We start from the raw sequence: 58,082 nt of genomic DNA, 5'->3' as shown, positions 1-58,082 counted from the left end.
TCCCACGAGAAGATGCAGTACCTTTTTGTTGTTATTATTCATAAAATGTTTCTTGTGTTTTAGGCCGAAACTCTCTATCATGTTCTTCATAGATCATCGCTGGAGATATGTAAAAGACTGGAGAACTACTTACATCACCTTTCTATATTCTAAAATATTTTGGGTATGGATGAGCACCTTGATGCTGCTGAGAGCAGGATGTGTCAGATTACAGGATACATCTAGCTTGTCTTCCCTGTATTTCAGCTGCCATCATCTAGGAACATTTTTTATGCTGGTCCAAACGTGAAAAAATGAAGCGTCAGGACAGAGTGAGTTACATTTGCTGTGATACCTTTGTGTGTGTGTTTTTTTTTTTTCAGCAATTAAAAATCATCTGACCATTTTGGGATGAAGACTCCGTGAGTACCCCAAATAGTCATTAGGTGACTTGGTTGGCACACAGGGTCAGAGTCTGCTGGTATGTCAGCCGTTTCAAACATTCAGCATACAGAGGTGAGGAACTCTTCATCTTGTAGCAGCGCCGCACGTGTGTGGTACAAATTTTGTCTCTAATTAGTGATTCTGTGTAACAACATTCTCTGAGACAAAAAAAAAACTGACTGCCACACAAACTCTGCTTTCTCTGATAACTACAGGTTAAAAAAAAAAAAAAACTTTCCTCTTTTTCTTATACTCATTTTCCAAATTTGCTATGTGTAAATTAATCTAAAGAACCCATTTTCAAGTATAAGTCCCACTCATAAAACAAGTCACAAAACTTAAATAAACTACATTCACCAATCAAAACACAATTTCCAAATATTCTGCACTGAATGGAGGTGACTCAGTCAGTCTGAAATATACCAGGCAGATTACTGTATATCAATATCACAATCTGTGGTCAGATGGAGGCACATAGAAGGTGGACTATAACACTAATCCATGTGCATACATTTCCAGGTGTACTGTAAAAGGTCCATTACCTAATTGGCTCTGCAGTGTAAGTCTTTGTGGGTACACACTTAATGTGGATGCACCTAGCCCCAGCTGCACATTCTCACTGCTGGATACAGTAAGGACGTCAGTCAGCAGAAATAAAAATATCTTCAAGTTCTGTAACATGCTGCCAGGGAAAAATAGACATTTGATTCCCTTAGTGTTTTTTCAAAGTGGTTTGGCTGACCTTCGAAGTCAGTAACAGCTAAATAGCAGGGTACGTTTGTGTTGATTTTTGCGCCTGTTTGCAGAGGAGCTGACCAAGCTGCACTGCTGTTAAACCTGAGCTTTTTATTAGCTTTCCACTGAAACCGAAACATTTGCCCCCAAAATTCTCAGCAAGTGGTCCGTTTGAAGTTGGTGAGATAAGAGAGAAGGAGAAAAAGAGAAAAGATGACTCAAAAGATAAATGAAATCCATCTAATGTCTGTAACTGATTTTTCTTGCGGGCTCCTGGGTGGAAGGTGTGGGGGCTAATGCGTTTTCCTGAAAACGGTCAATAAATAAGTTTGAATATTATGAAAAAAAATATTTTTCATTAATTTCATTAACTCACTGGAAACATATTATATAGAATAACTTCACAGAGACTGGAGTTTTCAAGCCTTTTTCTGTTACCATTAATTATTTTCTGCATGCAGTTAATGACAACACACCAATTAGAATATCATTTAAGAACAAAAAAAAACATTTTAATACTTACTTAATGATTGTTTTTAAAGGGTTTTAATCTGGCAAACAAGATTCATCAGATCACTCCTATCATTATTCTAACTTAAAATGACTATTGACACATCAGAGGCATGGGGTTAGAATATCATTGCTTATCATTTAAAGGTCTTTCCTATTTACTTTTCTGACATTAAGGTTAGATTATTCCTGTCTGTTGAAGCAACGGTAGACACCATGTCTAAAGGTTTAAAGAGCTGCATGAGGCCTAGAAAAAGAAGATCATGGTAGTTTAAAAGTCTCAATGTCTAAATGTCTCAGAAATATTTGAAATACGCTATCTCCCTGTATGGAGAATAGTCTCCAAGTGGAGGATAAACAAATGCCAACATGTCTAGGTCTGGTCACGCAAAAGCATGTTCACTCTGAAAACAAACTGCAAGATGCTAAAAGAACGTACCAAAACTCTAAAATGTCATCAAGGGATCTACGGTGAGTTCTTAAAATGGTTGACTTGAAAACAAATTTCTGTACGATGAGGAATTAGTTAAACTTTCACTGGTGGTGTCCAACACAGACCCACCACCAAACTCATCATGCCTGTACAACCTCTGTAGGGTCCAGGGGCCCAGGCCTCATTCTACCGGTAGTGACAATGACAATGTCCCACCGTTAGACTAGTTGGTGCAACACCAGCGCCCTTTGAGTAGAAGAAGAGCATGAAGCAACATTCACCTTTTACCTGTTGTTCCAATGGGGAGCAGCACTGCCTCCTAACAGTGCGCGCAGTACTGTTGGCCCCACTCAGTGAATTTTAATCGCCCTGATTACAAAGGCTCAGTATGTCACACAAATTTGTTATATATTTTAGAAAGACTGTGGAATGTCTTTGTGTGTAGTAAAAGTGTAATCTAACATGTATACTGGCAATTTAAAGAGAGACAACAATGGGCATGTCGCAACTGCCAGCATAAGTCAGGCAATTGACACAAGCATATATATATATATATATATATATATATATATATATATATATATATATATATATATATATATATATATATGCTTTCTACACTCTGTCTTTTAGTGAGAAAAACAACCTTTTTTCTCTGGGGTGACACACCCTGAATAAAACCTGTTTTCCTATTGGCCTGCTAAGGTCACTCAGGTTTGTTTAGAGACCCTCCGGTGTTTCCAGCTTAAGGTCAGGGCAGTTAGAAGTGTGAATAGAATAACAGTTCGTGGTAATACCATTCTGTCAGACTGATGTGACCACAGAGGACACCCAGTTGTAGTCAACTATCCTCTTCTTTTGGCGTTTTCTTTTCAGGGTCTGCCACAACAACTCATCTGTCTCCATCTACCCCTATCTTCTGCATCTTCTTCTCACACCAACTACCTTCTAATACTTTTTAACTCCATCCATAAATATCCTATTTGGTTTTCCTCGAGGCCTCCTGCCTGACAGTTCCAGCCTCAGCTTCTTTCTACCAATACACTCATAAAATGTACTCATTCCTGGTCCTATCTATCCTCATCACTCCCAAAGAGAACCACAACATCTATATCTCTGCTTCCTCCAGCTCTGCTTCCTGTCTCTTCCTTAGTGGCACCGTCTTTAATCCATTCAACATTTCTGGTCTCGCTGCTGTCCTGCACACGTTTCTTTTCCTTCTTGCTGATATACTTTTATCACACAACACACCCAACACTTTTGTCCAGCTGCTCCTTTCTTCCCTGCTTTCACCGCAGACCACAGTCCATGGAGAAGGTTTTGTGCTATTTCATAATAGCCAGTGTAGTACTCTACTGTAAAGCAATGATGCAAAAAGTGGGTTTGCTAGCACGAGGTCAGCCAGAATGTGGCTATGGATATTTTCTCAACTTTTATTTGAAAACTTGTTTTCACAATCTCTCGTTATATAAGTAATCCCTCTGGGATTATTAAAGTATATCTGATTCTGATCTGATATACTGGTATCTAATTACAATCATCATCTTTATTGTCATTGCAACATACATTCAAATGAAATGTGTTCTCTGCAATCAACCCATCCCTTTGAGGAGCAATGGGCTACCACTGTACAGCGCCCAGGGAGCTCATGTACCCAGAGTGGCAGTATGTGGGAGTTGGAGCCAGAACTGCTGGGACACAAGCGCAATGCTCTAACCACCAGGCCATCTCTCACACAAAGGCTCACATTGTAATATGTAATTTAATAAAAAGTAATGTATTTTTGTATGCTGTAAATGGATGAATGTTTGTATGGCTGTGGGCTGCTTTTGGGAGTGATTGAATTACATGGTCATTATAACTGACATTAAGAGGATAAATATGTAGATAGCATCAATATTTGCATATTTATATTAAACTCTGCAAAGTATAAATCTAATGGCTGGTTGCTTATCTACGCCTCTCTGTGCTTTTGGCTTCTTTTTCTAAGATAGTAATCTGAGATGTGGCAGTGGTTGTAGAGTAGTGTTGGGGAATACATTCATGTTGATGTTATTTGATTACATTTTTTCACTATACAACAAAATTATAGTGGTGTCGCAGAGATAATTGCATGTTTGCATGCATGCTAATATAACAAAACATTAATGTGTCAAGAATGACTCAAAGTATTAGTCTATCCATACATTTTTTTGGTCTTATCGCAGGTCACTGTTTCCTAATTATAATACCAATAATGCCAACATAAATTCACAGGAAGAAATGAAATGAACACATATCTAAATTTAATAAGACTTTGATCAAAGATTTCTATGTAGAAAAGTACATTTTTAGCACATTCTGTGTGGAACGGAACTGCCTAAAATTATGTGCTATGATTTAAAACAAAAACTTTTCTAGAACAGTGTGATGTTTGGAAGTATTGTGACTTTTATTCCATTATCATCTACTAAAATGTATTATTTGTTTACCTGCTCGTGTTTTTGTTTTTTATGTGAACGTACTACAGAATCTTGCGGAAACCACGCTGAAGCATTTTGTGAGTATACACAATCCGAGCAGTATCTGTCACATCAACTGATGCAAAAGCTGCAACCCTCTGCTTTTGTTTCCAGTTTCCCCACCAATCCATGTTAGATACACATACTGTTAGCATACTTTCAGATGTAAACAATCCTCCCTGTTGTTCTTAGAATGAACATTAAGTAGGGAGAGATGAAGCGGTTAATTGCACTGGAGCCACGTTTGCAGGAAAAGCAGTGTTGTAAATGCACTGTACTAATGCTAGCAATGTTATCCAGTGGATTTGATTGCAATCATTTTAGGCAATGAACAATATACACTCACATTATATTCTTAATAGATTTGTTTTAATAAAGGACAGAATTTAGGAGCATCGCTGTGATAGCTCCATGTGATATTTTGTACACAAACCTGCATTACTAAATGTAAATGATTAAAACAAAGTCAATCAAAATATAAAGCCACAACAGAAAATTATTTTTTCTCTAGGAAAAAATTACTTCAACCAAACCCTTGACAATAACTACGACTAGAAAAGGCTTGCATGCGATACATATTTTTGCAGTGTTATTTTTTTCCATCTTGCCATTGATAAATACCATTTTTTGGATTTTAAATAATTATTCAGATTTCAGAGACTAGCTTGACACATTTCTGAAAGTTTTCCGAAGTACCTAAATATCTCAGTTTTTAGAAATTAAATTTGACATTAACTTAAGCTGAACTTTTCCACAGAAGTTCAGAAATAAAGTTAGCTGTTGGCACTCTAATCTAACAACAATGTCCACAAAATATTTGCAAACAACAATTGTGTTACTATTGATACCTTTGGTCATTTTTGTAATTTGGCTGATGAAATTAGAGCACAAACCACAGTTGGAAAGCTTTCCATCAACACAGCCAAAACATTACCATTCACCCTCTGCAATATTTTCTGTTCCTCTGAAATTTTATGATGTAATGCAGCAAACAACAATTTTACAGTGAGACCTTATTTACATGGAAACAAGCTGTGTTAAGACACACCTTAGACTAGCCTCTTGTGTTTGGATCTGGTTACAAACCACACACACAGGTTGCAGACACCTCCATGGGAACTTTGCCAGCTCTGTGAAAATACAATAGATATTTGTCAGAGTTGGGTGTCGCTCTGAAGCGTAACACTCATCCACAGGGAACGATAAAGAATGCATTGTGGCCTCAATGAAAAATCCGTCCTTCAAACACAAAGCATTCCATCAGTTTAAAAATGGGAACAAATAGTTAATTCGAGGCATTTTCACTTTGATCTCAGGCATAAAGATTAGCAGATAAAAAGATACTGGAGAAATCAGATGTTAACATGATGGTCAAAGCCTTTTTTGTTTGCACATTTCTGCTCTGCTGAATCCTTGTAAGCTCCAAGGGCACTGCTCTGTTACTAACCTTTTGGCCTTTTGAGAAGAAAGACTAGTGCTTTATCAAATCTCAAAAGCATGATTTTAACTGCTGTTTGTGCGGACTTTCAGGTGCACTTGATAATTTTTTTGATATATAGCTGAAACTAGATATTTAACACAATATATGAAGACACATAACCTGTTTTTCTAACCGTCTGATATTTTATCAATTAGAAATTTACCTGCAATAAATAAAACAGAAGCTTACAAACATTACATTTACTACGTCTTGTGAGAAAGTCCAGATGGATGAAAATATGGCTTTAAACTGCTCGTTAAATCACAGTATTTAATAATAATAATGGATTTATTTTAAAAAGCACCTTGCAGAACACTCAAGGACACTGTACAGAACAATCAAGATAAAATGACAAACAATAGACGTTACATTGAACAGGCAATCACAGAGAGTATACACTTTTGAACAGACTGATTTTGAGTTTAGACTTGAACTGGTAGAGGGTGTTGGTACTGTGGATGTTTGGAAGAAGCGATTTCAAAACAAATGGCATTGATTGGTAGCTGAGCAGGAGAAAGCTCTGCTCCCCATTGTGCTGAGGCAGGAAAGAGGAACAGTGAAGTGAATGGAAGGGGAGACAATCTAAGGGTGCAGGAAGGAGTAGCGATGTAAGGAAAATCAGAAATGTAGGTGGAGCGAGGTTGCGGCTGGCCTTGAATGTGTGCAAAGGAATTTTTTATTTTATTCTAAATAACTGGAAGCCAGTGGAGCTGCTGTAGAACTGGGGTGATGCGATGGAATGACTTGAACCACTTGAAGCTTATGTAGGAATTTCTGAGGAAGGCCAAAAAGAAGAGAGTCATAGTAATCAATGCAGGAGGTGACAAAGCCATGCACAAGAATTGATGCATAGTGAGGGAAAAGGAAGGGATGAAGGCGATTAATGTTGAATAGATGAAAAAACACAGTACAAGTGATGTTATTGATGTGAGTGGTAAAGGATAGAGTGCTTTCGAGGATGACACCCAGAGTCTTAACCTGAGGTGAGGAGGAGACTACACAACCATCAAGTGAAAGGGAGAAATTGTCAGCTTTGGATAATACAGATTTAGTTCTTTCCAGATTTGGATAATACAGATTTGGTTCCTGTCATGGTTTTTAAGTGTTTGGCCCACATGCAGACACAGATGGAAACAGGAACAGTTTTAAGATGTTTATTTTAAGGCTCAACAAAGGGGAAGCACACGCTGTGTGCAACAGGCGAGGTCTGAACGTCAGAGCTGGAACCACTGTGGGAAGAAAGAGGATATGTTTACTAAGGATCAAACCAGGGGGAAATGTTCCTGAAGCTGCGCCGCTTACCGTTTGGTTGGGGAGACCTGTCCGGGGGGGATGAGTGAAAAAGGGACTCTGTGACTGTAACTCGTTGATGGTAACTGGTGGCTGAGTGACAGGAGGGCTGGCAGATGTAATGCAGGCGAGGGACCCGGACAGCACCACTGTGACGGCAGGCAGGAGGAGCAGCTGGAAGAACCGGAGTGTAGCTGATGAACCAGGTGAATCCAGGAAGGAGGTTCTCACGCCCAGCTTGGTACCACCAAGGGGGTATGAGTGGAGATGCCAGAGCAAAATCTGAGTGGCGGGGATTCGGATGACTGATTCACTGAGCACAACACCAACACAGGTAAGTAAATCCAAACACAACAAACTGGAGAATAACAGGAGAGAGGATTAGTCCAAAAACAGGGTTTCCAAAAACTCACAGGTACGAAGCACGGGAGACAGATCAGTGGCCTAGGCATACCACGACGGGGTAACACTCTGGCGTCTTCCAGCTTTCTGTGTACTCCTTTTAAAGCCTGAGATGAAGGTTCTTTGATGAGTTGCAGGTGTGGGCCACGCCCACACTTGCAGCCACCAGTGAAGCAGAGTTAGAGCACGGAAAACAGAGAACCATGACACAAGGAGGATCTCAGTTTTATCATTGCTTAGTTTAAGAAAGTTGAAAGTGGAAATTAGAGCTGAGTGTCATCAGCATAACAGTGAAAATTGTTGTTGGATTTCTGGAAGATATTGCCGATAGGAAGAACATATATAATGAAATGTTGGGGTCCAAGGACTTAGCCCTGGGACACAGGGGTTGTTACAGGGGAGGGCATTGATGGAACTGAAGAAGTGTGGCCAGTAAGATAAGAATGAAACCAGTCAAGGGGAGTGAGTGGTGCCAATTGAAGATAATGTGTGGAGAAGGATAGAATGGAAAATTATATCAAAAGCTGCACTCAGATCCAGAAGAATGAGAATAGAAAGTAGACATGAGTCAGAAGATCATTGTCTCCAGAATGGAGTTATTCATCAAGGTTATTGTGAGTTAATTGAGAATAAAGTAACTTGGGAGGTAACAGTTTTTTCAAGTATTTTGAAGATAAGAGGTAAATTAAAAATGGGAGTGAAGATTATTGGGATCTGAGCCAGATTTCTTCAGTATAGGTGTGCAAATGGCAGTTTTAAAGAGGGTATAAACAATTCCAGTTGTAAGTGAGGAGTTTGAGGTAAATGGAGGAACACTTGTGGATTTATGTTATTCCTGGCAAGACATCACAGGTGCCAAGTTTATCTGTCCAATAAGCAATGCAGAAACACTGCACCCATCTCATACTATGTCCACGAGAGAGAAAATGACCCCTAAGGACAACAAAGTGAATTTGTGGGAGTTTCAATCACAAAGCCCTCTATAAAATAAAAACTCAATGGATAGAAATTAGCTTTGAAGATATCTCTAACATTTTAGTCTGATTTCATATCAGACAGTGAAAAAAGGTGAATTGTCTTTTTATACAAACTGTCAATATTTCTTTTCAATTTCAAGGGGAGTGGTGGCTTAGTGGTTAGAGCAAGGTGCCTACATCCTGGAGGGCACAGAAGTTCCTCTGTCCGAATTCCTGACCAAAACCCACAATACTCCCTGGTTGCCGCAAAGACGCATCCCACTGACCACAAGAGATGGGTTAAATGCAGGGGACAAATTTCTTTCAAATGTACAAAGTTGCAATGACAAATGTCGATAATTATTAATTGCATAGGATGTATAAAAAAAAACTTCCCTAGATGCAAGGGTAGGATGTTTTGGTGTCCAAAACAGCATACCCTAAATAAATATTAAAGGAGACTTATCATGCTTTTCAGTTCTTCCTTTTCGCATTTAAATGATTCAGTTGTGGTCTATATAAAGTTGAACTGCAATGCATTAGTCTGAATTCCTTGTTAAATTACCCACATGCACCCCTTTTCACTCCTGTTCTGAGGTGCATCTGAGAGAAACTTGTTTTGGTGTCGTTTCTTTAAGTCTAAAAGAGGCACTTCACACCCCCCTTCCCTCTAGATTACAAAGCCTTCCACATTACCCTGATTTTTGTAGTATGATGTAAGACGGTGTAATAAACAACCGATGACTAATCCATTTGTTTCTTCGGCATCCTTCAGCTTGGGCTAAAAAATCGTTCTGAGGAATAAATATGGTATATTCGTGAGACTGGCAAGCCGGAAGTCCATGACGTTTTTTAGCAATTCCAGAACAAATAATGTGACGTAATAGTATTTTTTTTTTATTTATTTAAACATAATAGAAAGCAGAGAAAACTGAATGGCTTGAAAAATTAGGATCCAAACAGAATATAAAGATATCTATTCAGCATCTATGTTCAAATTCTCTGCATTTCCAGAGACTCCAAGTACACAACAAAATGTATTTCAAGACTAAAAAAGTGGATTTTGCTTGATACGTCCCCTTTAAAGATATGTTTATCAGGTCTTGGATCTGCTTCTCTTGCTGTAGCTGGTTGAAAATGTTCACTTCCCTGTTCCCCATGTTTTTGCCCTCCAGATATTCTGCCTTCTCCTCAGTGACAATGGTTGTCCTGAGGCACAAAGAGACAAACTGGGTGAGAGCGTCTCAGTGTTTCCAGGTGACAATAGGAATCAGACTTCCTGTCTTCTCAAAGTATCACTGACAGATTACATTTTGAGATTTCTCCCAAGTTCATTACATTATTTAGAGTCTTAAAGTTTTGTCTGTAAATTATGGACTAATTCCCTTCCCCTGCTGTGGAATAAATGATGCAATCAATAAATGATTCTGACCAGTAAATCAGCAGGTTTTCTGAAGGCCTATAATTCGCCCTTGACCTTTTTAACTTCCTTTAAAATGATTTTATTTTTCTTCTCCTTAACTTTTTTTCTGGACTATAATCAATCCAGTCTTGAACGGCACCAAAACTATTGCCTCAACAACAATGATGGAATGTGGAAATACAGGATGTGAAATATGATTCCCCCTGCAAACACTGAAACTCATAAAGACTTGAGGTGATTCAGTGTGTATAGACACAGTTCCACCACTTCAGGCTTTGGACTGGGAACTCATAGGACTGTTTAAAGACATGAGGACATTTTAACTGGCCTTTAGATTGAATGGAGCTTGCTTGAAGTTTCAGTGCTAAAAGTGCTAGTTTTAGGATGAAAATAAACAGCTAATAATACTGTGAATAAATGCTTGTGGTAATGCTTGTGTGTGTTTTACTTACTGTCATACAGATGTGTGTCAAATATTGTATTTGTACTTTAAAATTCATTTTGGGAAAATATACTTTTAAATTAAAGCAAACGTTCCATCTTTTTGTTTTGGTTTACTGTTTCAATGAATAATACATTTTCACTGTCTGAACAATAATCAAATATTTATAAAACGTCCAATAATCTTTATTATTTATAATTCAAATGTAATTCAACATTCCACAACATATGTGAGGTAGCATTTAAATGTTGCTTTGGATGCGTGGGCACAAGGCGTTGAGCTCCCACTGAACCAACCTCCCACTGCTCCTCTCCTTTTATACCCGGCTAAAAAAAACCTCGAGCCAACTAATTATTAACTCTAAACGCTATTCTGCTGTGCTGTAACCCTACACTACACACACCCATTACTGATGTTGATCTAATGGGCGCAGAGGACTGGTGCTTCTCAATGACCTGTCAGAGGACACACCTGAAAGAGCAGCTCATGTAAATGTTGGAACAAATCAGCAACTGATACCAGCAGAACCTTTACGTCAATTCAAAAAAATGTAACAAGTAAATATAGTTACTTTATACTGAAAAATGCTTCGCTGACTTCTATAGACACATACTGGACTACATAATTACACCATAGTAGATAAGAACAATTGTTAGTCATAATCAAAGTTAGCAGAAGGCAGGAAAAAATGTGTTTTATATGCTAACGCTGAGACGCTTCAAGCTGTAGAATAAATGATGTTTTATCAGGGTAAGGATGTCTATTTTCAACAAATCATACTGAAAGCCAATCAACAAGCTAATACTTTGATGAAGCTCAGCTAATTTACAAAACTATTTGGGTCTGTTCAGACTAATCGTTGATTATTGAACAAATTTACAAAGGAATACTATTGCAAACATGAACTGTTTTGTGGTTGTTGGGGGGGCGGGGGGGTAGTCACAACAGAAATATAGAATGTTATCAAGCTTGTAGTTTACAATTTTAAAACTGCCATTTTTTAGCAAAATAAAGTACATTCTAAAGTAGCCTGGAACACTGCCGTTTAGGAGAACAAAAAATTTAAATATTGATGTTTTTCATAATTTTTTTTTTCCAAAAACATTTTTAAAGCATATATCAGGTTAGTAGATTTATCTTTCTAACTTTGGACTGCAAGCACTCCAGATGGAGCGGCAAGATTTAAGCATAATGCTCCACGCCTTTTGATGCGTTTCTGTAATTACCTCACCACGTACAAACTTGACAGTTACCATGACATTTTGATTCTTTTTTGTCTTTTTTTTTTTTTGATTGCTTGAAGACATCTCTAGGGCTGTTACTTTGTTTACAACGTAGGTCTTAGAATCGAGAACCACAAATAGTGTTTTGGAAAAACTTTATTTTCATGTGGACAATGCCCAAAATCCTGTAAGTTGATTTGTACATAGCCATCAAGCTATATGGGTAGAATACATTTTCCTATATCCAGCCCTGGCAATCACTGGCAGTTTCAGTCATGGAGGTGATGTTATTGTTACCGTGTCGCACAAAGGAGGTCAAATGTCAACTCCTGGACATCAAAAGCAAGATGTGAATGGGAGGGGTCAAAAAAGACTGCAGGAGCTCCTGATTGGCTGGTGGTTTGCTGGTAGTTCTTCAGGGCCTCCAAGGTGGAGTAGATGACTCTGGCCCGCTGTTCTTCTGAGGGCGGGTCAGCCCAGCGATAGGAGGGCAGGGAAGGTGAGTGGAGCAGGAAATACACGGATGACATGTAGATTTTACTAAACTCCTGCTTCAGATGGGATACGTCTCTCTGAAAATACAGAGAATCATGCTTTATTTATGATTACATTTTACTTAATTATGCACACACTAAAATACATCTGCATTACTATATAGATTATTATTCTTCATTATTCTACTGTTTCATCACTCATGTCTACAGTTCCCCCTACAGGCGGGTGCTGCTATTACGCACATAGAATTTAAAAACATGACTTTATCACCTAACCAAGCTTTTCATCGACATCAGTTCATCATTCTGACAGCACAAGTAACAAGAATACGTGCGTGCAAACCTTCTGTGCTCTGCTCATGTTGGTCTCAGCTTCCAGCCAGGCACTCTGAAAGAAAATGCTTGTTTAGAAAGAAAAATCTGACATTTAAAGAAAAGGTTCACGGTTCTACTTTGGCTAATTCTTTTCATATATTTTGGTGACACTAAATAAGCACAACCCAAGTCCCCTCTCTTCTCACCCTCAGGGCATCTAGCAGGTCTGTCTGGTCCAACAGCACAGGGAAAGTTGAGAGTATTGGACTGCATATAAGATCTAAATCAGAGACAAAAGTTAAAATACAGTATTACTAAGAATTGAGGTCTAATTAAAATATGTTTTGTTTTTGTTGTTTTTTTATGGACTAAAGTTGCTACAGCGTTACCTGCATTCTGCATGGTGGGTCTGTCCATTAGCAGTGTGTCGGCCAACAGCTGCCGGTGCAAAACCAGCAGGTGCACGCAGCTCAGACAGTGCAGCAGGGTGTCTGGAAGGAGACTAGAAAGGGACAATAGGGTGTCACTAATCTACACACACAACAGGACATTTCAAGGGCCTTTTTTATGGAGCTAAAACAGTGACAGCTTGCAGCGACATTGAAAAGAGATATGGCACTGAAAAATCAGACATTGAAAAGTCAAATATTGTTAGAAAGTAAAAATTCATGATGATATCTTCATTTTATGCTGCAGCTTTATTTCAATGAGAGACATTTTCAGTGTCACTGCAGAGTTCCTTCAGCTACGATGTCACTACAAACTGGCACAAACTGTTTTGCTGTCGGGGGCGGGGCTAAATTGAAGGCGCCTTCGTGGGCCTTCCGTTTTTCCGGTACTCCTCATCTTTTACTTCCTGTCACTGGTTTAGCTCCATGTCACTACAATCATTAGCTGTGTAAGCTAATGAAGATAATAACAATGAAAATAATACCCTTTCTTGTGGTCGAGCAGCGCTACTTGACCGGAGCTTTCCACAAGATCACTACAGGTAGATGATGAGTACTGGAAAAATGGAAGGGGCCTTCAATTTAGCCCCGCCCCTGACGGCAAAACAGTGCTGTCAGGGCACTGATGAATATATATATATAATGAACATAATGCCAAAATTATTAGATTTTTATTTATAGAAAAGTCTAAAACCTTGAATCCATCTTTTCACTTCACAAATTTGTTCTAGTTTGTGTTGGTCTAGGAAATAAAGTCCCTGTGAAATGATCAGATGTGACTGTTGTGCTATTACACCCTGTTTAAAGTTATTTAATGTTTAATAAATAACTGTCTGTTAGGTATTGTCCGGTGAATATCAGCCTAGTAGCTGATATTAGGACAATAGTTGATAGGAATGATTTGAGCACTGGCAATCTTTTACCAGCAAACTCTGCACACACATAAAATAAATGAGTGACAACTTCTCTTCAAGCTCCAGGAGTAACGGGACTGAGGACGTTTGTCTGTGGGAGCTTGGTTTATAGCAACGATGGCACCCTGCTGAGGGGGCTGATCCCCGTGCCTGTAAAAGTCCAGTTTCATTTGTTTCCAATTCAATCTGATTTGTTGCCCATGGCTGTAGAAAAACGTTCTACAGCAAAGTCTGCCAAGCTTTTAGGAACATTGTAAAGTACTGATGCCAAATGAGCTTCAAATAAATTGTAAATGAAGTATCTTCTTGTGTAGATTTTATATTACAGGTCATGTTTAAGGAAAAAAAGCAATCGAATCCATTTCAAAAAGTTCATTTGGAACAGTATAACTAAACATTCTGCCATGTAAAATGATTCTGCTGTCACGCTAAGCCTAACCTTAATCATCCACATGTGTAAATCCAAGCAGAGCCAGGAATGTGTCTGACTGAAACTTGCCGTGATTTATTGATCAAATACGCCGCTGCATGTGCTCAAGCTGAGTGCCTGGCTCTTCTCGCCGATCCTCCTACCTGAGCTGCGTTCTGATCCTGCTGTTTGCCGATTTCATCTTAACAATCAGTTTGGGCTGCCGACGGGCTTGGAGCATCTGCTGGAAAACGCCGCCTGGAGCTGGGAAGTTGAGAAAACACACAGAATACACTCGTGATTCCAGTTATTCCCGACTTGTTTTTTTTTTCACATTAGTTGTGTTACTATCTAAAAGTTTTTTTCTCTTTGTCTTACATCTTCTCGAAATGGGTGCTTCCAATGTAACATCCTTTTCATAAGGTGTCCCCCCATTTACTGGTAGTTCATAGGTCCTACAAAAGATTAGATTTAGAAATATCAGTTTGGACTAAAATACTCACACTTAAGATCAGATTGAAATTCTGCAGCTCTAAAAAAATTAAGTATTTTAAGGCTTTAAATTTGCATTGGATACCCAACAGGTTTATCATCATCTGTCTTTTGTCCACTGACATCGCTTCCTCTGAGTGGTTCTGCACATGTACCTGTTTGGGAGTGGGTTTCCGCCGTCATCAGTTAGTTTGAGGAAGGCCCAGCCGCAGCTCAGGTCTCCTCTCTCGCCCGTCGACTTAAACAGACACACATCACATCATAAACAAATGTGGCATATTCGTAAAAGTCCACTTCAACAACACTGCATTAAAATATGTGTCATTTACTTACGTTTCGTATAAAAGTAACTCCAAGTTCAAAAAGTATTCCAATGTTCGGAGACGACGAGTTGCAGCGAAGGAAACAGTCTCCATCCAGGACAGTTGGCAGGATGCTGGTCATCTGAAAAAAAAAAAAAGTAAAAGGCAAAAATAAGTCACCTGTTGTACCACCAGCATCCTTGGAGTTACACATCTATCTATTTAGGATCTATGAGGCGGCAGCTTGACTCCCTTCATACCCTTGGAGAGAAGCTCCATGTCTTTGGGCTCTTTGAGGTGTTTGATGTTCTCACTGTGTGGATGTTGCTCAACACCTAAAAAAACAAGATGGGGTGTATTTTAAATAAATACACAGCGAGAGGAAGGACATTTCGTTACAGAGAAAAGTCCCGATACCTGTGTTCCATCAAAGGCACACAGACGGACGTGTCTGCTGAGAACCTGAACCCCGACTCCTGGAGTGGGAATCATCTTGCAGCTCCACAAACTAAAACAGACGCAAATCCCGACCTGGCGAGCACGGACCTGCACAACAAGTTGAAGTTATTGTCAGCATGGGTTATCTGTGAGTGGAACCAATGGATAGTAGGGGCAAAAAAAACATTGAAATTCTACACTAAGAAGGTTGTACAGTAATAAACACACATATACATCCAGAGGAACACTCACCCTGCCGGTGTCTGGGTCTAAGAAGAGATCTTTGAAGGACAGCTGTGATTGGCTGAGCTCAGGTTGAACATAACGACTTCCTCTGTATCTCTCACCTTTAATAGGACATAAATGTTAACAGTTTCACCTTTTAATCACATAATATATCAAAAAAAGTAGAGGCACCAGTGAGGGCCATATTTGCTAACAGTCATGGCCCCACCCTAACTAACAACTAAAGTTAACAAAAAAGGAAACTTGCTCAGCTATTACTTGATTGTTAACATAGCTTCTCAGTGATAAATCTTAAGTCACTAGAAGTCCTGTTTATTTCTTGTTAAACGTGTCACGTTTGTAAGGGACATACATTTGTGGGTTGAGCAGCAGAATCGAGCGGGAAGAACTTGCCAGATCATCTCTGTCAATGCCAAACAGCTTATTCTGCTACTAACTCGTGTTTGGTATAGTTGCCAAGCCATGGTGTCAATTAAGAGATAAGATAAGATAGTCTTTATTGATCTCACAATGGAGAAATTCACTCGTCACATCGGCTCATACAAGAAGGTGCAGAGTAGGGAAGGTGCATTCAATTATATACAGTGAATCTTCATATATACAATGGATCAGAAAGAATACCAAAAAATACAAAAAAGGAAATAGGAATGGGCATATGATGTCTCATTTACATTCTTAGTGGTCTATATATATATATATATATATAAACATATCTATATACTCAAATATATACATATATCTATGCGCCTACTTACATACGCACCTACGCGTATGTATGTGCATATACATTGTATACATTTGTACATACATACATACATACATACATACATACATACATACATGTGTACTGACTTATGTTCAGGTGATGATAGCAGCAGAAGTCACTACATCAGGATTATTGCACGGTTGTAGGACAGTGTATTAAATAGATTATTGCACCTTGGTTATTGCACATTACTTATTACAGTTATGATCACAGTTGCAGTTACAGTGCAGCATTGTAAAATCTGATAGCAGCAGGAATAAATGACCTGCGGTAGCGCTCCTTTTTACAGACAGAATGTCTAAGTCTTGCACTAAAGGAGCTGCTCAGCTCCTCTACAGTCTGGTGCAGCGGGTGGAAGGTGTTGTCCATGATGGATGTGAACTTGGACAGCACCCTCCTCTCAGCCACTTCCTCCACTGAGTCCAGAGAGCAGCCCAGGACAGAAGTGGCCTTCCTCACCAGCTTGTTCAGTCTCTTTCTGTCCCGCTCTGCACTGCCAGGAGCCCAGCAGACGACAGCGTAGAGGAGGGCTGAGGCCACCACAGAGTCGTAAAAAGTTTTTAGCAGAGGCCGGCTCACTCCAAAGGACCTCAGCCTCCTGAGGAGGTGGAGCCGGCTCTGGCCCTTCTTATACAGAGCGTCTGTGTTATGAGTCCAGTCCAGCTTATTGTTGATGTGAACACCCAGGTATTTGAAACTCTCCACAGTTTCTATGTCCTGCCCCTGGATGTTCACAGGTGAGTGAGGTGGGGGTCTTCTCCTGAAGTCAATCACCATCTCCTTGGTCTTACTGGTGTTTAAGCACAGATGGTTCTTCTCACACCAGTCCACAAAGTCCATGATGACCGACCGGTACTCCAAGCAGTTTACTCCTTTAACAAAAAGCGGCCTCAGCTGGGCACCGAAGAACCGGACACAGCTCCAACAACCTGGCAGCTCCTTCTGATCCCATTATTTAACCAGCATTTGTCACAAGTCAGCCAACGTTGTTGTGGGGGTCACTCTAAAACAAACAGCAACGCCCACGCTGATCCCACCAGTGTTCAGTGAGGTTCAGGTCAGGACTACAGACAGACCATTCTGCCCTCTCCACTCAAAGTTCTTGGAGGTAGCGCCTGAGAAACCCCCCCAATTTTTGGGTTGTCGGTCAGATCCCCTGCTCTGATTGTCTCCGTCGTTGTGTCCTTGGGCAAGGCACTTCACACGAACTGCCTGCTGGCGGTGGTCAGAGGGTCCGCTGGCTCCAATGTATGACAGCCTCGGTTCTGTCAGTCTGCCCCAGAGCCGCTGTGGCTACTAACGTAGCTCACCACTGTCAGGGTATAAATGGGTCAATGACTGTAGTGTGAAGCGCTTTGGGGTCGTCAGACTAGTTAAAGCGCTATACAAGTATAAGCCATATACCATTTTTGTATTTTAGGTGATGACTTGTCAAAACTACTAAACTGACAATTGTCAAACATAGTGTTGTGACTTTTCTTTAGTTAACAGAAGAACCAAACTATCTGTGCAGAAGATCATTTTGCTTTTTCGCCATTCTGTACCTTTTTGTAGATCATTTTGTAACCTGCTACTGGTTGTTGGAACAAAACTGAGCTGTCTTCCCTGGGATGTTTAGTGTTTACCAATTTCCAAAAAACTGTTTTGTGAAGTGAGAATTTAAAGAAATTCAATATAATCTGCTCACTGTTCAGTGTAAGGAAATATGGTTATATGACTTCAATAAAAGATATTTGCCAGCAGGATAACACTTTGTTTTGATCTGGAGTCTTAATTTGTTGTATTATATAGGACTGAACTGGGCCAAACAAGGATCCAAACCAAAATCAGTGCAAACGGAGTGTAATAAGTCTTCAGAAAATAATATACATTTAAAAAATAAATTGGAGATTTTAGCATTTTTATAATCATCTCCATTATACTACTACTACTAATAATAATAAAACACTAATATAATAAATTAGATAATAAGTATTTGTTTACAGGTACGAAAAGAAGCAGGAAGGGATAAGATGATTACAGGTGGATACAAAATGAGAGGATGTGTTGACATGGGGTGTGATGTAAAATTACCTTCTTCTGCCAGCAGTTTACTCAGACTTGACGGCCTGAATCCTGAAGGTATGGCTCCCATCGCTGACAGCACGTCGGTTGTATCAATCTGTCGCACGAACACATAAAAAGTCATGTCATTTATAAACACTTTATCAAGCTCTCATTTGGAAATCATAATGTTATTTTTAGCTTTAGTTAGAGCAATTATATTTATGTTGTTTGCAGAGTTTTACCTCAGTCAGAGCCTTTCGGACGGTTGACCAGTTAGAAGCGTTACTGTCAAAAAGAAATAAATGTTATTTAAATAAAATGATTCTTGTTCATTTGTCATTTTTAATAATACATGAAGTCTTTTTTTAACAAAATCTCCTTGCAATCTGAAGAATATTCAGATGCATGATATAAAACTGAAGAGTTAACAGGAATGAACATGATGTCAAACCTTTTGTTTCCATTATCATTCTGGTCTTCATCTTCCTCGTCTTCCTCCTCCTCCTCCTGTCCTGACTGCTGGATTTCATCATCATCATCATCGTCGTCATCATCGTCGTCGTCATCATCGTCGTCGTCATCATCGTCTTCATCATCGTCTTCATCATCATCTTTAACACCAGAGCCTATCTAACAAAATCAAAGTACAAAAAAAACTTAAATTAACTTTTTGTTTAAAAATAGAAAGAATTTGCAAAACATTAAAATGTACAAAACCAGCCAGTCATATTTTACTTTCAACCTTTGAATTAAGATGTCCTGTAAAGTGCTGGTAATAATGAAGAGCTGTGGTTTTCTGGTTTTCTACAGTACCTTCAGAAAGGTTCTTGGAACAACCCCTCTGTTCCCTTTGGGGTCTTGGGCCAGCCACCATCCATCTGCTGATTTTTTTATTATCTTTAACACTTCTCCTCTCTGTAACGGCATGGACATTAATGACATGAGCCATAGCTATAGTGATGAAATCATAACAGATAGATTTCAAGTATCCAACAACTTCTAAGCAAGAGAAGAAAATGAAACATCGGGGGGGAAAAAAGAGTCACAAAACAGAAAGAATTCACATCTAGTTTTATTCCTGTTATGGAACATTTATCCCAGAATCCCTAAAGACAACGCTGCAAATCAGATTAAAAGAATTTATTATTTTAAAGGTATTCACACATGTTAATCTATATATAGTATTTTATCTGTATTTATCTTTACTCTAGATTTTATCACATTACAACCAACAACTTTTTTGAGATTTTATGTGACTGACCAGCACAAATCAGCCCATAATTGTGAAGTATACAGGTAAGGATAAATGGTTTCTGAGGGTGCATTCACACCAGCCCTGTTTAGTCCACTTTAATCGGACTCTGGTTCATTTGGGGAGGTGTGAATACGCAATCAAACTCTGATCCGGACCCAAAAAAGTGGACTCGGGTCCGCCTTAGACCTCTGGAGCGTTTCAAATCCAAATGGGAATGCCAAGTGGATCGGAGACTGTTCCTAAAGCAGGAAGCAGAGTACAGCACAGGGCAATGTGTGTAAATACAATAGTAATTAAGTAGTAATACTAATGAAGTTGCTCGTATATTTTAAATACCTTGCTCAACATCTGTGTAGGTGTGACAACAGGTCAATGAAGCTGTACGCGCCCCTGCTCGCATGCTGCCGCCTCATGCGAAGCCGTCCGCCTTGTGTAAATATAACAATCTCCATGGTCCTCTGCCTGGTCCTCCGCTCATGCTGAGCCCATCGTTGAATTGTTCTTGTCTGGCACACTTTCCAAAAGACAGCATTGCAATAAAACGGCTAAAATATGTTGCTATTCTTTACATTTTTGTGGAAAAGGAAGTCGTGCTGAGTAGCTGACCAACCTCTTTCTTTCTGTATTTCTTGGTGTCGCTCCACCGCGGGCGAGTGGTTGAACAGGCTGATCATAAGATTTGGTTGCTTTTACAGTGCAGAATCAAAGCAAACCACACCAGCCGAAAATTTGCAATTTGGTCCCCAATCAAACCGAGTCTAATGGATTATCGGGTGGGTAAACGGCCTCAGTTTGAATTTGGATTTACCGGCATTTACTGTGTTACCCCTGAATAAAATCCAGTGCTGTGTGGATTCTTTCTTCAGGGATAAGGAACTGTGTAGATGTGTAGATGGATGGAGACAAAATACAGCAGGAAAAACCTCTTGAAAGCTTTACAAGACTTGAGACTAGTGACTGAGCCCCTAGAAAATTGATCCCCAAAAGATTTAAAGCTATTCATACAAAGCGCTGACTCAGAAGGGATGAATTTGTGGATGCAAAGTGAACTTTTCAGATTTTTTTTCAGTAAAAAACATAAATTAGCATGAATCATTTTCCTTTCATCTCTATGTGGTGGTGTATGGCGCCAATGCATTTGGGGCCAGGCCCCACCAGATGTCACTGTGGAGCTCTGTATCCTCAATAATCAGTGGGACAGGATTGTTTTTTATAGAGTAACATTGTAAGATTCCCTTACCAATAAAAATGTGTTAGAAACATGTGTGTCTATACAGTATATCTAAGTGTGCCAGAATACTGACAAGCTCAAATCCTCTTGAGGCGCTTTGATATTAGGGCCAGCCCACCAACATTTGTTTAAATAATGAACATCAGAAATCGCAGTGTACATGCCCAACACGCTCTCAGTTGACAGCCGTGGGGCACAAATCCTGTGGCCCCAAGCTCGGATCGTCCAATCACCTAGTGTTGGTTGTCCTTGCTAGCTCATTAAAGGATTGATGTGAATCTTTTCTGTTGAATAAATTAACATTACTAGTGAGGCTTTATTTGTAATTTTATATATAAAAATTAAATTACATTTAGCTTATAATATGCCATTTCTAGTGTGTTGGTTTATGCTAACTTACATTAACGCACAGTCTACCGTATATATAGCTCTAGATTATATATATATATATATATATATATATATATATATATATATATATATATATATATATATATATATATTGTCTGCATCATCAACATCAAGTCAAATTCCTTGTAAGTGCAAACCTACTTGGTAATAAACTTGATTCTGATTCTGATCTGTTTCATTTAAAATTGATCGAAGTCAGGTTGTATTAATTATAGAAAAATTAGTTGTTGCTAATAGATGTTGAGTTTTTGTGCCCCACTTAACATATCATGCCAGAGACGCCACTGGTGGTAGTCTATGATATAAATCATATAGATTGAGGTTTTTGGTTGTAACGTGACAAAATGTGGAAATGACCAGTGGGTTAAAGTCTTGAAAATCAAAGCTGTCAGATTTCTAGAATATTTTTACCTTCTTCCCTCTCCTGCCCTGTGATGTAAGAAAAAATGAAGATTTTGAACAGGGAGCCAAGATGGCTATAGTGGTACCTTCTGTTTTATCTTTATACTGCATGTTGTAATTAAATTCTCAAGTTTTAACGTTGGAAGAATTTGGCAATTTCAAAAGAGATATTTAAACCCTAAAACCTTTTGACCAAATCCCTACAGAGACAGCTGTAGGTTTTTTTTGCAGAGGTGATCATTTACCTGAACAGACAGGTCTCCTTGCTGCTCTGCTTTAAAATCACTGAGGACCGTGTAGATCTGAGGCGCTGACTGAGAGGGTGGCTTTTCGGATGTATTCGCTTCTCCGTCATCTTTACCATCACTGTCGATGTCTTCCTCAAGATCATCATCGATGTCGCCTTCGCTATTGTTGTCTGTGTCTTCTTTTAAAGCACTGCTATGAATTAAACACACAAATGTAAAAACAGTACAGAAATGAAGGCTGTTTATATGGCACATTTTATGGATAAAAAATAATTTAAGAAATTCCAGCAAAACATGAACATCTTTAGAAAAAAAATGTAAATTATTAAAATTTGTGAAAAAAGGAACATACCGTATCATCTATGCAAAACAAACATTCAAACTATAGATCCAACTAAATGTCTGTCTGTATAAAATGTCATCATCTAATTTTTAAAGTGGCTTTCAATGATTCGTCTCTACTGACAGGAAAGACTGATTCCCGTAAGTTGTACAGCGAGAATGACTTTGAGAAGGGAGAAGAGGGTTTCAGTAGGTCCCTACTTTTTCTGAAGCTTTTCTCTAAAAATTTATATAAGACTTTAAAACCCACCCAACAGTCCACCCATCCATTTTCTTTACCCACTTCCTCAAATAGTATGTGGATGAGGGGCAGGTGAATCATTTCAGACACTGATTCTTCTCTGCCAAGTTTGGGTCCGACAAGGCTCAATATTAGGGCCTCTGTTTTGTTTTTCACTGTATTTATTGCCTTTAGGTTCCATAAGATATGGGATCGCCTTCCGTTTCTATGCCGATTGTCAGATCTATTTGCCCTTGAAGCAGGGGGATATATTTTCAGTCAAGGCCATATTGTATTGCTTGGAGGACATTTAAGCTTGGCTTGCCCTGAATTTCTTTAATTTCAATGACAAGAAAACAGAGGTGATAGTGTTTGGACCAAGGGGCCCCTGTGACTCCACCACTGTTGATTTGGGACCCCATACAGCACATTTTAAATTAACTGTCAAAAGTGTGGGTTTAAAGTTAGACAGTAATTTTACATCAGAAAGTCAAACTGGAGCAGCTGTAAAACCCTGCTATTATCACTTGAGGCGGTCGGCAAAAGTGAAATCTCTTCCGTTTTATTTAATCTTCTTTTATTTTTCATTTCATCCTGCTTATTACTGTAATGGACTCTTTGCAGTGAGTTAGTCATTACTCTCTCGTCTGCAGCAGGTTCAAAACACTGCTGCATGTCTTTTAACTTTCCAAATTTGGAATAACCTTCCCCTGCACATTAGAGAGGCTCCTTCACTGTCTACTTTTAAAACTGGTCTAAAAAACCTTTTTGTATTCTTTTACTTTTAACACCAGCAAGAACTAAGGGTCCCCCATACTTGGCCGAACTGTGCGCATACTCTGAGCCACGCACACCCCACATGAACCTTGCTTGTTTTAGTGGTTTAATAATGTTTCATCTTTTATTACTCTTATGTCTTTTTTCTATATTCCTATTCTTTTGAAGAATGTTTATACTCTGCTTTAATGTTCAGCACTTTGTTTCGGCCGTGGTTGTTTTTAAAGTGCTTTATAAATACAGTTGGTATGATGTGATAATGCCTATGATATCTTATTATTTATTTCAAGTGTACATATAGGAACTTACCCAGTTTGAGTGCTGGGGCCTGGGGGTGAAAGCTCCAGAGACAAAGTGACCAGACGCTCCACGACATTTTGTAAGCGTCTCTCCTCTTCTAGTTTCCTCTGATCGTAGTTCCCAACTGGAGCCAGCTCATCAGCCTGAAAAACAGAATCAACAACATTGCAATGTCAATTTAGTGGTAATTTGAACAATCAAGTTAGTTTGGCAGATGCACTACGACATTACCAGGATATTTTCTGATAAAATGGCCATATAAGATTTTATGAAAATGTAATTTCCCATTTAGTCAAATTTGGTGCATAACAGGGTGTCATTTGGTCAACCACAAATTCCGCTCCTTTCAAATGTATCACTGAGAATGTCTTTCAGAGAGTTTTCAATGTTTTTAAATTAATATACCCACTTTTGACTTAGACTTAGCCAACTTTATTGTCATTTTGTATGTACAGAGTGCATACAGAACGAAATTTTGTTCGTAGAAAAATACACAGGTCACTGCGTATTTTTGGAGAAGTTTGGAGAAGTATATCAACACCTTTTATAAAGAAGGTAAAGCAAACATCTGCTATGCTGATAAAGTTGACAATGATCTAATATTTATTTACAGCAGAGCACATACCTTTGTCAATTTCTGTAGAGTGTTTAGTATCTTTTGTGCAGAGGTTTGCAGCTCTTGGCATCTGTTGACATGATATTCAGATTTAAACATAGCATTAAAGTGTGCTAAACCCTAACTGAGAATGGAATAAAAGAATAAAAGAGTATTTCAGCTCTGATTCAGATGAAGGTCACAGTAGAAATATGTCTACCAGCAGAACATCATAACTGTTCACCTATGAAATGCCTCTTCTTGAGATCCATGCTGGCCCTTCACATTCTTCTCCAGAATGTCAACCTGAAAGAAAGAAAGAAAGAAAGAAAGAAAGAAAGAAAGAAAGAAAGAAAGAAAGAAAGAAAGAAAGAAAGAAAGAACTTGACTAGGCTGAGTTGTACAAAGGATTTTTTACTTTTTAACATCATTTAAAATGTATGTTGTGTTACTGTTGCACAATAGGCCCAACTATTTCCGTCTGCGATGACACCGTATTTGGGTTCAACAACAAAAACTACGCTATTTTGATTCGCTTAATTAATTCCACGTTTACAGAATAAATATTAGCACACTTAAGGTGTTTTTCTTTAACAAACCTGTCTTTTGACTTCATCCACATCTCTTTGGACGAGTTGCAACGGTCCTCTTCTTTTCAGAGGCATTTGAGGTTCTGTTTCTGGGACATGAACACCGTGTTAGCCCAACGCTTAGCTTGCTAGCTGCCAATACGCGTCCACTGGTCGCTAGGCAACCGACTTCTTCTTTGGATGTTGTTGCTGGGTGCCCCCTTCTGGATCAATTCTGGCCCTTTCTTTTTTGATTGCTAGGTTTTTGTCACGTATATATTTCAAATAAGTCATAGATCTCTGTTTGTGTATCGCATGAACACAGAATCTGCTTGAGCAGCTTTTAGGCCCAAATGACCACTGGCTGTTACCGCCATCTACTGGGCTAAACTTGTCATTGCTACGTCCTCTGTTTTAGATTATGTGAACTTGTGCAAATGTGCAAAAAGAAGTCAGCACTAGGACAGTTTTAAGCCAAATATTATAGACAAGGTTACACAAAAAAATTCTAAATTTACACAGTAATATAAATATAGCATATTTGAGGCCCCGTCTATATAGTTTATTATTTGCATAAAATATGTTGATTTGGGGTTTAGCTACTCTTATGTCACAATTGTTTGCAGCACCAGCTATCACCACTTGTTCCTGATTCTGCCTCAGCTCTGTTGGTAAGTCATTCTAAATGGTAAATATTTTCACATTTATTTTACATATACTTGTCAGAGATTATTCTGAGCACCACCAAAGACAGCCCAATTCGTTGGTTCAGATGACTTTAAGCGTGAAATAAAACAAATTTGGGACAAGTTCCTTTCTTACATGGGTTTCATTTTTGTACAGTTTTGTCAAATTATTGTCTGTATTGTTTTTGTTTCATTTTTACATTTTGTCCTTTGATCTATCTTTCTCTGTCTTTTGTTTCTACCACTATTTAGATAATGTCTATCCTAAACGTGTCGCTATTTCTCTCTATTATGCCTAAAGAAGTTTTTTGTTTGTTCCTGTCTTCTAATTGACAGGAACACCCCCCCCCCCTTCTCTCTCTCTCTCTCTCTCTCTCTCTCTCTCTCTCTCTCTCTCTCTCTCTCTCTCTCTCTCTCTCTCTCTCTCTCTCTCTCTCTCTCTCTCTCTCTCTCTCTCTCTCTCTCTCTCTCTCTCTCTCTCTCTCTCTCCTGTAAATAAATAAATTATGATTGCTTGACAAGCGAACAGAGTTAAAGTATATAGGCTAATTTATTCCTTTATTTGAATAACTTTTATTTTGCAATCTTACTTATCTACTTACCTTTTGTTTTTATTTCCTTGTTTCACCAAGGTTTATTTCAGACCTTCTTCATGTCTTGATATAATACTTCTTAACGGCACGTGTAATAAATTGTGTAAGTGTTTTTAAAATGACCTGCAGAGGGCGTATTTTTCTTGTTGTGAAACACATTGCCTTCACGTACACTTTGTTATTTTTATTACTTCTTTTAGAATTAGTTTTCCATAAAGGTAAAATAGTTGCAACGATTTCACTTCAACAATTTGTATGTATTTCAAAACCTGTAAACTAAAATTTACAGATAAATAATGTCCGTTGTATCGTTTAGACTCTTGGAAGTCAAAATTACGAGGCATCGATGGATTTTGAAGGTACCGATACTTGTTTCGTCACGTGTCCTGGTGTTTTGTGTACCATGGCTGCTCCCGTAGCTCTCATTCAAGGTGCCAGCAGAGGACTGGGGTTTGAATTCTGCAAACACATATTAAAAAATAAAAGCCTCGCTGCTGTTGTAGCGACATGCCGAAACCCGGACGGGGCGGCGGAGCTGCGGGACCTGGCTGTGCAGCACCGGGGCAGACTCACGCTCCTCAAGCTGGACGTGAACCAGGAGGAAGACATCCGCGGGGCGGCTGAGCGGGTGAAGGAGAACTTCGGTCGGGTGGATCTCCTGGTAAACTCTTCGGCGATGCTTCACCCCACCGGGAAAGGAGAAACCAGCCTGAGGGACGTTTCTGCTAAGGTAGAGCGGAGACTTACACACTGTTTGCAAAGGTTGAAGTAAAGTTCTTCTCCTGAAATGTCAGAAATGTGCCAACCTTATTACCTGGTTCCTGAATACACTGCACATGTCAAAAGTTAGTGCGTTTACTCATGAGAGCAGCTATATTTATTTCAGATGACTGATAGGGGGATTCTTACGTCCATATATATCCCCATCTTGTTGTTGGGAGTCTTTTTGGGGGTAGATCTCTACAAACGTTGAACATATAGAGACGATTTGTTTTAAAACACATATCAAAATAGCCCTAATCCTTGTCAAATTAGATGGAGAGCTTGCATCATAATCGTGCAAAACGTTCTTATTAAATGTCGCTGGACATATCACGCTCTAACACGCGATATGATTTGATCTGAACCAGTCCATTGGAGTTCTGGCTCTGTTTGTAGATTGCTGTCCTGCAGGAGGAGCTCCAGTCTCTACTCAGCCCATCAGCTGGGTTAGGGTTTCCTGGTTTCACTCTAGAGAAACATTACCACATCATGATGCCGACATCACTATTGTTGAGTGTCAATTTTCTGCCACACATAGCTTTTTGCATGTTGTAATGTGTAATATCTTTGTTGGGACATTAAAGTTTATCACACGGCGTAAAGAACACGTGCCGATCAAGGAAGAAAAGGATGATATGTAAAGGCCTATAGTCTTCTGTTTATAGATGATGTCATGAATGGCCCATTATAAAATGTTCAAAGTGTGAGGCGTTTAAACATTGACACTAGTTTGCTTCAAATCAATTTAATTCAGAAATACTGTCTTACATTTTATTAAACCCAATTAAATTATTCCTGACCTATTTATCCTCCCTGGAATTTAACCCACCCTGGGAATAATTGGATAAAATAACGAGATAAAATTACACACAGATGGACTCTGTTTACGTGTTTTCTAAAGGCAAACGGTTGCACATGTTTTATTTAGGGGTATTTGAGGGGCCTTTGTCAAAAGATTCTGAAAACCTTCTTATCTTGGTTGTTTTACTTGCTGGTCTAATGCATAAAATTCTCCTACGCTGAGGTTTCTGACTGTAATGTGGCAAAATGGGGAAGAAAATTAAGATACTTTTGTAAGACACTGTAACATTCGTCTAGCTTTTAAAGATTTCACTTTTAGCTGCGTAACTTTTTTTCTTTTTGTATTCATGACAAATACATTACAGATGAGCTTTTACCTTCTCAGGGCATCATATCCACCTTGACGACTAACACCGTGGGCCCCCTGGTAATGGCCAAATATTTCAGCCCCCTCCTTCTGAAGGGTGGCGGTGCCTTCGGTCAGCAGCCAGCAGAGAAAGCCAAGCAGCACAGCGGCATCATTGTCAACATCACCGCTAAAGTCGGGTCCATCGGAGACAACGGTAACCCTTGTGTAACTTGTGGTTCACAACCATCTTTTTGTTTTGTGCTCATAGCATGTAGACTGTGGACAATTTAAGAACAGAACCTAGCAGATTCAAGACATGTAATAAAGAGTGAATCTTAACGTAGTGTGCTTCTTCTACTCCCAATCCCTAATGTCACCCCCTAGGACTTGGCGGCTGGTACAGCTACAGAATGTCTAAGGCAGCTCTCAACATGGCTACCAGGAATTTATCCATAGAGCTGGGGCGCAGTCGGCCCAAGGTGAATGTTCTTAGTCATGTTTAGCTTTTTGTTTCACTTTGATATTGAAGATGTGCTCCATTGATAATGGCTTTAGCTAATCATGCAAATAGGATAGATCCTCTTTATTTCAGTTTAATCAGATTCACTGGAACTGATTTCAGATGTGAATTCAAGAAAACCCATAAACATGACATTTTGAGAACAGCTTTTTACAAGATTTGGGATCCATGACCACATTACAGCATCTGAGTTGTCTTCCTCCGATGGATAAACGTATTCTGACCCACCTCTGTTCCCTTTTCCCTTGTCTCCAGGTGGTGTGTGTGTCCTTACACCCGGGAACAGTTAACACGGATCTCTCCCGGCCCTATCACAGGAACGTGCCAAATGACAAGCTGTTTAGCGCTGAACACTCTGTGAACTGTCTGATGGGCATCATTAATTCCCTAAGTATGGAAAAGACCGGAAAGGCATACAACTGGGATGGGACTGAGCTTCCCTGGTAGGATCAGAAAGTAGAAACGGAGAGCCTTTGTGCAGCCTCTCCGAGCAGATGATGCTGAGACAAGCAGGGATTTTACTATTGACACATCGAAAACGAGTGTTTTACTGGAGGTTTTTGACAGAGTAATTATCAGGTCCCAGAGAAACCTTCTCTACCTCAACACCAAAGTACATACATTATCCCCGGTTATTAACATTGAAGTCATGTGTGGCCCTAAGATAAGACGGTTTTAAAAACACCTTGGATCATTTTTTAAGTTGATGTCATCGACCATAAACTGATGTTGAAATGTGCAGTGTGAGTTGATAACACCATGAAGTCAATCAATAGAGCTTAATGTTAAGGTATATATGGACCCCTCCGAAAAGAAAGCAGACTTAAATGTCAAGAAATCACAAAGAGGCTGTACAAGTGCATGAAAGCGTCTTCAGTGCCAGCAAACTGTAAACTTGCGGCATGATTAGCAAATCACCAGAACCCGCAGAGTACACGAAGATCTCGCACATAAGCTGTTCAGATAAGCAGAGATTTAAAGAATCAAACAAAATCTGTAAATTCTAGACCCGTTGTTCTCTAAATGTTATACCAATGGTACTTTTGAAGCCTTTACTTAAAAAGCCAAACATACAGATTTTTTAGTTTAGGACTGACACTGTTGAAAATGAAAAGTCCAGTGTAGCAACCCCCCATGCCCCATGCAAAAATGGAAGAAGACTACATGAAATAAGTTCTGAAACTGAACTCGGGTTTTGGGAATACCAATTAAAAATTAAAATATCCATGTAAGTAGTTGTGGGCTGGAAAATGTGTGGTATTTGGTGATAGTTGTACTCAAAGATTTGACACTTAGACTAACTGCTCTTAACTGTCCACTGTAATGGCCGAGTGTGTCTGCAGTCTATGGATTCAAGCAAAAAACAGGTTCAAAAATAAAATTTGTACAATATTTTGTGTTTGACGGTTTTACCTTGACATAAACTGAAAGAAGTGCAAATAACCAGTGTATTACAGCAGCTATCAACTTCAAGCATGCTTCTGCCTGATTGGATTTTGAGGTTGGGATGGTTAATACACCTCAGGCTTTCCTGTTTAGATGTCTAACTTCAGGGTGTCTTTCTTTTCATCAACTTGTACCAGATGAAGAAAAGCATCACCACCATTTGTCAGTGCAGGGATGACCTGTTAAGGGTGATGCACAGCATAAGCTTTCAGCCATGCATTTTTACATACACCTTCGTCCACATTTTTGCTGTGTCCCACTTGGCTTATGGTGAACGTTAAACATGACGACCACTGGCTTTTTTTTAAGTTCACTTAGGTTATTTGCTGTTGGGGCTGTAGGATGTTCTAACTTATTACTTCTAAAAAATACAAATTTTGCTGATATCTGATCTGTATCTATCTGATCTTTCTTTGCTTAACCCTGTGGTTCGCAAACGTTTTCTGTTGTGCGCCCCTTTGGAGGAGGAAACATTTTCAGGCTTCCCCGTCCTAACAAAATGGGTCAAAAATGTAATCATGTATAATTTTTTGCTTTAATGCATTAAAGCTGTTGTTCTAAAGATTATCCAGGATCCCTTTTAAAATGTACAACATATATATGGGTTAATTTATAAATATATATAAAATGGTTTCTAACAACTAACAGTGTCACACTTAACTATATAATATTAACAATATAAATGGCTTTTATTCCAACTGTTACCTAAATCGCTGCTGCATCTTTATCCTGAAAATAATTGCAATCTACTGTGATTTTTCAAGCTGTATGCAAACGAAATTTCGTTCTGTACGCACTTTGTGCATACAAAATGACAAATAAAGCTATCTCTCTATCTATCTATCTAGTCAGCTTTTAACTATGAATCTCATAGCAAAAATATCAAGGTATAATTTTTTTTATTTAATATATAAAAAGCCATTATTTTAAAGATAAACTTCAGTTAAATTAAGTTTTGTACTTTTTAGGAGTTTATTAATAGTATTCATCATAGTACTGACTGCAGGTACAGACCAAACAGCAGGGGGTGCTGTCCTCCAATTTAGTGATGATTGTTGTAGAGTGCGTGACTAATAGTCCCATCAAGTTTCCCACCTGAGCTTTAGATGTATGAAGCTCCTCCAGAGTCACCATGGGCCTCTCAGATGATTGCCTGATAAATGATCTCCTTGCCCTGCTTGCAAGTTTAAGTGGGAGGGTTTGTTTTATAACCATTAACTTCTTCAGAACTTTAACCCTGACCTGTCTGATATATTTTTTCTCCCTGAGGTTGTTTGTCAGCAACAAACATTTGTAGCCTTCACAGAGCAGTTGTTGGTGTTGCATTATACACAGACTGACTATAGGTGCATAACAGGGAAGTTTATAAGGTAATGGTATCTCCAGCGGTCAATGGCTGAGAGGCGAGGAAGTGAGGTACATCCTGGACTGGTCGCCAGTCTATCACAGGGCTAAAATTTTCTTTGTGAGAGCAGACAGCAAAGGAAATGTGGAGGAGTGGCAACATTGTTTAATGATTCACTAAAGTGTAAAAAGGTGTTTTTGGGAAAATTCGACTCTTTTGAACATTTGGCTCTCCAGGTAAAGAGCCTGGTACGAACTGTTTGTCTGTCTGTGATATGCGTTGATTATGACTGTTTAATTATTGTGGGAGACTTCAACTTTCACGTTGACAACTCTGAAGAGAGAAGTGCAAAATAACTGTGTGACACACTTAGAAACTTTGGTTTAACTCAACATGTTAAACAGCCAATGCACAAACAGGGACATATTTTAGACCTAATCATCACTAAAGGTCTAAAGATTTCTAAAGTCAATGTAACTTATGTTGCCCTATCTGATCACTTTTCTGTTACCTTTTAATGCATAATTTCCAGTGACTCATTTAGCCAAAGGGACATCTTAAGAAAACGCACCTTTAAGGACATTGCCACAGAAACTTTTATTAAAGTTTACTCTGATACTTCAACCTTGGCTGCAACTCAGTAGATGAGCTAGTAGATAACTTTCAGTCTAAAGTCTCAGACATAATAGACTGCACTGTTCCAGTTAAAGTGAAGTTTTTTTCCGGCAAGAAAGAGAAGTGCTCCAGCAGTTAGAGGCGAAAAAAGGGAGTGTCGGAAAGCAGAACGTAGGTGGAGAAAGACCAGACTGCAGGTTCACTATGACATCTATAAAGAGAGACTATATAGATCTAAAACTTACAATTGAGAAATGCAAGAGAATATTTCTTCTCTGAGATCATCAACAAAAACATTAATAATGCTCGTGCCTTAATTGCCACAGTCGACAGGTTAACAAATCCTCCTGTGTCCGTGACTTCCGAACTCCACTCCACCAGGGCCTGCAACTAATTTGCTAACTTCTTTACTGAGAAAATCCTAAAAATTAGAGGATCAGTTTGTACTACCATATCAACACCAGAACCAATGCTGTATCCAACTGGAACTTATCCTGACAAAATGTCCCAATTTAGCCAAATAAACAATAAAAGCTTAGAGGAGATCATTCAGCAGCTAAGTTCCTCCTCCTACTGCCTTGATGTTCTCCCCACAGCTTTCTTTAAAAAAATTTTGTCTGATTTGACTCAGATAATAAACGCGTCCCTTCTGTCAGGTGTTTTCCCCCAGTCCTTAAAAACAGCAATTATCAAACCACTGCTAAAAAAGAACAATTTAGACAAACTTCTACTCCAGAACTAAAGGCCCATCTCAGACCTCCCCTTTATCAGTAAGATTATTGAAAAAGCTGTGTTTCAACAATTAAACACCTTCTTAACAACGACCAGCCGCTTTGATGTTTTCCAGTCTGGCTTCCGTGCTCATCACAGTACAGAGATCGCCCTTATCAAGGTGTTTAATGACATCCATATAAATACAGACTGTGGAAGAACCACCGTGCTGGTACTATTAGATCTCAGTGCAGAATTTGATACTGTCGATCACTCCATTCTGTTAGAACTTTCTGGTACAGGGGTACAACTCTCAACTGGTTTAAATCCTACTTAAAGGACAGGGACTTTTTTATACCAGTAGGTAACTTTACATCAAGAATGACAAAAATCACAAGTGGGGTTCCCCAAGGGTCCATCCTGAGTCCTCTTCTCTTCAATATCTACATGCTCCCTCTAGCTCAATCATAAAAAAAAAAACATCAGCTAGTAAATGCCTAGAAGAAATCAATGCATGGATGTGCCAAAATTTTCTTCAATTGAACAAAAACAAAACTGAAGTAATAATATTTGGACCAATAGAGGAGAGATCAAAAGTTAGCACACAACTTCAGCTGCTTCAATTAGAAACCACTGATCAGGTCAGGAATCTGGGTGTAGTGATGGACTCAGACCTGAACCTCCAAAAGCATCTAAAGACAATTACAAGGTCGGCTTTCTATAACCTGAAGAACATTTCCAGGATTAAAGGACTGATGTCTCGGCAGGATCTGGAAAAACTAATCCATGCGTTTATTTTTAGTCAAATTGATTACTGCAACGGTGTTTTCACAGGTCTGCCTAAAAAGTGGATCAGACAGCTGCAGCTGATCCAGAACGCTGCTGCCCGCATCCTCACTAAGACTAAGAAAGTAGAGCACATCACCCCAGTTCTAAAGTCCTTACACTGGCTCCTTGTATCTCAGAGAATAGACTTTAAAATACTTCTGTCAGTTTATAAATCCCTGAATGGCTTAGCACCTAAATACATCACAGACTTGTTATCAGCGTATAAACCCTCCAGACCACTCAGGTCGTCTGGCTCCAGCCTACTCTGCATACCTAGAACCAGAACTAAACAAGGAGAAGCAGCATTTAGTTCCTATGCTCCACTTATCTGGAACAAACTTGCAGAAAATTGTAAAGGTGCGGAAAGCCTGAGTTCCTTTAAATCAAGATTAAAAACACATTTGTTTAGGATGGCCTTCAACTGTTCTAGTTAAACTGTTTTACTGAAACATCATTAGTTCACTTTGTAGTCCAACTGTTTTTACTTATTTGCTTTTAAGTTCTAATCTCCCATGTTCTATTTTGTTTCTGCATTTTATTCCTGCTTGCTTTTATTCTGCTAATTTCTTATATCTTAATCATGTAAAGCACTTTGCATTGTCTCTGTACTGAAATGTGCAATACAAATAAATTTGCCTCGTCTAAAGTTTAACACTAAACTTTACAGGGGTTGGACAAAAAAAACTGAAACACCTGGTTTTAGACCACAATAATTTATTAGTATGGTATAGGGCCTCCTTTTGCGGCCAATACAGCGTCAATTCGTCTTGGGAATGACATATACAAGTCCTGCACAGTGGTCAGAGGGATTTTAAGCCATTCTTCTTGCAGGATAGTGGCCAGATCAAGACGTGATGCTGGTGGAGGAAAATGTTTCCTGACTCGCTCCTCCAAAACACCCCAAAGTGGCTCAATAATATTTAGATCTGGTGACTGTGCAGGCCATGGAAGATGTTCAACTTCACTCTCATGTTCATCAAACCAATCTTTCACCAGTCTTGCTGTGTGTATTGGTGCATTGTCATCCTGATACACGGCGCCTCCTTCAGGATACAATGTTTGAACCATTGGATGCACATGGTCCTCCAGAATGGTTCGGTAGTCCTTGGTGCCCATCTAGCACAAGTATGGGGCCAAGGAAATGCCATGATATGGCAGCCCAAACCCTCACTGATCCACCCCCATGCTTCACTCTGGGCATGCAACAGTCTGGGTGGTACGTTTCTTTGGGGCTTCTCCACACCGTAACTCTCCCGGATGTGGGGAAAACAGAGTAAAGGTGGACTCATCAGAGAACAATACATGTTTCAGATTGTCCACAGCCTAAGATTTGCGCTCCTTGCACCATTGAAACCGACGTTTGGCATTGGCAGGAGTGACCAAAGGTTTGGCTATAGCAGCCCGGCCGTGGATATTGACCCTGTGGAGCTCCAGACGGACAGTTTTGGTGGAAACAGGAGAGTTGAGGTGCACATTTAATTCTGCCGTGATTTGGGGAGCCGTGGTTTGATGTTTTTTGGATACAATCCTGGTTAGCACCCGAACATCCCTTTCAGACAGCTTCCTCCTGCGTCCACAGTTAATCCTGTTGGATGTGGTTCGTCCTTCTTGGTGGTATGCTGACATTACCCTGGATACCGTGGCTCTTGATACATCACAAAGACTTGCTGTCTTGGTCACAGATGCTCCAGCAAGACGTGCACCAATAATCTGTCCTCTTTTGAACTCTGGTATGTCACCCATAATGTTGTGTGCATTGCAATATTTTGAGCAAAACTGTGCTCTTACCCTGCTAATTGGACCTTCACACTCTGCTCTTATTGGTTCAATGTGCAATTAATGAAGATTGGCCACCAGGCTGGTCCAATTTAGCCATGAAACCTCCCACACTAAAATGAGAGGTGTTTCAGTTTCATTGTCCAACCCATGTATGGTGCTCTCCTTTGAATTTCACGTTAAAGAGGTCACAAGGACTACATTTTACCATCTCAGGAACATTTCCAAAATCTGACAGTGATTATTATTAGACAGTGCAGAGGCTCTTATCCATGCATTGGCATCTTCACGCATTGAATATTGTAATGCGTTACCGGGGAAAAGTTTTAGAGGCCTGCAGATGGTTCAAAACACGGCTGCTTGCATCTTGACCAAAACTGGGAGATACGAGCATATCACCCCAGGACTGACATCCCTTCACTGGTTGCCTTGTCGGGTTCAAGGTGACTTTAAGATCTTGCTGCTCACCTAAAAGGCACTAAATTGTCTGGCACCTTCTTTTCTATCCGACCTTTTGCAGCTGCACGTTCTACTCCGTGCTCTTCGATCACAGGGCACAGGTCTTTTAAAAGTCCCTCAGGCTAAAAGAAAAACTGTATGGGAGCCTGATTTTTCCTTTAGTGCCCCATCTCTGTGGAACAATCTCACTTTAGATATTAATTGTTCTGTGGAGGTTTTTAAAACCAAGCTAAAGACCCACATGTTCACCTTATCTTATGCAGCCTAATACGATGCCTAAGCTATATTGTTGTAATATTGGTGTTTCCCTTTGTCTTTGTTTTTAAATTATATTGTTTTATTTCATTTTTTATCACCTACTGCAGCACTTTCAACGAATGCACTTTATAAATTGTTATTTTTACTATTAAATAAAAAAATGCAAAATTACGGATAAGGTTGCAAAGGATGCATCTAAAGAAAGGATGTAAAACTATCATTAAACAAGACTGAAGGTGGCAAAAACAATGGAAAGAAGAGAAGAAATATGGTTTTATAAAATTCTATGGAAAGTTGGAGATATGAGAAAAGCAAAAAGCAACAGGAAAAAGGACACATATGTCAAGGCTTAGATTTTAACATAATGGATTAAATGATACGATTCATATTGGATGTCCTTCAGGTAAATGTTGCTATCATTGACCAATAGAATCAGTAAGTGAGCGTTACCACCTCAAGGTCCTGTTTCAGAACACTGGGTTAGTGGATATCTAGAGTATATTCTGGGGTAAGCTGGGCTTTTCCATTTCAGAATGCCCAGAAGCTGTTACCCTGAGTCAAATTATGACAACAATTTACTCTGTGAAACAACTCTGCTCAGAAGCAAGGTCGATTGGTCTAACCCTAAGTTTTTTTTCTTCTTTTCAACTGAGATCTGAGGAAGGGTCAGAAAAGGTGTGTTCTTTCTGGGAGAACCTATAGACCAGGGGTCACAACATGGTGCCCACGGGCACCAGGTAGACTCCGAGGACCATATGTGGTGCCCATGAGCCTGCTCTAAATAAAAGGCACAATCCACCAGTGAGCTGCATCTAATGCTTAATTTTATTCCATTACTTTTCCTGTTTATTCACACTTGCATTTACATAGGTTTAAAAATGACAATATCTGTAACAAAGCATTAAAAATGTGTTTATTTTACATAAAGTTAAGGTAAACTCTTGACTCCTTTTAGTTCAAAGATCAATACTGGTAGCCCTTCGTATGACTCTGTACCAATGAAGTAGCTCTGTTTCAAAAAGGTTGGTGACCCCCGCTGTAGACACTGTAGCGCAAATACTGTTGGGAGAAGCTGATCAGACAGGCTTCTCACCTGTATGAGTTCTCATGTGATAAGTTAAGCCACTTCTATCACTGTAACTCTTTCCACAGGTCCCACACGAGAAAGGCTTCTCACCTGTATGAGTTTTTATGTGAAATGTCAAAGTATTTTTTCTTGTAAAACTTTTTCCACAGGTCACACATGTGAAAGGCTTCTCACCTGTATGAGTTCTCATGTGATAAGTTAAGCCACTTCTATCACTGTAACTCTTTCCACAGGTTACACATGTGAAAGGCTTCTCACCTGTGTGAGTTCTCATGTGATACCTTAAACTACTTTTATCACTGTAACGCTTTCCACAGGTCACACATGAGAAAGGTTTCTCACCTGTATGATTTCTCATGTGATATGTCAAATAATCTTTTCTCGTAAAACTTTTTCCACAGGTCACACATGTGAAAGGCTTCTCACCTGTGTGAGTTCTCATGTGATACGTTAAATTACATCCATTACTGTAACTCTTTCCACAGGTCACACATGGAAAAGACTTCTCACCTGTGTGAGTTTTCATGTGAAATGTCAAATAATATTTTCTTGTAAAACTTTTTTCACAGGTCACACATGTGAAAGGCTTTTCTCCTGTGTGAGTTCTCATGTGATATGTCAAATTATCTTTTCTTGCAAAACTTTTTCCACAGGTCACACATGTGAAAGGTATAGCCTTCTCTGTTTTCATGCGTGTACTTAAGTTACCTTTTTGAGAAAAAATGTTAAGACCAATTTTACAAGAATGTATATATCGGTTTGGGTGAGTTTTCTTATTGCTTCTCTGCTGTTTGGGTTTCTCACATCTCTCATTTTGCTTCTGCTCTTCTCTCCTTTTTCTTGGGTCCCCATTATTGTTTCCTTCCTGATCCCGGTCCTCAACTTCAGGGAAAGCCTGAAAGATTAATTTGTTCCCGTTTTGTTCTGTTTCATTGTGGAATCTTTGCACATTGAAAGGAATAATTAAAATCTCATCAGTGTCCTGTTTCAGCACAAGTTGCTTTTCAACCTGACTGATGCAGAGTTGCCTCTCTTCCTCTTTAAATTGTTCATGTCCGTGTTTCCCTTTCTCCCATTTTATCTGCATAGGTTCTGGTTGCTCTTCATTTAAAGTAAAGTTCCCCTCCTTGTGACTGAGAATGATGTGAACACCTTCGTCTTTACACACAGGAGGATCTGGAAGAAAAAGAAAAGAAAAGACAAGCTTATAAATTTGAGAAAAGAATGCACCGTTCACTTTAACCCTTTGATGAAATTAAACAGAACGGGAGGAAAAAGCTGCAATCAAAATCACAACATTTAGGTTTCAGATGACTACTTTCCCCCACGTAAGCGTAACGTAAGCAGTTTTTAAAAGCTTAAATTAAAATCAGAAGCTGCAAAGCACACACAACAGCTGCTGTTTCTGCCCTAAAAGAAACTATCGCCACATGGAAAGAGCACCTAAATAGAAGGCGCGCCTTGGCCTTCCTCCCTCTAGTTGACAAATTGTTGCGAGAGGAAAGGCAGAGAGCTCAGCAAAAATGAGCGCATCCCATCAATCAGCAGCGTCAACAAGGTGACTTCTACCAACTTGTGGCCGGAAACTCCACTTTTGGGATAGTTTGCAAGTGAACTTTGACACAGGATGCGACTTTCCCGTTTATTCCCTGCCAAACAGGAGCGTATGTGCGTCTGAAATTAGAACTTAAATCTAATTTAGGCATTGCGTAAATACACACATATGCCGCATTGCTGATTCTGCAATGCCATCCATCCATTTACCAACACGCTTATCCCTGTTGGGGTAGTGAGGGGTGCTGGTGCCCATCTCCAGCTGTCAATGGGCGAGAGGCAGGGTGCACACTGGACAGGTCGCCAGTCCATCGCAGGATGCAACAATGCATTCGGTGCGTTTCCTCGTTTAGCCTAAAAATTCCTACCAAAATTCCTGATTCAGATAACTGCTGAGAGCAACTCTGAGGAAGGGCGGAGGTGTGGGTGACTCGCACTTCGCACTGTTGTTTAAGAGCTGTGATTGGTTGATAGTACAAGACGAAGAGACAGTATAAATGTGCTTCTAGTAATCAAAGCAGAATAATTAACCAATTAGACTGCATTAAGAAATGTGTGTCATGATGATAAAACTTAGAAAAAAAATTACTGATTATCATACAGCATGAAAATGTTTGAATGCACCTTATTTACATCTTTATAATTATGTTGATCTGTTTATTGTTATGTTTACCTGGCAGTTATTTTACTACTTTATCTGTTTATTATTGCACACTCAAATGTATGTATGTACATATGTATGGATGGATGATTTTTATAGATATTTTTTGATACAAAAATACCTATAAGATATTCTATATAAGATTTTCTTGCCCTTTAACGCGTAATTTATTGAAATAATCTTTTTAAAGAAAATTAGTTTTTAAATTAAATGTTTTTGAAAGAGCAAAATAATAATAAATGTAAAAATAACAAATGTATCTCATTAAAAATCCCCCGTCTTCTGTGGAAAACAGCTATATAAGAAATAAAAAGGTCTTTCCAAAAATAAAAGCTAAACCATATCCATCTTCTGAGGTATATTCTCAGGAGCTATTAAACAAAACACAGGTCCTTTATAATATGAGCCACTTTGTGATGGAGCTACACCTCACACTCATCTTCAGAAGTGCTAGCACTTAGCTGTTTATATAGCAAAAACAGCCTAAATAAAAGTATGAATGAAATAGAATAGACGCCTTCCTAAATATATGTTTGAAAAAGGATTATACAGATTTTGAAACATTTGAAATGTCCTAACAACAAGGTATCAAGCATACACATAACTTTTTCATTTGTTAATCGCTGACATTGTACATTCTATTCTTGGCAGAATATAAAACAAATACATGAAAACATGAATACATGAAAATAAATCATGACAAATAAAACCTGCTAAGGCTATACCTGACGCATTCTCTACAATGCAAATTTAGCACCATGTAAAACAAAAAAAAAGAACCATTTAAAAATTTGAATATGCATGAAAAAGGATGCGATGGAGAGCTCCCCTATCTTCTGTGGAAAAAGATCAGAAAATAAAAAGTTCTACCATCTTCTGGTGTATATTCTCATCTGCATATTAAATAAAAATACTGGTCCTTCAAATAAAATTAGACACTTACTGATGTGGCTAAACCTCACACTCGTTTTTACTGAGTTGCTCGTTATATTTATGTATTTTATTTAAAAATACGGCGGTGAAACAGCTCTCGCTATCAGATTCCGAGTTCAGCATCGACCAAACAACTTTGTTCTCATCAGTAAAACGTTAGTACCTCTGCTGTTTCATACCTATTCGGTGTAAGATTATCAGGGGTATCCGGCTGAAATCCAGCAGTCTGCGCTGATCATCCATCTCTTCCTCCGTCTTCACGAAGACTTCTTTGAACTCCATGAATGTTTCTTCTGCAGGAGTTTCCTGCACGTTGCTGATCTATCTCTGGGCTGAACCCAACACGTTTTCACAGCAGATAAGCCCACCATCAAACTTCTTCTTCTTCTTCTTCTTGTTTTGTGGCGGTTGGCAAGCAACTTAATGATGTGCATTACCGCCATCTACTAGAGTGGAGTATGGATCGGGATGCTATGTATATATTCTCCCACCAAAAAAAAAATAAAATAAATAATAATAATAATGTTTCCTCTTTTCTATTCCTTCCTGTTCGCCTCATTGCACCATCCAGTTTTATTCTCTTCCCACAGCTTCTGCCACCTTTCCTTAACCTTTTGTTTAATAATAGATTTAATTTCTTCCTTACTGAATGGTAATAATATATCAATATTAATATTTTTTTGTAGCTTGTTTTGCATATTTGTCTGCTAACTCATTTCCTTTTACTCCTATATGAGATGGTATCCATGTAAACTAATAAACCCATTGTCTGAATTCTATACATTAATAACTGAATCTCTAATAAAAGGTCTGATCTACTAGTAGAATGTTACTCAGTCACTTATTGAATTGCGAAAGCTCTCTGGAGAGGAAGCGAAACGTCTTCAACTACGGAACACAAGTCCAGTTGCTTTGTTTTTTACTTTTTTTTTTTTTTTTTTTTGGAACTAGTACAATGATTATTTTTTTAATGAATATAATGATGGCAATCACTGAATACAACACGCCCCCCCATCCCCCCCCCCCCGGTGGGTGAAGTTGTTGCAGACTTGCTTAACGGACTAAATAACTTCTTTGGGAGGTTTGAGGCACTAAACAGCATTCCAGCAGTGAAAGCTGTTCCCCATCAGGAAGAGGATGTCCTCTGCCTTAAACTGTGCTTATTGACTGCATAAGATATCATAGAGAAGGGCATTCTTCAGTGTAGGTTTAGTGAGCAAAAAGTACACTTTAACTTGGTTTAATCACTTCATTTAAATCATGAACATGTCTTCTGTTGGGTGTTTTTTCAGTTTCTTTAAAAAACAGAACTGTTTAGTAGGGTATATGGTTTCCAATCTGGTTCACACTCCAATTCAGAAGGTGGCGGTAATGCGTACCTATAGTTGTGTCAACCGCCAGTAAACTCAGGAAGAAGTGCAAGAAGAAGAAGAAGAAGAAGAAGAAGAAGAAGTAGAAGAAGAAGCCTGTCAAACAACGTGCAAACAAAAATCTAGTTGGGAAAAAGAAAAGAAGAAATTAAATTCTTTTGGATGGGAGATAGAAAATATTATAAAAGATTTTGGTTTTTCTGATATAAATATTAGTCAAACAGTTCCTCTTTCGCCAGTTTACCCGTCTCTATTTCATAATAATGTTGTTGATTTGACTTTGTTGGAGAAAAGGAAAGGAGAAAACATTTCAGATCTATATTTGATTCAATCATATTTAGATAATAAGTACTATGGATATGTCCAAGTTTTTACAGATGCATCTAAAAACTCAAATAGCAGTAATGGTGTGTCTTTCATTGTTCCAGAATTCAGAGTTAAAAAATGTAAAAGAATTACTGATGGAGTATCAGTTTATACTGGAGAGATGATGGGAATCATTTTAGCTTTAGGATGGATTGAGGAAGTCCGTCCATTAAGAAGCATAGTCTGTTCTGATTCAAGTTCTTCATTATATTCATTGAAAAATAATCACGCTATTAGTAGACCGGATCTTTTATTAGAAATTCAGTTAATAACTTATAGAATTCAAGCAATGGGTTTATTAGTTATATTTACATGGATACCGTCACATATAGGAATAAGAGGGAATGAGTTGGCAGATAAATATGCAAAACAAGCTTCAAAATATAGTGTTATTGATATATTAGTTCCATTTAGTAAAGAAGAAATCAAATCTATTATTAAACAAAAGGTTAAGGAAAGATGGCAGAGACAGTGGGAGGAAGATAGAACTGGTAGATGGCTGTACAGTATTCAAAGAAAAGTTGGTGCAATGAGGAGAACAGGACGAAATAGAAAGGAGGAAACAGTAATATCTAGGTTGCGTTTTGGACATACAAGGTTAAACAGTAATTTATTTAAAATAGGAAAACATCGAAATGGAAGTTGTGATTTTTGTGGTCAAGAAGAGACGGTAAAACATGTTTTGTTGTTCTGTACAAAATATTCTGTTGAGAGAAGGAAATTAGTTAGTCGGTTACAAGAAAATAAATTACAGTTAAATTTACAAGATATTTTAGGAAAAATTTCTATTTCTAAAGATATAAGTTATTTAATTAATTATCTCAAGGAAACTAAATTGATAGAAAAGATATAAGTTGTTTTTTGTTTTGCTTTGAGGGGGGTGTTTAAAGTTAGCGTCCCGGTCCACACTCCATTCCAGTAGATGGCGGTAATGCACATCTAAAAGTTGCTTGCCAACCGCCATAAAAAAAGAAGAAGAAGAAGAAGAAGAAGAAGAAGAAGAAGAACGTGCAAACAAAACAATGGAACATGCTTTTATCAGTTGTAGAAAATGTGTAAATCGAAGAAGATGATTAAAAACGGAATTAGGTTTTAATAGGGAATTGAAATTTGAGAATGTGGTTGATCGGTTAAATACTATTGAGGGGGGAAAAGAAGATTTTATTTTTTTTAAAAAATACTGGGATCATTATGAGAATTTTAGGAATAGATATTAGGATCCAAAAGATGGCAGTAGTGCAACAATAACGCATGCAAGCTGCCGTTAATATCAAAAGAAGAAGAAGAAAAAGGAAAAACGTAAACATGTTGCACGGTTCCCATACCGCCCTCATTTGATCCAAATTGGTTAATGAGTCGTGGAATACCCTTATAAGAAAGCTAAAAGTGCACAATGTAAAGAGGACATTTTCTAGTTTGATGGCGGGTTTGGTGTCCTACGTAAATATGTGAGTGTCTGCAGTGAAAACGTCTTGGGTTCAGCCCAGAGATAGATTAACAACGAACAGGAAACTCCTGCTGAAGAAACATTCATGGAGTTCAAAGACGTTTTCGTCAAATCGGAGGAAGAGATGGATGATCAGCGCAGACTGCTGGATTTCAGCCGGATACCCCTGATCATCTTACACCGAATAGGTATGAAACACCAGCGGTACTAACGTTTTACTGATGAGAACAAAGTTGTCTGGGTCGATGCTGAACGCGGCATCAGATAGAAAGACCGAAGTCAAGCCAGCTTCCACTGTGAAAAAGAGCCAGCCCTTACTGGGCTATTGTAGGTCACGCGAACACCATGAAATACGGTAGCAACGCTGCCTCGGTCCTTTCAAAATAAAAGCGATACGTTTAACGTTTATTAACTTGAGTCACGTTTCCACGTTGAGTTTTTTTTCCTTTCCTTTAAGAGGATGAGTTGAAGAAAACGTGGATAACCAACATTTGTAGGGAGCATTTTGCGATTACGAATCACACAAAGGTCTGTAGTCGTCCTTTTGTGCCTGCTGAAATGAGGGGGCCATCAAATCAACAAGCAGGTCGTTTAATGGAGCTGTTCCTGTTCTCTTTGAATGGGATAACTTCTTTCTTCACACTCTTTGCCCTGGTGTTTGGATGTAATTCAGAAATAAATGTTTCCGATATATCTTCAAATCTTAAAATAACTAAATTATATACATACTCATACACTCACACACTCATACATTCTACCCCCCCCCAGCTAATTTTGTATCTTTTAAATATTTAATAAGTGCTTGAATTATATCATCTGATTGATGCTTCCCTAATAAATTATCCATATTTACAGAACTCCCCAGTACCCTTTCCAGTTCTTTCCTCTCTTTTATATATTTTCTCCAATAAATCAACACATGCTCTACTCCTTCTGTTTCCCCACAATAAGAACAATCACCTGATGGATGTTTGCCTGTTATTTTTAAACCACTATTTAAACTAGTATGCCCAATCCTCAACTTGTTAAATCATATTTCCTCTCTCCTATTCTTATACTATTATTTCTTATGATTACCTCCTGTATTTTATGTAAATGCCTTCCTCTTCTAAATTCCATCTCTCCTGCCATATATTATTTATTTTATCTTTAATAATTACTTTTATTTCTGCTCTACTTAGTGGGACAGCATATTCAATTTCTCTTGCCTTAACTGCTTCTTCAGACAACTTTTCTACTTTTAAATATGCTGCAGCGTTCACCTCATGAGCAGCTGCGCACCAGGACACTTGTTAAATAAAATCACAAGGATTTAGATGCTTACAGGTTAATGAAACTATGTCAAAAAGAAAGGTGAAAAAAAAAAAAAAACTGCATGGACTGGAGAATGGTTTCTCACTGGGTGAGGCCATTGAAAGGTGATTCTCAGAGAGTTTTATGAAGTTATTTTTTATTTTTACACTAAGTGGAGCACAATGTGAAGCAACACTGTAGAAGCAAGTCGCACAATAAACACAGATGAAATGCCTCCTGTCGATCTATGGACTAATTTTACTCCAACCCCAAAACACCTCCCAGACAGGCAAGGTACAGCAGTCAAGATTAACTTCAACAGTAGATCACGCTGCGCAAAAGTTTAGTAACATTTTTTTTAATTAAGAAATGTTAACCTTTAAAAGCAAGTTAAGTTTTTTTCTGATAAGCTTTGGCCCTGCGATAGACTGATAACTTGTCCAGGGTGTACCCCGCCTCTTGTGCATTGACAGCTGGAGACCCCACAAGGGATAGACGTGTTAGAAAATGGATGGATAACATTTGATCAACTTTATTAAACTTTTTGAACATGTAATATCCCATCCATCCATCCATCCATCAATTTTTCTATACCCTGTTTTCCGTACAGGTGTTACGTCAACCCGTATCTGAAGGGAAAACGAGGCTCGGCGTAACAAAGGGTCGTGGGGCGGCTGGTGACTATCTTCAGCAAGTCAGTGGGCAAGAGGCGGGAACACAGTGTACATCCTAGACAGCTCTCCAGTCATGGCTAAAATGCAACTGTTTTATTAAACTTAAAAAAAGTTAAATAACAGCTTTTTATAAACTTGTGAGTTGTGATAATTAATGGCTGTGCAATAACGGGCAAAGGTGAGACTGATTATTGTAATGTGCAATCTTGATTATTGTAATGTGCAATCTGTGTTAAATTTAAATGTGTGACGTCATCATAGCGTTGGTTATGTGTCCTGCGTTGTCCAAGGTTGTGGTTGGCCTTGTATGATCATAGGATTGATTTATATTGAATGTGACGGAGCCAGTGGAGTTAATGTACAGGTGTGAAGTAGATGATGTAATGATGCAAGCTGCTGTCTTTTGTGTTAGTTGCAGTTTATGGAGGGTTTTCTGGGGGACAGGGAGGGAAGGGAGCTGAAATTGTAAAGTCGAGAGGTGAGTGGACTTTGAACCTGCTTGGCAAAAATGTGAAGGAATAACTTGCTTGATGCTGCAAAGGTGAAATTAAGTTAACCAGGTGATGTTATGGATGTGGAAAGTGAAGGAGAGGATGGGAGGCTGTCCAGGATGACACCAAGGCAACTGAAGCTGAAAGGTGGGGGAGATACAAGAATTATCAATGCATATTTTAAAACTCCCAGATTTGGTTAAAGTTGACTTTGCACAATAAGTAAGTGTGGTATGTGATTTGGTATGACTTTCACGGACCCAGGGAAACTTAGGCTGACAATAATTTTTTTTTAGTAAAATTGATTATTTTTATTTTATTTATTTAACCCCCGGTATAATGATTTGTAGAAATCTCAAAGTGTTGTTTATACTTTCAGGGTCATATAATGTATTCCCAGTTGAATCTGTAACTTCAAATATAGTTGTTTTTTCCTTATTTATTTTTAGCTGATTAGCTAAGAAGCTTCCTGACTTACTGCTATTTTCAAAGTTTTTTATTCAAAGTCTTTGTATCAAAAATTAATTTCCATCCATCCATCCATTATCTATGTACGTTCATCCCTCATGGGGTTGCGAGGGGTGCTGGTGCCTATCTCTTGTTTTTCAGAATATTCGTTTAATAAAATAAAAACGTAGGAGTGATGACATAGGCTCAATCAGAATACCGTTAGAGAGCAAGGACTCTTTAGCCAAAGTGTGTCAGCGGTCACCATGATAAGTCCTGTCTCAATCGTGCTGTCAGTCAGGAAGGAGATAGGAAAAGAGTCTGTATGCTCCATCCTGTAGCTAGATTTGCCTAGGATCCCCACAATGTCCCTTAGTGGCACTAAGAGCCCTTAAGGTACCCCACAATCCTTTGTGTGACATGATGCACCACCACAGCCCCTTCATGGAAATCAACGAAAATGTTCGGAGAGCAGAGAGCGCACACTTTGTAGTTTATTTTCTGAAGGCTGTAGGCCCAGATCTGACTCGCAGCATTTCCGCCACGTAAGGATATCAGAGTTAAAGGCTGTCCGACTTTGGCACAGAGGTCCAAAGCTCCTTTCCTCCCCATGATAGTTCTTGCTGTTGACCCCATGAAAGGCCAAGGAACAGGAGCTAGGAGCAGGAGCTAAAAGCTATTTTTAAGGGTATTCGAATGGAGCCTTAGCTTAGGAGATACACAAGGCTACTGCACACTTGGGTGTACTCTACGCAAAATGTAAGCCACGCGTACTCTCCGTGGATATTTTACCCTTGATAGTTGAGCGCACTGGCTTAATTTCTTGTAAGAAATTCCTACATTTCCCACAGCAAGCACCCACCGTGCCTGTCTGTCAGTACGACACAGAGGGGTGCAGGCATGGACTGGTAATCGGGCGTACCGGGCATTTGCCCGGTGGGCCGACGTGCTGTTTGGGCCGGCAGACCCGACATGTATATTAATAATATGTATTATTATTATTATTATTATTATTACATATCGGCCTCGTTATATTTGCATAATGCATGAAGAAAAATAAAATCAGCAGCGCAAGAGTCTGTTCCGATCATCCGGCCCTTACCACAGGCTACTGCAGCCCATTGGTTGTCATCCCTGACAGTCTAAAGGGCTAGGCCAATCATAAAGTAGAAAAACACCTTCACGCTCCATGTGGAACTTTGTGCAGCGGTGTTCACAGTAGTAATGGATAAGAAACGCAAGGGAGGCGCAGAGAAACTGCACGGAAAAAAGAAACGAATTCTTCAAACGGACGCTGCGAAATGTGTCAAACTGACTGACATGTTCCCAACAGCAGGCCCTTCATCTGCTCCGGTGTCTGATGTAAAATATGGTGGTGGTTGTAGTCAGTGACGTGCGGTAGGGTTCATAGCTGGTGAGGCACTGACGTCATCAGAGTCAGATTTATTAATATATACACTCTACAGAATAGACTCGTTGCAAAGTGCTGAAGGAGACTGATTGAGCCAAATGAATTCACCAAGAGACATGGAAAAATATTGATTCTTTGTTAAAAAAAACAAAAACTAAATTATTTGTCATTTGACTGTAACAGTTTATGAGTTATGATGGATTTCTGCATTTGTAACACATTCTAAAACTATAACCCACATTAAGCACATTTCATTACAGAAACAAAACATGAATATTTATCGCTGTCTTACCTCTACTTATAAATTAAGTCCATGCGCAGCTCTTTCTGCACAAAAATATCTTCATTTTCCGGTAAAAGTTCTCTTTATCTTCTTCAGATTTAAAACTCTCTCAGTCTCAGTGGAGACCACTGCCAGGGAGGAAAGCCTTCCCTGATCAGTCCTGTTCCGGCTGGATGTTTAGAGTCTTTTTAGTGCTTTACTTGTTTAGCATAACTCGCTAATAATACATCCATAACTTGCTGTTACTCTACAGTTTTAGGATCAGGAGCGGTGCTCCTTGAGCGCCCCCTGCCTATAGGCCAAGGAACTGCCGGCCTCACCTACAACCAGCTCTTTGCCTTTTGTTCGCGCAGCAGCACGAAAACATGTTATCTGCACACAGTTTGATGACCAAAACACAATTCGTAATCCACATATATTAAATTGTGTAAAATCAGCTCATAACTGTTTGAACAATTGAATTTATGATCTAGAGACAGGAGGATGCATTCATAGAATGGATGCCAGCGCAGTTAACATGGGCTTGCGCAATCCCAGGGGAGGCCAAGCGCGCCTGTTTAGGAACCATGACAATGTGGTGGGCCAGTCTAATACAAAATGCCAGGGCCGATTTTTTTGTCCCAGTCCACCCCTGGAGGGGTGTAACGCTGTTGCCAGACGCGACTGCCTTGGAGCAGCTGAGTGTATAAGCTCGGTGTCACATAGAAAACAGTTTGAAGTGAAGACTTCTTCCCGCCGAGCAGTTAAAAGTGTTATGCACCTAAGAAGAGTAAGAGCTCGTAAAAATTTTGCTATGTTCATATCTTTCCACAGAATCATGTCCACCTTGTGGAAGCCTAGACAGAAATAACTCAGGATGTGATCTGACGATATTGTTGTTGTGCAAATATACACTGTTTGAAGTTATTTAATGTTTATTAAATAACCCTCTGTCTGTTAAGTATTGTCTGGTGATGATCAGCTCTTAAGCTGATATCAAGACAATGGTTGAATGGGATGAATTCGAGCACTAGCGATCTTTTAACAGCAAACCCTGCACACACATAGAATAAAGGAGTGACAACTTCTTTAAAAATTCAAGAATTTAATAACAAAAATAAAATCAACATCTAGAGAACATTACTATGTAATGCTCCAGGCGCCTACGGTCGCTGTAGCGATTGGTCGTTAAATCGGTTACAGTCTAAAGTTGTCAAAGTTGCCTTTAAACCGGCATTAATATTCCATATTAATGCGGGAATAAGGCTCATAGCTCTATCTACTGACAGAGCAGAAAAGACAGGTGTTATGCTTTAAAACAAGCTCCTTGTGAATGTCCGGAAATGGATGTTAACAGGAGCTAGCAGACCATCGACACTAACAAATAAAGCTTTGGTTTTATTTTAGTCATAGTGAATGGGCTGGATAACGTAAACATTAATGTCCCATCAATGTATGAAACCCTTGTGGAGATAACCTTTGTTATAACCATAAAAACACACTCGACAATGACATGGTACCGAATGCTAGTAATGAGCTATAACGTTAGCCCATTTGTTTTAAAGGCACCATGTGCACAAAGATTTACAAAACATTTCCAAATAAACCTTTTAACTTCTCCCTCAGGTTTCTCTGCCCAAACCTGTCTTTTGCCTCGTGTGAGTTCTGGCCACCGTCTGAGGAAGGAGCACTGAAAACCAGGGAGAATCGTTGGTTTGTTCTTGGCAGGCTAGCGTTTAGGTCTGCAGCAGCATGTGGAGTCGGAATCGGAGGACTGGTCTCTGCCACGTTCTCTGACCCGGTTGAAGTCCAATTTAAGCAGGTCCTCCTCAGCACTCGCCAGCGGGTCCTTCTGCCGGCTTTTCAGCTCTGTTTGGGTTTTCCTTCCCTGTAAAGGCTGACAAAAATAAACAAAGCTGTTTTTGGCAGGCAGGACTTCTTCCTCTTGCTACTAATGATGAGGTTAAGACAGCAGACTTAACTCTGATTTGCCTGGATATGTCCTCCGGGCGACGAGGAGTTTCCCCAGGTGTTAGTTTGTGTGTCTGTAAGGCCCGACCAGGGCCCATGGTCCAAAGTAGCTCTTTCCTGGTCTGCACCAGGGAGAGGTTGTCTGAGCAGCTTGGGCTCTGAAGTGAAGTCTGAAGAAGAGAATGGTCAGAAGCACTCTGACCCTTTTTATCTGTGGGGTGTTTACAGAAGCACCCTGCTGAGAGAGAGGGCCGTCCTTTGTGCCTCTCTCTCCTTTGTGGCTGTGTGGTCAGAATTAAATCTGACCTCAATTATTTTTCATGGCGGTAATATAGCACAGCATTGTGAAAGGCTAATTTTGATAAAAATTACAGCAAGGGTTTTTCACAATCTAATATCTGTTCACAGTGCACAGGCAATGATCCTGACAATGATATTCATTGTCAGGATCATTTTCTGACTCATATTCGATGCTGGTGGACGTGGGTTACTGGCCTGGTAGCTGTACTGCCACTGGATGGAGCTATGGTTGATCCGGGGCTCTGGGTTCCTCAGGTGTGTCGTCCTTAGTGGGGTGTTCTGGTGGGTCATCGAGGGCTTGGGTTCTGTAGAGTGGGCCGGTGTATACCCGGGTATTTGGCCCTACCGGGGCCTCTGGTGTACTTGGAGGCCTGTTGAGCTGGAAAGGGGGTATGGGCATTACATCTCATGGCAGATGCTCCCCCCAATCTGATACTGGGGGGAGGAGGGGGAGTGGGTGTGAACCCAGCCTGGGTGTCTATTGTCGTATGTGGGTTGGGAGTTGTTTGCGGCTGGCGGAGTCTACCTCTCCGGATGAGTTTTCGGAGAACGGGGGTGCCTATTGGAGTCAGCAGGGGAGCTGGCTTCCTGGTAAAGCATGAGCTTTCCTCCCCACCTCTGGACACCTCCCTCTGCCTGCTCCATCATGCTGCCACAGATGTAGGACCTGGGGGGTGGGGGGCGTCGCTGGGGAGAGGGTCCCACTTTCAGATGATGTCCCTGACCCCAATTTTATTATTGGGGGGGGGGGGGGGGGCGCTGGCACCAGCTACCTTCCGGAGTTGGGGTGGACTGTGCCGGGCACCCCCTTTGGCACTCCCAGTTTTGAACACACTTGAGAACAACATGCGAGAACACGACATATGAACAGGCAGAGGCAGGGTCGGGGTCTTTTTCACATCTCTGTTCTCCGATTGCCGCTTGGAATCTAAGGCCTGGAGGACAAGCGAGATACCAGAACCAGTGAATGTGACTGTGTATGTAGTTTTCTGTTTGTCAGTTTGGGTTTGTACTGCCCTCTTTCCCAGGACATCTCAGGTCTCCACTCCCCCCCACTCCGTCCTGCGCCCCTCAGCTGGCTGCCGCTTTGGCCCGGTGGTGCATTGGTGGCCAGGGGCGGGGCACCCCTGGGGCCTCGGGTCCCATGGCTGGATCTGATCCGGCGTAACTGGCTGCCGGCAGAGTCCACGGGCTCGTCCCCACGGCTCCCGGGGGCTTCGGAATTGTGGCTGTTTGGGGTTTTCTCCTCTCCCCTTGGGTGAGGGGGGGATACAAATTCTGGCGGGGATAAGTCGTTTGGCACAACGACACCTGTCACCTGTGCTATCCTAGCGCAGCAGATCTTGGTGATACCACAGTAAATTGTCTGGGCTATTTCTGCCCTGCGATGGACTGGCGACCTGCCCAGGTTGTACCCTGTCTCTCGCCCATTGACAGCTGGAGATAGACACCGGCACCCCTCACGAACCCAGCAGGGATAAGCGTGTTAGAAAATGAATGATGGATGGTCTGGGCTATTTCTTTTTCCTTGCCATAAAGATCTTTGCCAACTGGCGCCAGAAAATGCTATTATTGGGCTTTCTTCGTCTGGAAACAAATGCATACAACCCTTTACGGGCGCAGCCATGATGAAGTGGTTGAACGCGCTCAGCTGACAATACTGCGATCTGATTGGCTGAGCAGCAAAAATGGAATCACGTGACCTCTTGGAGCGCCACAGTTTTGATTTTTTTATCGGCTATAACTTATTAATGTACAAGTGAAAACGTTGGAACATTGGTGTTTTGAGATCACTGCTATGTGTAGCAACTTATCCCAGTGGAAGAAAGTTGCCCCCTGACAGTTCATTCTTAAGGAGACGTCCTACAGATTCTGGCCCACGGACTAGGACCGTGGGCCAGACAGAATTTAATCAGCTGGGTGCCTGCAAGTAAAAGCTGTCTTTCAATGCCGACATCAACGCTGAAATTGGGAGGGAATTGCTGGGAGTTGCAGTTTGTCACGTCATAATGGCATAACACATTGCATTTTGTTTATATTCTAAAAAACAAACACATTTCTTAAGTCTTCTGAAAATGCATTTGGAATATTTATGTGTGTGAGGGATTATTCAAGTCAAAGTCACAGTTACACCTTCAAGTAAGTGGGATAAAGTTTTGTCTTGGGTGAGAGATAGGCCATCGTCATACATGGGTCATTGCTGTGAATCCAACGCTTCCAACAACAATGTCTGATGCTTTATTTTTGTGTCTGTAGTAAAGTTTGTAAAGTGCCTGTAGTTTATTGCAAAGTTTGTAAAAGGTAGAAAATTCAACTCTAGGATTCCTGTATTAACCCTGCACAAGCACATGTGGGTAATTTAGAGTTGCTATCAAACAACCCTGGATCAAGTGGACGATGTAGAACAGTGATCCTCAATCCTGGTCCGCCAGGGTTGGTGTCCTGCAACCTTTATTTTTACTCTGCTTCAACACGTGAGTCAAACAATCAGGTTGTTAGTAGGACTCTGGATATCTTGACTGCATTCTGAGGAGGTAATTCAGTCATTTGATTCAGGTGTGTTGGACCCTAACCCTTAAAGGCCCATTCATACCCTACGTTTGGCCTACACGTCCGTATTTCTGTCCGTACGTTCTATCCGTTGAGTCCTTCATACCTCCGTCCGTTGAGGTGCGCAATAACCAATATGTCCTCTAGGTGGCAGTGCTGAGCGCCAATGATTCGTCACTGATCAAACACGGCGACGGTCCAATACGTGATTTTGTTGTATTTGCTCCGTAAGTAAACTTTTTGTTTGTCCCTGTGCCCCGGACACGACACATCATATGTGTGGGTAGTTGCGGACAAGCTCCGCAAGTTGTTCCTCGAATCCCGCCATTGTTTAAAGCCCAGAATTACAACCTTCTTTGTGATTTTGTTGACATTTTGTACTACAAACTCAATAGCGCCCCCACCGTTTCCGGTAGTATTGCTCCGTATTGATCCGTTTCGTCCGTAAACGTAAGCTCCCAATTTTCGTGTCAAAGTACGGACGAAATCGACGGTTAGAACGTATGAAACACTCCACACGTATCCGTATCCGTCTTTTACGTGAGGTATGAATGGGCCTTAAAGCTGCAGGACACTGGCCCTCGAGGACCACTGGTGTAGAATCTTGTATTTTTCGCAATAACTCTCACGGTTTGGAAAGGTGATGATGAATAATTGAATAAATACTTTTATATCTTGGGTTGACTTTGGCTCAATGGGGAGAGTAGTCATCTTACAACGTGAAAGTTGCGATTTTGGTCCTAGCTTCCACCTGCCATACTGTTTAACTTCATCAAGAGATTCAAGTGAATGGTAACTCACATTTATAAGCTTTTGTTTTGTCTTTTCTTCCAGATCCCCAAAATTATTGTGTATATAAAGACGAGGGGGTTTACAGCAACCAGGAGGGGAACTCTACTTTAAATGAAGAGGAACCAGAACCTCGGCAGATAAAACAGGAGCAAGAGAAAGAAGAACACCAACAGTTTAAGGAGGAAGAGGGGCAACTCTGCGTCAGTCAGCTTGACAAGCAACTTTTGCTGAAACAGGAGACTGATGACATTTTAATTATTCCTTCTAATGTACAAAGACTTCACAATGAAACAGAACAAAACAGAAACCAACTAATCTCTCAGGCATTTTCTGAAGTTGAGAACCGGGATCAGGAAGGAAACAATAATGAGGACCCAGGGAAAAGGACAGAAGAGAATGAGAGATATGAGAAAACCATAAAGCAGAAAGGTACTGCTGACATTTCAAAGCAAAAAATGAACAAGAAAAATTACCCAGACCAACATATATATTCTTGTAAAATTGGTTCTAAAAACCTTTCTCAAAAAAATCACTTGAGTACACATATGAAAACACACAAGGCTAAGAAGCCCTTCTCATGTACAAGCTGTGCAAAAAAGTTCCCCTGCAGAAGCAGTTTGAAAGCTCATATGAGAGCTCACACAGGTGAGAAGCCTTTCTCATGTGTGACCTGTGGAAAGAGTTACAGTGATAGAAGTGGCTTAACTTATCACATGAGAACTCACACAGGCGAGAAGCCTTTCATATGTGTGACTTGTGGAAAGAGATACAGCGATAGAAGTGGTTTAACTTATCACATGAGTACTCACACAGATGAGAAGCCTTTCACATGTGTGACCTGTGGAAAGAGTTACAGTAGTGCATCCGGTTTAACTTATCACATGAGTAGTCACACACATGAGAAGCCTTTCTCATGTGGGACCTGTGGAAAACTTTTTGCAACAAAATCACATTTGTCATATCACCTGACAACACACACAGGTGAGAAGCCTTTCTCATGTGCGACCTGTGGAAAACTTTTTGCAAGAAAATCTCGTTTGACATATCACATGAGAACTCACACAGGTGAGAAGCCTTTTTCATGTGTGACCTGTGGAAAACGTTTTGCAACAAAATCTCATTTGTCATATCACATGAGAACTCACACAGGTGAGAAGCCATTCTCATGTGTGACCTGTGGAAAAAGTTTTACAAGAAAAACTTATTTGGCATGTCACATGAGAACTCACACAGGTGAGAAGCCTTTCTCATGTGTGACCTGTGGCAAAAGTTACAGTAATGGAAGTGGCTTAACTTATCACATTAGTACTCACACTGGTGAGAAGCCTTTCTCATGTGTGACCTGTGGAAAGAGTTACAGTAATCGAACTGGTTTATCTTGTCATATGAGAAGTCACACTGGTGAGAAGCCCTTCTCATGTGTGACCTGTGGAAAGAGTTACTTTGATAGAAATGGTTTAATTTGTCACATGAGAGCTCACACGGGTGAGAAGCCTTTCACTTGTGTGAACTGCGGAAAAAGTTTTGGTCGAAAAAATCTTTTAAAGATTCACCTGAGAACTCACACAGGTGAGAAGCCTTTTACATGTGTGACCTGTGGAAAAGGTTTTACGACAAAAGATAATTTGACATGTCACATGAGAACTCACAGATGAGAAGCCCTTCTCATCTGTAAATACATCTTTTTCATAAGCATTACATTACAAATACATTGAATTATATCTTTATTTTGGCTCTTCTTTCACTTTCCTTTCTCTGCCCCTAAAGGATGGCTTTTTGTGACATTGTTTTACTTTCTTGCCCTCCACCTGTCCTTTGGAAGTTAAGGAGCAGAAAGCTCATATTACCAGAGCAGCATGACTTACTGTGGCCACTAGGGGGCCATGAATTATGTGTTTTGTTACTATAACCCAGACATGTTCACAAGTAATTTTTTGCAAGTCAAGTCTTGAGCGCTCAAGTCAAATCCAGTCTCAAGTCTTGAGTAGGCCTGTCGCAATAATCCATTAATCGCACAATAAATTCTAATCACATTAATTAATCAAAATAAGTGCAATAATTTGCGGAAGCATGCTTGCTTGTTTTTAGCAAAAAGGTTTTATTAAGCTGCAAGGTTTTATTCCAGAGGGGAACTTTACTCACCTTGTTACTGTATGTTTCTCTTAAACGCAACAGCTGCAGGATTGGAGTTTTAGGATTTAAGCCAAACAATGCCACCTGCTTAATTTACCAGACTCAGTAGGCCAAGAGGATATACTCGTGTTATTATGGTATTATCATATTAGTTGAAAAAGGTCCCCAAATGACAATGATATGATATATCACAATAAGTTTTAGAAAAAAAATATCATCCAGCAAAATTGTGACAGGCCTAGTCTTGGGTAAAGTCCTGGGTATTTGAGTGAAACAGTCAAAATGCAAATGACTTTATAGTACTAATGATCTTTCATTAGAAAGCTGTTATATCTACGGAATGATCATGATCTTGAACTGGTAAATGAAAAATACAATTAAAAAAAGAAAAAAAAATGCATCTGTATTTTTTTCTTTCATAAAACAACTTTTTCTTGTTTTAGCAGTAAATGTCTGCTTTTTTATTTTTAAGTGAAAGTGAGGGCTGTGAAAAAAAAACAATCACAATCCTACCCTTTTATAAATACATAAGAGGTTAGCAAATGCAAGAAATAAAGAAAACCCTAAATAAATAGCAGGACAATAACAATTTATTCATAAAAAAAAAAAAAAAAAAAAAAAAAAAAAAATTGCAGCAATAGCTTAGCTTGTTTGTAGCACAGATGCTAACCTATTACACAGTGACTAACCTTTCCGGGTGGGTTTTCAGGTGGCGGAAAAAATTATATGTGGTGGACCCAGCATTGTGTATTTTTTTCTCCAGAAGCAGCAGTTTGCTGCTCTTTTATTTTTAATAGAATAAACTTTATTTATGAAGAATCCCATAAATTTATGACTGCTGAGAGCTGAGGAATGGATGGATCAACAGAGCTATGACTGGGTAAGTTTGGCAACAGTACTAGGATTATTTTTATTCTTTATTAATGAGGAATAATGTGCTGGTATAACTCTGCGAAGGGTCTTTTTATACAGCAGTAGACTATTTTTCCAAATTAGGTAGGATTCCTCTAGATCTGTAGAGCACCATTTTCTCTCCTATTTCCTAACGTTGTGCTTTAAAGAAGGCTGCTCTAAATTAAACCAGGGAGCCAGCTTCCTGTGAATAATTACCTTTTTCAAGAGGGCTACGTAATGCAAAACTCAATGAGGAACTGACACGGTCAACAAAAGCATCAATTTGTGAATGGCACAAATTGTGAATCAATTTGTGAATGTTGTTTGCAGCAATGTTGCTGCAAACAACATTGCTTCCATCTGCTGGGCATTTCTGTGATACTGAGGAAATTAAAAGAGGGACAGACTCTTTAAAGTTTTAAACAGCATTATCTGATAACAATCTACTATAATGAAACATTATTTTGGGGGTGGAGAACTCTAATTGAACTAAAAGGTTATTAAAAATGGCCAAATATGACAGGGTTGAGAGGAAACACTTGATTCTTTGCCATCAATGCTAAATGCACAAGGTCCAAACTATGAAAGAAGGCAAGAGCAGTGACGTGCAGTCAGGGGAGGCAAGTGAGGCTAGGCCTCACTTGTCATCATGGAAAGAAAGAAAATATATAATGATAATATAAATTCTGATTCACTCAATCATTTGTAATAAGTAATTTTTGTATCTAATTTCCTCATTTTTGATCGTATTCTCTTTAAAATCGCAGACTTTTCGCTATTTTTCATGTAAATCCTTGGTGGCACTTGATAGCAAAGCCGGTGAGGCCGCAGCAAGCTTGGCCTCCCCTGGGATTGCGCAATCCCATGTTAACTGCGCTGGCTTCCATTCTGTGAATGCATCTTCCTGTCTCTAGATCATAAATTCAATTGTTATGAATTGATTTTTCACAATTTAATGTATGTGGATAGCTTATTGTGTTTCGTCATCAAACTGTGTGCAGATAACAGTTCCTTGGCCTCTAGGCAGGGGTGCTCAAGGGGCACTGCTCGTGATCCCAAAACTGTAGAGTGACACCAAGTTATGGATGTATACATAGACATTATGTCTATGGATGTATATGCTAAACAACTAAAGCACTAAAAAGACTCTAAACATACAGCCGGAACGGGACTGATCAAGGAAGGCTTTCCTCCCTGGCAGTGAGCTCCACTGAGACTGAGAGACTTTTAAACTGAAGAAGATAAAGAGGACTTTTAC

At 39.6% G+C, this 58,082-nt stretch overlaps 4 protein-coding genes across 5 annotated transcripts; 2 read left to right on the top strand and 2 right to left on the bottom strand.

Annotated features, from left to right (window-relative positions):
• Positions 1-11,959: 11,959 nt before the first annotated feature.
• On the bottom strand, positions 11,960-25,406 carry nphp1 (nephronophthisis 1). Its single transcript, XM_012878418.3, has 20 exons — positions 25,070-25,406; positions 24,715-24,776; positions 24,501-24,561; positions 23,885-24,018; positions 22,234-22,429; positions 19,503-19,604; positions 19,141-19,319; positions 18,932-18,974; positions 18,717-18,804; positions 15,884-15,978; positions 15,611-15,739; positions 15,454-15,528; positions 15,225-15,335; positions 15,047-15,129; positions 14,778-14,854; positions 14,564-14,663; positions 13,017-13,129; positions 12,834-12,907; positions 12,656-12,700; positions 11,960-12,390 (listed from the first exon to the last, which is right to left on the bottom strand). The coding sequence occupies exons 1-20, from the start codon at positions 25,133-25,135 to the stop codon at positions 12,112-12,114; spliced, it is 2,112 nt and encodes a 703-aa protein (XP_012733872.3). The 5' UTR covers positions 25,136-25,406; the 3' UTR covers positions 11,960-12,111.
• A 1,281-nt stretch (positions 25,407-26,687) lies between these two features.
• On the top strand, positions 26,688-30,142 carry zgc:65997 (SDR family oxidoreductase). The gene is made up of 4 exons (XM_012878409.3): positions 26,688-27,048; positions 28,267-28,444; positions 28,615-28,709; positions 29,006-30,142. The coding sequence occupies exons 1-4, from the start codon at positions 26,722-26,724 to the stop codon at positions 29,195-29,197; spliced, it is 792 nt and encodes a 263-aa protein (XP_012733863.2). The 5' UTR covers positions 26,688-26,721; the 3' UTR covers positions 29,198-30,142.
• Positions 30,143-37,079: 6,937 nt separating this feature from the next.
• Positions 37,080-40,813, bottom strand: LOC110369512 (gastrula zinc finger protein XlCGF57.1). 2 transcript variants are annotated; one of them, XM_036126835.1, is made up of 3 exons: positions 40,603-40,813; positions 37,450-38,451; positions 37,080-37,281 (listed from the first exon to the last, which is right to left on the bottom strand). In XM_036126835.1, exons 1-3 carry the CDS (start codon positions 40,703-40,705, stop codon positions 37,265-37,267), a joined length of 1,122 nt encoding a protein of 373 aa, XP_035982728.1. In that variant the 5' UTR covers positions 40,706-40,813; the 3' UTR covers positions 37,080-37,264. The 2 variants fall into 2 exon arrangements, with proteins under 2 accessions (XP_035982728.1, XP_035982727.1); XM_036126834.1 differs by having other exon boundaries at positions 37,080-38,451.
• A 2,532-nt stretch (positions 40,814-43,345) lies between these two features.
• LOC105937211 (gastrula zinc finger protein XlCGF57.1) lies at positions 43,346-56,326 on the top strand. Its single transcript, XM_021324489.2, has 2 exons — positions 43,346-43,794; positions 53,840-56,326. Exons 1-2 carry the CDS (start codon positions 43,692-43,694, stop codon positions 55,450-55,452), a joined length of 1,716 nt encoding a protein of 571 aa, XP_021180164.2. The 5' UTR covers positions 43,346-43,691; the 3' UTR covers positions 55,453-56,326.
• Positions 56,327-58,082: the final 1,756 nt, after the last annotated feature.

This window comes from Fundulus heteroclitus, chromosome 22, assembly GCF_011125445.2.
Source record: "Fundulus heteroclitus isolate FHET01 chromosome 22, MU-UCD_Fhet_4.1, whole genome shotgun sequence".
NCBI lineage: Eukaryota > Metazoa > Chordata > Actinopteri > Cyprinodontiformes > Fundulidae > Fundulus > Fundulus heteroclitus.
The sequence above is the reverse complement of the archived record's forward strand: the minus strand, read 5'-3'. Positions and strand labels throughout refer to the sequence as shown.

Coding starts and splice junctions, on each gene's coding strand:
- nphp1 (XM_012878418.3), bottom strand. CDS start 25,135: ATGCCTCTGAAAAGAAGAGGACCGTTGCAACTCGTCCAAAGAGATGTG. Junction 19,320..19,502: donor TTCCAAGAACCTTTCTGAAG/GTACTGTAGAAA, acceptor TGATTTTGTTAG/ATAGGCTCTGGTGTTAAAGA. Junction 15,130..15,224: donor GAGTTACTTTTATACGAAAC/GTAAGTAAATGA, acceptor TGTCTGTTTAAG/TCGACGGGCGAGAGAGGAGA.
- zgc:65997 (XM_012878409.3), top strand. CDS start 26,722: ATGGCTGCTCCCGTAGCTCTCATTCAAGGTGCCAGCAGAGGACTGGGG. Junction 28,445..28,614: donor CGGGTCCATCGGAGACAACG/GTAACCCTTGTG, acceptor GTCACCCCCTAG/GACTTGGCGGCTGGTACAGC. Junction 28,710..29,005: donor TGGGGCGCAGTCGGCCCAAG/GTGAATGTTCTT, acceptor CCTTGTCTCCAG/GTGGTGTGTGTGTCCTTACA.
- LOC110369512 (XM_036126834.1), bottom strand. CDS start 40,705: ATGGAGTTCAAAGAAGTCTTCGTGAAGACGGAGGAAGAGATGGATGAT. Junction 38,452..40,602: donor GATAATCTTACACCGAATAG/GTATGAAACAGC, acceptor TTTTTCTTCCAG/ATCCTCCTGTGTGTAAAGAC.
- LOC105937211 (XM_021324489.2), top strand. CDS start 43,692: ATGGAGTTCAAAGACGTTTTCGTCAAATCGGAGGAAGAGATGGATGAT. Junction 43,795..53,839: donor GATCATCTTACACCGAATAG/GTATGAAACACC, acceptor CTTTTCTTCCAG/ATCCCCAAAATTATTGTGTA.